We start from the raw sequence: 72,089 nt of genomic DNA, 5'->3' as shown, positions 1-72,089 counted from the left end.
GCCTACCCGGAGTTGGATGGGCGCTTGAGGGCATCACAGCAGACACAAGGGGGTGAGTACAACCTCATTCTGCTGACTTTGCGTGCAGTGGAGGTGTCTGGGTGGGGGAGGTGGGCTGTGGGTGTCCCTAGGCCAGGGCGAGTTAGGTTGGCAAGGCCCCTCCGTAATGTAGCCCATGTGGCACTCTACCCCACCTCAGCAGAGTGCCAAGTCAAGGTATAGTTGCCCCTGTGGCATCCATGTGCGCCGATGTCCACCATTGCCATATAGGCCATATCCCAGAAATTGCATGTGCAGAGGGCAGGAGCACGGCGTAATGCAGGGGGCATCTGCGTTTGTCTTGTCCGCCAACGGTAGCGGTATGCCATGCACTAAAACCCTCTTTCTTCTGTCTCCCCCCCTTTGTCTGCTCTCCCTGTCCTTTTGTACATCAGCATCAACAGGCGGAGGTACAGTGGCACCGGAGCACGAGGGAGCTGCATCCCACATGGCCATGGAGGGCCACACCACAGACTCTGAATGCACCAGTGGGACGGAGGGCGAGGGGAGCTTCACGTCGGCCACCGGATCACCAAGCAGCGACACGGACTCGTTCGACGATGGGAGCTCCCTTGTGGTGGCGGCACCATCTGTGCCCCCCACCTCTACAGGTACAGCCGCCACCTCCCCTACCAGCACCGCCCTCCCAGCAGCCCTCAGCGTTCGCCCCGTGCCCGCTCACCCAGGAGGGTGGACATCACCTTCGTCCCAGGCACCTCAGGCCCTGCCCCAGTCACCCCTGCTGCCCTCAGTGAGGAGGCCATTAACCTCCTCAGGTCACACACTGTTGGGCAGTCTACCATTGTAAATGCCATCCAGGGTGTAGAACGAGAGTTGCAACACGGTAATGCATTCCTGAAGGGCATTCATTCTGGTCAGGCTGTCCTTCAGCGAACCCTACAATCTTTGGCCTCAGCACTGATGGCAGCAATTGTCCCTGTGTCTAGCCTCCCCCCTCCAACTTCCTCCACCCAGACCCAATCTCCTGTACCTCAGCCCATCCCAAGCACACCTACAGACCAGCATGCACACAAGTCAACACACCGAAGTAGCTCAAGCATACATAGGCACCACACACACCACAAGCACTCACACAAGCCTCACCCACATACAGACACAACAACATCCACTGCCTCCACTGTGTCCCCCTCCTCCTCTTCTCCCTCCTCCCTCCCAGTGTCGTCTACACTCTCACCTGCATGCACTACATGTACAGCCACTAGGACTCGCACCAGTACACCCAGCACCACTTCCCGCTCACCTGCACTCACCACCTCCACTGCCATTTACACGTCCCCTGTGTCCTTTCCCAGTGTGTCTGTGACGCCCCCTCCCAAAGTACACAAACGCCGGCAATCACTCACCCAACATCCATCCACCTCACGACAGCCTCCATTACCTGCACCTGCACCCAAAACACCTAAAGTGACACCTCCGACAACCACCTCCTCTTCCTCCACTCCCAGACCCCCTCCAGCTACCCATCCCAGTGTTCGTCAGAAACTGTCCCTCTGTAAAGTTGACCTTTTTGCCCCCACCCCACCCCCTCCAATTCATCAGTCCCGTCGTAGCGCCTCAGCCAAAAAGCCTCCAATACCAGTGGTGCCTGTTCAAGGTTTTTGGAGTGCACCGGCCATCAGGGAAGGCAGTAGGACCCGGAGCCAAGGCACTGGCAGCCCACCCCCTGTAAAGGCAATAAAATTGGAGAGTGGACGACGGCACCGTGTTAAGACTCCAGGTGGGAAAACAACTGACATGGGTTACAAGGGGATTGGAGAGTCAGCTGTGACTCCGCTGAACTGTCCTGAACCGCCATGGCAAAGCACCGCTGAACAGGGCAAAGACCGCCATGTCAATGCACCGCTGAACAGGGCACAGACCGCCATGGCAAAGCACCGCTGAACTGTCCTGAACCGCCATGGAAAAGCACCGCTGAACAGGGCAAAGACCGCCATGTCAATGCACCGCTGAACAGGGCACAGACCGCCATGGCAAAGCACTGCTGAACTGTCCTGAACCGCCATGGCAAAGCACCGCTGAACAGGGCAAAGACCGCCATGTCAATGCACCGCTGAACAGGGCACAGACCGCCATGGCAAAGCACCGCTGAACTGTCCTGAACCGCCATGTCAAAGCACTGCTGAACAGGGCAAAGACCGCCATGTCAATGCACCGCTGAACAGGGCAAAGACCGCCATGGCTAAGCACCGCTGAACAGGGCAAAGACCGCCATGGCAAAGCATCGCAGAACAGGGCAATGCACCTGGTAGGAATGAATGGCCCGCCACATCAGGCATCCTTATCCCATGTGCAGCTGGGACAGTGACAGGACACGACCTTTCACGGGGAGACTCATCCAGTCTGGGCACCAGTCCCCCCCAGTACCAGTAGAGACCTGCATCAACTTGAGAGACTGTGGCTTTGCACTCCCCAGGATGGCACAGTGGGCAAACCACCCACTGTATAGACTTGAGAGACTGTGGCTTTGCACTCCCAAGGATGGCACAGTGGGAAAACCACCAACTGTAGAGACTTGAGAGACTGTGGCTTTGCACTCCCCAGGATGGCACAGTGGGCAAACCACCCACTGTAGAGACTTGAGAGACTGTGGCTTTGCACTCCCCAGGAGGGCATGAATGGGCATGGAGCCCCGTCGTGGATCTGGCTTTTCAGTCATCCAGCTGAGGCGCCCCCCCTTCCCCTCCCTACGAGGTGCCTGTAGAATTTCTATCTGATGCCCCGGCATGTATTTTTGGATTGATGGTGCACGGACATTGTTATGTACATATCTGCACTACTTCTCGTCTTGTATATAATTCTGACTGATTTTCAAATATATATCTGTATATTTTTGTATGACATGTATATTGGCACATTACATTGTTTGACCGATTTTCGCTTTGTGTATTCATTCTTCCGGGGGGATTGTGGGTTTTTACTGTGCTTTTTGTGAATGCATTGGTGTGTATGTTGTAATATGCGAGGGTGGGGGTGTTTGGTGTGTGTCCCCCTAACTTTTGCCTCCCCCATGTCGTAGGTGCAGTACTCACCGTTGTCTGCGGCGCCTACGTAGCTGTTGGTCGTAGAAGAGCAGAAACACAAGGGCAGGGAGTATTTGGAGTTCCGGCTCCATGGATTCCGCGTTCCTCGTGGGATATGTTAAGGTGAGCGTTTTCCCATAGCAAAAGATGTTTCCACCACGTTTTTATCCACGGTGAATCCGCCCCGGAAAAGGTGGCGGATTGGCGGGTTGTAATAGTGTGGGCGGTACATTGTCTTCCGCCTGTCTGTTGGCGGTGACCGCCGCGCTGCTTGTCTGTACCGCCGTGGCGGGCGAAGTGTTAAAGTGGCTGTCTTTGTTGCCGGTTTCCACCAGGGTCATAATTCCCTTTTTTTGTCCTCCGGACTGTTTGCGGTATTTCCGCTGCTTTAACACCGTCCGCCAGGGTTGTAATGACCACCAAAGTTTGAAATGTCAACATCGGAATTCCGGTCATTTTTCTGGTGGAACTTAAAACCTCAAAAGCAAAGAGACCTTCTGACTAGCAATCAAGAAATTCAAATCAAGTCTGCTTCAGCCTAATCCTTTCAAGGTGCTGAGACCCCCGACTATTCTCTCCCTGAAAAAGACGACTATTGTCTCGCAGAAGAAGTCATGTGCCTAGAGTACATTGGTTCCTTTGAGAAGAAGTTTTAAACTATAATCTTCAATCTAAATCTCAGTATCTAATTATTTTTCAACTTATCTTCTCTCCTCCTGTGGTCATTCTCCACGAAAGAACCACCATTGAGAAGCAACAATGTGGCCGGTAATTGTTTTCCTCTCAAAGTCTACTTTGTTCGAATTTTATAATTGCTCTTGCAGGTAATTGTTTCAGTTTTTTTCTTTAAGGTGTACTAAAACCTTCTAAGGTCGAGCCAGAAATATATGAAAAGTTCAAACAACAAAATAAACAAATGTAAAGAAGAGATATGCAATAGGGTAATCAGGTACTGAAGAAGCAAAAACATACATGCAAAAATATGAAGAAAAAGGTAAATCATGATAGGCTTAAGAAAAAAATGAGGTTCATACAATCGTTATGTAAAATATTTAGTTGGAAAGATGAAGCAGTCACGTAAAGAGAGAGCGAAGCTTGAGTAATGAGGTTGCACTGAATGAAAGATCTCATAGGAAACGTTATGACAGATCGCCTTCTGGCAGTGTCACACATCTACTTTAACTAGTTCAGTGATCGCTTCATTGGCCATACTGGGAGGCAGAAGAGAAGTAGTGCTGATGGAAACAGGCACAGCGATGCTGATAATCTGACTCTACAATCTTCTTGGATCACATTTACCAAGCACAGGTGATGTTTCGAGCAATCTTGCTGGAGGCTCAGAAAGGCTGAAGGCAGTGGGGAGACACTTGAGTTGGTCTACACAATGAACAGTAATTCTGGTCTCAATCAGCAACAATTGCGGCCTTCTGGCCAGGCTACCATCTCGGAAGCAAGAGGAAAGTGAAGTGGTCCGCCAGTAAGAACAGCATAGGTGGCATCAGAGCCAGAAAGTGTTTACAATGGTGTGAAGTCTGCCTGTGAGAACAGCAAGGTCTTGTGATTATTCTGTTTAGGACTAACATCTGGGAATTTAGTGAGTGGAGTGGTCCTCCTGTAAACACTGCATATGTCGCATCAGAGCCATGCAGTCTTTACAAGGTTGTCCTCTTACTATGAGAGCAGTAAGATATTTTAATAAATGAAATACGGTCTAAGAATGAAGTGAAAAATACAGCCACAATTAAGAATTTGCATAAGTCGACGGCTGGGGTGTGAAATCTACCGTTTCTCTGAAATGTAAAAGCTATGGTGAAGCTCTGGTGGTCCGTCACACAAGGAGATTCTTCAGAAAGAAAAACGCCCAGGCCGTATGGGACAGTGATCTCACAGTGCATTTATTTAGTTGGTAAGATTTGAGAGCTTGGTTGGGAAGAGTAAGGTCAAAGAGAGTTTTTAGCATACAGGCTGGTTACAAAGTATAGTGAATTGAGTCTATCTTTGTAAAAACAAACAAGAACAAACAACATGAATAATTTACTTTTTTTATTTAAAGCAATGTGTATACACTTTTTCCCATCTAATAACATGTAATATTTTGTTTGGAAGACATAAGTAGAACAACAACCAAAATAGCCCAATTAATTTGAACTTGAAAATTATTACAATATTCAAAACATACTGAACAATGTAAAGCATACAGATATCAGACAAGATGTCTGTCTGACTCTGCTATTATTGCATTTATGAGATTTCACATAATTAAAATACTAAGACTGAACTCTACTATGTTTTTATGGCATATTTTCTATTCATGGTTTAGTCATATTGCATCCTGTGCTGATATCAGCTCAGAAAGCTGTCAATTGTTTACTTTATCTATTAAAGATCCTGTATGATGTTTCAGTTTTCCCCATCATTATAAAAAATAATCATCACAATTGCACTTTAGATTGCGAGAATATAGATGGTGAAAGAGCAGCAGTACAGGGAACCTCTGCTCCTGCAGTTATTTGTCTTTGGAAGTGCTAATGGCTTGAAATGATCAATCACATTTGTGACCAATCTGGGAAAATGTGTTTATGCCATCATGCAGCACCTAAAAGAGAAACAACGTCATAATAACTCACCAGCAAGGACATAAACAGTCCTCATATTGGTCTCGAGGCACACCAAATCAGCACAAATCGATTTATGCAAAGTTTATACCTGCAATCTGCTTAAATGCACCCACTTTGATGATTCACAAAACCCTCCAGGAGTCCGTCTATAAACTTTTGAAAGATTCTGGTGTCCTAGTTCTCCAGGCGGACATTAGCATTCACATGGTTTATATCTTCCGTGGGGTGAAATTATGCAGGCCGGCAATGGCTGAAAGCAAAACTTTTCTTTGATTTTTTTTTCCTTAATACTTGTTATTTACACGAGTACTTGTACATGCATTTCCGTGGTGGGAAATAATCTTCAAAATATTACTGACTGAATAGTAACAAGTGTAAAGGTAGTGGGTGTTCGCCATCATTTTGCCGGGCTCATGCCCAGCAATAGGTACTGTCCTGTCACTGTTTGAAGATTTACTCCAACAGAAAATCTGCAAAATGCTCCGTTTGTACTACTAAATGTGATATGTTAGCAGATATGTCAGCTGATACTGATTTGGGAATCGGATTCTCCCACCCAGAGAGTTGTTTTTTTGTAAATATGTTTTGCGTAAATCAAAAACTTTGTGCATAGTATTTTTTATTATGTCCTACTGAGCATTTACTTGAGGGTTAAAATAATCACACTAAAATCCAATATACCGTGTAAATCATGTTTTCACAATACTACCAACCTTTATCCCACTTGTCATATATTTTCAGGCTATATCACACTTCAGGCCTTGTAATTAGTATTCAAAAGTTATTCTTTCATTTTCATTAGTTCCCTCTAGCCAACACGTGTTCCATCTGGCTCCCTTTGCTTCAGGGCTAGAAAGTACATACATTAATATAATGTAATACAAAGTCCATTCATTTTAAGTCAAGATTTCACTAACTTCACCCATATTTCTTCCAAACTCCCTTAATTCATAATGTGAGTGTCCCGAAATTCATTCAGTTATCCATCATGCATAACTCATTATGCTCAATCCCCATCCCCATCTGTGGCCACTTGCACTAAGTTAAGCAGGTACCATAATAAGTGTGACAAACCAGAAACTAGTCTCATCTAAAAATAAATCAACCACCAATGTGAACCAAAATTAGCGTGGCTAACCAAAAGTGAAAAGACTTAAGACCACAATAGTGAAAACATCTGTATTCCTACCTCAATATACGTGTTAGCAAGTTTGGGGCAGACTTAAGAAAAGTGGTGCTGCACCCACAGTGCAGCTCCACTTTTCTAGCTTCCCCCACCTACTGCCACCATGTGTGTGCCGTATTTAAAATATAGTGCACCAGGGAGCAGGGTAGGGGGCAATAGCATCAAAATGTTTGATGCTATTGATGTACTGGTCAGGGTTAGCACCAACATTTTGTGCAGTACACAGGGCCCCATTGTAACCAATGGTGTACCAAAATGCCAAAACAAATGGCACAAAGAAATCTTTAGATCTTTCGTGCCCCCCCAACGGTGGAATGCCCCCTTGAATACATTATGCCTGGCGCATCCATAATGTGGCACATGGGGTTACAAAGTGGCGCAATGCATTCATTGCGCCACTCTGTGAATATAGCACAGAGATTTTGGTCTTGTTGGGCCACATTAGCATTAAAAAAAAAACAGACGCTAATGTGGAGCAAGGAGGCACTGGCCCACTTAAATCTGGGCCTCAGTTTTTTATGTCACCCAAAACAATTCTGGTCCAAAAACACAACTGGTGCATATACTGTGTTTAAAAACAAAGGGACAAATTTAAAAACCCTGTGCAGTGCTACTTTTCTTGTGCCGTTAGTGCCCCTGTACAGCCACCATGTGCGCACCTTATTTAAAGTACGGCGCACGATGGCACAGTGGAGGGGGCAATAGCATCAAAGTTTTTGACGCTATTGATGTACTGTTCATGGTTAGCACCAAAATGTTAGCACTAACCCTGAATAGTACATAGGGTCCCATTGTGACCAATGGTGTGCCCCTTTTATAATGCCTGCTCTGAGCAGGTTAAAATGCTGAAAAAAATGGCACAAAAAAATCTTTGAGATTTCTTTGCACCATTTTGTTGCCCCCCCCACTAATGTGGGAACGCCCCCCTTGCATACATTAGGCCAAGCGCAGGCATAATGTGGTGAAAAGGGTTACAAAGTGGCACAATGCATGCATTGCACAACTTTGTAAATATGGCATGGTGATTTTGACTTCATTGGGCCACACTAGTGTAAAGAAAAAATTATCTGATGTGGCGCACGGAGGTTCTAGGCCCTCTTAAATCAAGGCCAAAGATTATATGTCACCCAAAAGGGTCCCTTCTAAGTCAACTTGTATTGTATTCTGCAAAGTAGCATAAGATTTTCAAGTGTTTGTGTAGAATACAGGTATGTCAGCACAAAGGAGTACCACTGTAGATTGTTAAAAACAATGATCACTCAAATCAGGCAAACATCAAACTGAGTATTAGAAAGCCAGGAAGAATTAACTTTCTGTAGAACCTACTTTCTTTTCTTGCTCACCAGTAATGTACAGTGATATTTAGCATCGTATGTGTTTTGAGGGTTGTTGGTGGCTACCCCTCTATGCAGCTGAATCATGAAAAGAGCATATATTATGAGGAATATTGGTTAAATTGTGCTTGGGGAAATTTGTGCTGGCATTGAACTAGGTCCTCCCTTTATTAAGTTGATCTCATTTATAATTAAGCAACGTTGTAGTCCACCCAGGCTTAATTGAGTTAAAAATGCTTACCATCAAAATAGTTTAAGGATTCCCAAACAAAGTTAATGAGGTTAGAGTTAAGAGCTTGTTGGATGGGTGCAAAGTCTGCATTTATAGGGATGATGGGTATGATTTAGTCTGATCAGTTGAGAAGGTATTTATCAAGAACAGTCCCTAACCCTCTTTCTTGGCCTGCAAGAGCAATGCATATCACCCACACATGCACTTGGACTACCGCCTCTAACCAAACAAACATAGAGGACTTAGGAAACAAGTGGGGAGAAATGGTAAGGAGAGTTAAAGATTTCTATGTTTGCAGGTTAAATCAAGAGGAATGTGTGCTATGTTGATCATCTAGGTCCTATATCTATGACACATAGGCGGTCATTCTGACCGCGGCGGTCGGCAGTCGCCGCCCGCCAAGCGGTTCCCGCCGAAAGACCGCGGCGGCCATTCCGGCTTTCCCGCTGGGCCGGCGGGCGACCGCCAGAACACCGCCGGCCGGCCCAGCGAGACAGCCCCTTCAACAATGAAGCCGGCTCGGAATGGAGCCGGCGGAGTTGAAGGGGTGCGACGGGTGCAGTGGCACCCATCGCGATTTTCACTGTCTGCACAGCAGACAGTGAAATTCTTTGTGGGGCCCTGTTAGAGGGCCCCTGCACTGCCCATGCCAGTAGCATGGGCAGTGCAGGGGCCCCCAGGGGCCCCACGACACCCGTTCCCGCCATCCTGGTTCTGACTGTGGACACCGCCAGAAACAGGCTGGCGGGAAGGGGGTCGGAATCCCCATGGCGGTGCTGCAAGCAGCGCCGCCATGGCGGGTTCCCTGGGCCAGCGGGAAACCGGCGGGAAACCGCTGGCTCCCCTTTTCCGACTGCGGCTTTACCGCCGCAGTCAGAATCGCCCAGGAAGCACCGCCAGCCTGTTGGCGGTGCTTCCGCCGCACTCCGCCATGGCGGTCATGGACCGCCAAGGTCAGAATGACCCCCATAGTGTCACACAGAGAAAAAAAAAACAAGTGAAAAGTGTATTAATCAAACTAACCTCAACCTCTTGTAATTATTCCGGTCTGCATTCTACTCCATCATTTATTCATTCTGTGCTACTTCATACAGGGAACAAGGACATACAAATCCTACTCACTGCCAAGTGTTCTTTTTTCCTGGAATATCATTTGACAAGTAGGGACGGGCAATAGATTCTGCTCCGGTGGCAGAGTTGTTCGCACTCTTAGTTATGCATATAAGACAGCGTTCCGGCCAAATTCTGACGACCAGTATGTGGCAGAGTTTTTTCTCACAACAGTAAGTTGATGAGCGGGAACGTGATTTTGCACCCCTTGGTGCTATTTTCGGGGTCTATGAGAGCACCAGCTTTATTTTCCCAATGTGGGTGATCGTGACAGTTTGAGCTGAGAAAGCTGCTGCTCAAGTATAAAATCTACTTGAGTGGCAGCAAAACCAAATCAAGTAGCAATGCCCTCTTGTGCGCCACATGGGTCCGTACACACAGATTTTCCAGCGCGAAACAAGCTCCCCGGACACAAAATTCAGCATGGCAATGCTATGTGCTGAATTCCGCCCACTCACTGGAACTCCATAGAATCATGCAAAGTTTTTAAGTAACTGCGTGGAATTCCTTGGAGTGAAACTCTGCGAGTTCCAACCATCCCTAGTGATAAGCACTTTGTATTAGGGCCTATGGGTTTTGTGGTTTATTACCTATCAAAGTGAAAACAATTGTCATTAACCAAGTCAGTTTCTTCCATATTTTTCTTCTCGTATTTGTGTGACAGCGAATTATTACCTCCTATGTTATTTAGTGTTATGGGGTCTGGCTACTGGGGGAAGTCAATCCAGATCCTTCTATTTTAAGAGTGATAGTTGACCAATTTTACCAATACATCTATTAGTTCTGTTCTTCAAGAGGAATCTCCTGTGCTAGAAGGACTTTTAATTCACCCAGAGAGCTGATAAAGGAAAACAGCACGCGCTTCTATTTTATTGCTATGCAGCTTTCAAAATTAATAAATTGAAGGTTGTGTGATAAAGTGGCAAAATCAAAGCTTCCCTGTTTTCAGTATTTCTAAATTTATCCTAAAATGCTATGAAGTCATTATAATGAACTGGGGTTTGAAGTAGGCCTGGGCAAAATTTCAATTACTCAGGAATACTCGAAGCAATTGCTGTAATTCTGCAGTACTCTGTGATGTGGAATTAGCAATAATATAGCGATTACTCTCACCTGACAAATAAAGGGTAATTTGGAGGAAAAATTCTTACTGCAAGACCACTTATAGGGCCCACATGTGGCTGGTCACACTGCTGTGTGCTACATGCTTAGTGCAAAATACATTGGTGCTTCCATTTTGGATGCAAAGGCACATTTTATGCTAAGAAACTAGCACTAAATGCAGAGAGCAAGTTAAGGGAAAATGCTACCACCGGTGCACATTTAGCAAACGCAAGTAGCTGCTTGCACTATATTCATGCTATATTGTATTTATTGCTATTTCCTAGTGCAGAATGTTCCTCAGTTATATTTTGAGCATTTTGAGCATTGGGAGGGGGGGGGGTTTGCAATAAAAAAACATTTTGGACATGAGGAGGCATTTTTGCACTAACAAAAAAATGCTTAATGCAGAATTACTCTTCACATGTACTTCTGTGTAATCTTGCACCATTTTTAGGTAATTCAGCATGATAATGCTACACAGATTTATGTGAGTTAGGCTCACCCCCAGTTCGGACAAGACTGTAACTCACCTTCTTTTGATTGATTATTTGGAAAAGTGTTGGGTGGCAAAGGAAATGCTTTTGCCATTAACTAATAAAAACAAGTTAGTGATATTGCTTTTAAAACAGTCAGAAGAGGCGAGGGGCAAATGTTAAGACATTAGAACTTGCATTTTTTTTAAAGCACTATGTATGATGGCTAAATGGTATTCTGAAGAACACTTGTCACAAGACACCCTGCTGCCACTGTGGCAGGATTTGAAAAATCCTGGATGGAATATGCAAGGAGAAGTACGTTAGATGCAGGGTCTACCAGGGCTTCCAGTGTCCAGGAATTTGGTGGGAAGAGATTCAACTGTCTATGGACTCTCTCCAGCCACTGAGTTGGTATTGGGAACAGTCCTCGTGATATAGATAACTCCTGGTGCAACGTTTTGCAGGCAACTTGGAGAGCACATTGAATTTTTGATAGGTTTTCTGGAGGAATCACTTAGGGATCCATGTTGATGAAGCATAAGTAGAAAGTAGGCTTGCCTTTCTGTCAAGCACAGGCACTAACCTCAAATCTGGGTATTGTATCTGTATGAAGAATGCATTCCCCCCGAACAAATCTCTGTGCTTTTTCCTTGCCCTGTATCAGAGAGTGTTTGGTGATGTGTACTGAACACTGGGCAGGAAGGGTATCTGCAGATCAAAGGAGTACAGCTCAGTTATGATGGATGTAATGTTGCCTTCGTCTTCATATTGGTAACCAATGCCATGAGGTTCAGGAAGGAGTTGTGGCCAAGGCATATAAACTGCCCTTTTGAAAATTCCTGATTCAAAATGGAAGAAGCGTTTTTCCTATGAAGTCGGTTCCTGATTATATCAGGATATATCTGTCTGATTATTAAACTCTCGCTTTATAAGGTGACACAAACCACCTCTATATTTATATCACTGACATTCCTATAAGTGAGAAAGAACAGTGAAAAAAAGCTTGTACTAAGACAATAATGAGCATTTTGGTCAAATTAGATGTGCAACCATCAATACATATTATTATATGCCCTCTTAATTCTGAGCATGGCCATTGTTCTAGTGCCTAATAGTTCTGCCTTCTCTGAGCTTCTGGCACTTGGTTGGTAGCCTTTAACACTGCTTAGAACTTTTCACAAAGAACAATATTCTGGGAGCCCAAGAAATGTCAAGTGGTCATTTCAGATGAGAAGCCTATACTATGTCATCTTGGTAGGTTTTGATTGTAGAAGTTTACTACCAACTTTCTTTCTGTGTCTGTCTTTATTGTTCATAGGTTCCTTGGATGTCGAAGTACCAGAAGAAGTCAGGAATCCGGTAAGTCTTACTTATTGCCAAACATCTCTGACTTTGTCAAGATGCGCAAATGCTTATTCATTTGTGTCTTTCTCCGTGTGGGAAGCAAGCAAGATATCCAGGGAGATGAACAACAAATGTCAACAACTTGGCTCGGAGAGACATGCTGCCTTTTGAGAGACACAGCTTCTTGTAATTCAGGAAGGAAGCCAAGCACTTCTTGGTGCCTTATTTTAACAAGACATGCCCAGGATCAATGTCACCTCATGTAAGTCCTTTAAAGCTCCTCCAAGTTTGGAATACTCAACGCAGTGCCATTGCATCCTACATGATCAATCATTTGCAGAGTATTCCTTCTCCTGCATGATTGTCCCCTTTGATGGGGATATGAAAAGGAACTCAGCGATTGCTGGGGACAGGGTGCTGTTACAATAAACATGGGAGTGTCAAGCACTGGGACACCAGCATCAATTCCAGGAATCTGTGTTTGACCTAATGATAATAGGTTCCAATTCCCATGAGTTCACTCAGCCTTTCATTTTACAATGGTTGATAAAATTAATGTCACTGAGTTGAGGATCAATAAACATCTCTTATTCAGTGTCAAGATGTTCCAAGAGATGGGCATGCGCTTTACAAATAAACGTGTTGAGACCTATTCACATACCTAAGGGTGGAGTTTATACCTCCTCCTCTCATATATCAATATGAGTAGAGCTCTCCCGCCTGGCCACTGAGTCTCCACACATGTAGGTATTTGTGTTAATTGTAAACATCAGAAGGGCCTAAGGGAGCAGCTGGAAAATACAGAATATTTATGAATAACCGGGAGGGTTTAGGAGAGAAAAAAGGAGGGCAAAGGGGGGGTCAAGGAGAGCCAGGATGGGGTTTACAGAGGGGCGTCAACTCTCCCACAGAGGAGTAAGCACATAGCTCTTCACTAACTGTACTACTTTAGTTGCTAAAATCAAAAAGGGACCCAAAGCAGAAGTACTGAAGCTCTGAGCTGGGGTCTAGAACTGCACAAGGCCAACCATTAGCCCCAATTCTTTTTTTATTATAATTAAATTACTTTTAAAAACATATACAACACTTTTTAATAATTATTATTGCACAATAAACACCTTTTTTTTATTTTAGGTGAGGATGTATTTTTTACTTACATTTTAGAAATCATCATTTAATTTTCAATCATCATATTTACAATAATAAAAGGGATAATTCCAAATTAAATTATTAGTGGTATAACATGTTTTTATGTGGTTTTCTATTTTAAAAAATATATAAAATTAATTTACATGAATATAATAAACCTATTTTTTATTTCCTTTTTGAGTTTTTGAGCTTTGTTAATTTGTCCTATACTTTACCATGAGAAGACTCCAAAGTTGGGCTAGACATTTCATTAACACACTTTGTGAATGAAATGGGTTTGGTCAACTTCATCTGGTACCCCATTTTATATAAAACAAAATGTGATGATTAGATTCACCCTTTTAATACTAACTTAAAGAAAGTGGAGATTTAACAATAAGTATGTTTCATATTCCTTAATACTCAGGTCCCTATTCATAAAGGGAAACTTACAATTTTGTGTACGTTTATGATTTTTGCATTTCACAAAGCATTATTAATAGAAGTAGATACCCATTTATATCTCAAAACTACGAACATTTGAAAGAGACCCAATGATCTTTCGAGTGGGAAGAGAGGAAAATAAGTTAGCTAGATATAAAGATCACCCAGATGAAGAAGAAAATGGCTAAATAAACATATTTCCTGAAGACACGTTCGGTATGGATGCGTTAAAATATAGAATTTCTGAAGCTTTAGTTTATCAACCAATTGCATTTATTAAAAAAATATCTTTGTTACCTAAATGTGTCTATGTATACAATAAGCTGTGGCCCACGTGGCTAATAACACAGCAGTAACATGTTGAAAAGTGTTTGAAATGGAGAAAAAGCATTGATATCTATGATCAAGACTACAAATTCCTGCAATGGACAGAGGGGTTGGCAACGCCAGTTTCAAGGGACAATGTGACTGCCTCAGTTCACTATATCCTGAGATCTGCTTAGAATAATATTCTGTTAAACTCGTAAAGGCTGTTAAAGTTATGCCAAGTTTGGACATCAGCAGCAACAAATACTCAGCATACAGCGATATTTCCATGACCTTAACTTCATGCTATATATCTCTATATTTATTGTCCTCCCTTCACCCGCACACAAGTGACTAAAGAGCTATATCAAACAGAAGCAGCAATGCCGGACACTGCTGCTTTCTTCATTTTCTGCACCTAAAAAAACTCTGAGCTCAAACAATGCACTGCCACGTGGAAGTGTGACCCTTTATTAAGTGGTATTCATTCATGAAACATTCCTGGCCAAATCCCATCATGTTCAATGCATCTCAGGATAATTCCAATGCACATTATCAAATGGCTTCTCTGTGTCAATGGAGGTTAAAATTGCATTTAACTCTTCTTTTTCTATTTCCCGTACTTTGTTTGATAATAATAAAGTATTGGTTTTCCCGAAATTACATTGTGCAAAACCCACTATACTTTTAATTACAGTCTCAAGACTAACCATGAAGCAATTTTCTAAACCTATATTTATCAATGCAATCATTGTACAACTGTAGCATAATAATGGTCATTTTCTTCTTTGTATATTTTGGAAATGAAACAGTCCTTTGCATGTTAAGAAATTTTTCTTTTCTAAGATCTTGATTTTGCATCTTGCATGTTATTCATTAAAAACTGAATAACAATCTTCTCTGTTAATAAATAAAAATAGAAATACATTAAATGGGCCTTATTTAAATCTGATTTGTGAATTTGTAATTACAATTTTCTAAATCTTTCCCTTAGAGAATTACAAACCGCATTTCGATTTGTGGGGTAAATGAAAAACAATCAGTCTTTGTCCATGCCGTCATTAGAAGATTAAAGGCTTTATTGTGTCATACTTCACTAATTATTGGGGGTATTTTAAATATTCAGGGCCATATTTATACTTTTTGACGCAAACCAGCGCCGGCGCTGGTTTGCTTCAAAAAATTAACCGCCGGCTAACGCCATTCCTACGCACCAGGTGGGCGCCTTATTTATGGATTGACTGTAGCCTGCACTGCTGGCTAGTTAGAGTAAAAAAAAATGACTCTAACCAGCCAGCGCAGGCATAGGGAAGACTGGGGGTTGTGTGTCAAAAAATTGTGCAAGTCAGGCTAGAGTAAAAAATCATGGCTCTAACCGGACTTGCACCATTTTTTGACACACAACCCCCATTGAAATGACTCCTGTCTTAGGAAAGACAGGAGTTGTGCCCCCCTGCCCAATGACAATGCCCAGGGGATGTCTGTCCCCTGGGCATGGTCATTGGGCACAGTAGCATGTAGGGGGGCCCAAGTTAGGCCCCCCTATGCCACTTAAAAAAAAAATACAATTACTTACCTCAACTTACCTGTACTTACCTGGGATGGGTCCCCCCATCCCTGGGTGTCCTCCAGGGGTGGGCGAGGGTGGCAGGGGGTGTCCATGAAAATGAGCCACAGGTCCCTTAACGCCTGCCCTTACCCAGGCATTAAAAAATGGCGCAAATCAGACTGTGCACCATTTTTAAAGGCCCACCCCCTCCTGTGCGTCAAAATGAGGCAGGAGTATAAATAAGGCGCATATGCCTTTAGCCTTAAAGTAGTTTTTGGGACGGCAACGCCTACCTTGCATGTCATTAACGCAAGGCGGTTTCCTGCATCCAGAAAATTATGCACACTGCTTGATTTTGACATTCGCGGGGTCAGGCGTCAAAGTATAAATATGGTGTTAGGTTTGCGCTAAATTTGCGGAAAAGTTTTTGACGCAAACAGAGTATAAGTATGCCCCTCAGTCTCCCTTTCAGGTGCTACAGAAGGAGGTGTCATTCAATGACTAATTTTGCCTTCTCTGTGCTTCAATGTGTTTCAATGCATATTTTTATTGAACAACATTGCACAGTTTGGCAATCGCCATATGCCTAAGTTCTTGTCTCTGTCAGGAACTGGGGTTGCTCTGGGTTGATTCATTTTTCATTGTGCACTACACAGGACTAAGTCAAAATGTGTCTTTGGTTTCCCAAAATCACCCAAAGGCATATAGGGTCAATTGTGTTCCCGTAAAAAATAAATATATATGTCCTAGCTGTTGTGAATGACCTGTTAGTTCTTAAGACTCATCAATACTAATTTACATGTGATTGGTTCCTTGTTGTAATGGCAAGTACAAGCTAAAAACACGATGGAAAGAAGATGCCTAGAAACATTTTAAGTGGATCATTTCTCTGGCATAGAAAAATATTCATTCACGTTTCCCTCTCCCTGACCCCTACTTCCACTCATCAATGACCTCATTCTTGCAGAAATAATAATACCCTCATTTGTATAATTTAATTAATATCAGTAATAATAAAAATAGCAATATTATTATTATTATTATTATTATTATTATTATTACTATTATTACTTTGCTGGCCATGTTATTATAATTATAATCATTACTATTTTCATAATTATCAGTAGTAGTGTCATAAAATAATAATAATAATTACAACAGTAACGATGTAGTATCATTGCTATTATTATTAGTATTGTAATAATTGGTATTGTTATTAATATTATTAATAGTAGGAGTTGTAACATTTGAAAAGACGTAGCACACATTTTTGTGTGAAGTGGACTCTATTGGAATTTGCTAGTAAGACATAACTCTGTGCTATGCAGAACACAGCTTTCAGCTTCATTGGTACACCTGCTACATTAAGAACAGCTCACCCAACGTGAGGGGAGCCCTGAAGACTTAGACGCCGAAAAAACGTGAGGGCGTGAATTCTCCCGATTTTAGGGAAAGAACCTGGAATATTGAGCAAATGCACTGATGTCTAAAGACTTGCAGCACGTTTTGTAAGGGTTTTCAGACAAGGCGTGCTTCATGTTCACTGCACAGTTCCAGTAAATTCTGTGCTGTTTTTTTCATGGGTTCAGTTCATTTCCGAAGTGACTCCTGCGCTAATTATCTGTGCAGTATGACCTTCCACCATCAGAACAGTGCAAAAAAATATTGTTTTTGCAGCTAGTCACTGCAAAAGTTGGCCCGAGAAAAGTTTAACATATTCTCGCACACTTGTAAAATCACTGTTGCAAAATTACATCTTGTGTTATGTGGACTAAGATCTTAAAATACCACCCAGTAAGATAACGCCTCGAAACTATGAAAAGTAAAATATCTATGTGCTGCCAAAATTCAGAGTCTGGTATTAAAAACTGGAATATTCATCAATATTAACCAAAAAGCCAGACATTAGGTGGGTTGGTAGTTTTACGAAGGAGCTATCGCATTGGTGCAGCTCAAGCCGGGCCTTCAAACCATAGCTCATTCTGGCTTCCTATATGCTTCATTGGCCTGGCTCCTTGCATTTGTTATATTTTTGTTACAGATTCATACGCGTGATCAAGCTGAGAAGCAGTCACTGGCTGCTTCCGGTTCTTGGAGCAAATTCAAACCATGGCTTGGCTCTAGCTTAGGGTTTTTCTGGCTTGCTCGCTTCTGTTTGTCAGGGGCTATGAATATCAATTTGGAAGTCAAGGAAAGACATGAAACTGTGATCTCCGCGGCAAAATTGTGTTGGCTCATCCCGACGTTTTCCTGAGGAAAAAAAAAAATAACGCGTTAAAGCCTACTTATTTCATCTCATCAAATTTCTAATTAAACGAATCGAGAGAACACCACTACTTAGCATGCAGTTCTGCAGTATGAATTTTCTGTTCTTGCAGCCGAATTCTTTTGATTTTTAAAAAACTTTTAAGTATGATTTTATCGATTGCTTGAACCATGAGCTAATGAGAACCCAACAAATATAGGACTTTTGAAGCCCTACACCTATTTATTTATGGTGTGACCCTGTGGTGCTGCAGGTAAATGGGAGCGAGCTCGCACCAGACAAGAATGCAGGGTCTATGAGAAATGTTTAAGACAAAGACTATTCGCATTAATTGCCTGTGACGTTATCCCCATTTGGATATCAAGAAAACCTGGCTTGAATTCGTATTTCGTGGACAACACACAGGTATACCAAGACCACTGCTGATTGACCACCTTCTTAATTGCACTTTGGCGTCCATTAAAAAGATTTTTAAAAGATCAAGATCCACATAAAAACTTGACAAATGCAGAGGTAAATTGAAGTACAAGGGGGCTTTGCTTGCAAAACTCCAGGTATGCGAAAAACCATACGGTCTGTTCAAATTTCTCGCTAATAAAATGCAGTCAAATTACAGAACGAAAGCAGTCTTATGTAAAGCACAGTTTCATCAGGATGAATCAGTAATGCATTATTAAGGATTAATTTAGATTTTTCGAATACATAATTAATGTGATCTAGAGCACACCGATTAGTAGATTTGCTCCCTTCCTATACCTTAAGGGACCAAAGTGACATGCTTACAATTAATGGGTTCAGTTTGTGTGATATTTCTCAAGCACCTAATCTTCATTCATCTGTGTGAAGCATGTTCTTTTTCATGGTCCTAATAAGTACATTGCAAAAGGCTGAAAAGCTTCCCCCAGTGTGATTCACATGTGTCACATCCCTACTCTGATCTGTGCTTGATCCACACTAAAGGGGTGAGGTGAATGTCCACCTATGTGGTGCTGAAGCTTAGGAAATTCCACATTTGGGGGGGCATGTTTATGAGCCCTGTGTGCCACAGCACTGTCACTTTTTTTTTTTAACTGTGGCTTTGCAGACTACATAATCATATCTGTGAGGCCACGCAAAGACACTTTGTACAGTTTTACATGGCATCATAGATATGTAATAAGGCAAGGCAGCACAAGTCTCTGTGTTGCCTAACTCTGCGCCAGGGAGGTGTTCCATGGACTTTGTGGTGGGTTTTCCCACATAACACCCATGGATTTTGATGCTGTGCCTGAATTACAAAATCACATAAACCTAGGGAAGTGCCAGAAAATTACGCCTCCGGAGGTGAGGCATAGAGAGGAGAAATATTTGTATTTCTCCTTGTTTTTAACTCTTTCCATGTGTGCTGCATTCTGCAGCACACAGAAAGAGGAAAACACCTCTATGGATTCTTTTTGTGCAGGAAGATGCATCTTCCTGCACAAATATCTTCTGCAAGCAACAAAGGCACCCGTGCACTATGGTGCATGGGTGCCTCCGTTGGTGCTAGCTGTTGAAACGGCGCCAGCACGAGGGGAAAAGGATAGGAATCCATTGATTGCATAAATAGAGTGTATTCCTGCCCTTTCATTTCGAAGTGGGGCAACTCAGCAAGATGCATTGCTGTCCTGCCCTATGCCAAATCCCCATAAATATGGCCCTCGGTGAACTGCATTTCTTGTTTTCTGTCATACTGATGGTGTATTCTTCCTGCCAGCATTTTGTGCAGTTTCACACACGAAGCATTTCTTGCATTAGAGTTTTGGAAATAAATAGTTTTTTCAAATTCAAAAACATTTTTATTAAAATGGCTGAGAGAGCTTTTCATCTGAATACGTGTGCTTTATTCTCTCCCTAAGCACTTTCCAAACGTTGTAAGATGCAGCACAAAATGTAAGCATAGAACCAGTCAATTCTTTTACAATTATTTACAGCTTTAGTTTCATCTATTGCTGTGTGATGTGGGAGAGGACGAGCCTTGGAAAGGTTAGATGATTATGAATTTTCTTTTAATAAACGCTTGCGACTAGCTGAATGAAAATTATTTTCTTGACTGTATATTAGGGGCCAAAATTGTTTAAAACGTCTTGAAAATGATCTTCGGAATATGTGTATCATTTGCATGTTTAAGTTACACCCTCCTAAATCCACACTGCACAATAATTAGAAAAGATACAGGAAAAAGTATTAAAAATATCAGTTTCATAGAGGATATGTGCGTGGTGCAACCACCCAAGACTGCACTCCAGCCCAATATATACATCATCTTTCCAAGAATTAATTAATATCAGATCCAATATAATCACTAGCACACACAGTAGAAGTCATGCATGAGCATCTAGTCCAAAAACAACAATGCCCACGGATACACGTTCCCTTAGAAACCATGAAAAAGTGACACCGGTCCTAATAAACATATGCCCACATATGTCACACCGTGAATGAAAAAATATGCACAGGAAATGTGAAAATTCTCTACGTGCATGCATAACTTGAAACTGCTTTGTCAAGTGTAAATTTAGGCATTACAGTCCGATTATTCTGTGATGTTAAACACACGATCATTCGGGAGAAGCGCTCGCTGGGATTATGGTTATGAGAAGTAGGGAATGGTTACTGATCTTTGAGTGTTGGGTTACTTCGTCACAACGGTGACGGATGTCTCATCAGTCGAAACCTAAATCCCACAAGAAACAAGAGGATTTTGATTTTGGCAGACGGGATATCCCTCACCGTCGGTACGGAGTAGATACAGCACCGAAATCTTAACCAGGACCTAAATGGGGATTACATTGTATGAATGAAATACCACCAACTGCATTTTCACAAGTCAGTGGGGGAAGAAAAGGTATGGTGTTGAAACATATTTTGGAGCTAGTGAAAAATGCATGTCTTGCTTTTTGTCATTTTCACAACTATACGACATATGCAATGCTACTTTTCATGCATTTTCTGCTGATATAAATGCCCTTTTTGTGAATTGCATATTCCTACAATTCAAACCTAAGTCATCTCTATTTATGTTAAATAGCTTTGCCTTGTTTTACGAACTGAGGGATGAAGGGGTAACATAAGTAATGACAAACATGTAACCTGTTTGTCATAAGTTACTCCACCACTGTAAATCGGGACATACAGGCGTGACACTCTTGTTGGTGTAAAAGGTCATTTATTAGAACAGGTTTTAAACATCATTACTCAAAATTTAACTATATCTCCTTTAAACAGATTTTAACTTGAACAATTTCTTTTCCTTTATTTCCTCCTTAAAATATCTCCCTTCAATCTCCCTACCGTATCTACTCCCCTATTCTTCCCATGCCTTCCCTGCCTGTAGCCTACCCCTCCCCGCTCTGATCCTTCAATTCCTTGTTTTTCCCCCTGGAAGGGTGGACAAGCCCGCACCTGGCTCTCCACCCTCCCCCATCTCCTGCCATCACTCGAATTCACCTGTCCTAAATGACTAATAACCGCCCCTACCTAAATCCTTACTTGCCTACCTACGCTCTCCTCCTCCTGTCGTCCTAAGCTGGGTGGGTGGGTGGTCCTAATTAGTAAACCCTCCTACTCTAACGTCGGCGCGGTGAAGAGGCCGACCCCACCCTCCACCCCCCTTATATCTCCTACCTAAAAACCCTCCCCCACCTACCTTCAACCAATGAGGCGCCTTGCGCGCCACTTCCCTTTCCCGAAAATGCCCGCGGAGAGACTAGACTGCGTCTCTCCCTCTCCGCGGGCCCCTCCATCGGGACATACAGGCGTGACACTCTTGTCGGTGTAAAAGGTCATTTATTAGAACAGGTTTTAAACATCATTACTCACAATTTAACTATATCTCCTTTAAACAGACTTTAACTTGAACAATTTCTTTTCCTTTATTTCCTCCTTAAAATATCTCCCTTCAATCTCCCTACCGTATCTACTCCCCTATTCTTCCCATGCCTTCCCTGCCTGTAGCCTACCCCTCCCCGCTCTGATCCTTCAATTCCTTGTTTTTCCCCCTGGAAGGGTGGACAAGCCCGCACCTGGCTCTCCACCGTCCCCAATCTCCTGCCAACCAGGGAAACCCGTGAGGCGTTTCGCTGCCCCACCCTCTCTTACTCCTTGGTACACAAATTTGTACCCCATGCACTTTCTAACATCAATCTCAATTCTGTGATATAATACACATTGCCCAGTTGTGATAGATGCACCCCGTCATCTCGAAACAAAACTTGTTCTTGTTCTTTTATGTCCCCGTGTCTCAGCACTTTGATCCCCTGGGCCCAGCAGAACACTCTCATAGCTCTGTTCAATTTTTTCCGAGCCTGCTCTATGGCTCCGTGATTGATAGCGCCTCTCCAAACCCTTCTCGGCACAAATTCAGTCCAAATCAAGCTTGTTCCACATAGTTTGTGTTTTAAAAGTTCCAAATCCCTCTGCATCATTTGAATCAAAGTGAGCCCCGATAATTTCACCAGATCATTCTCCCCCAAGTGTATCAATAACAAGTCTGGGCACCCCAAATGCGGCAAGTTACTCGTGATAAATGGAAGCAGGCTCCCCCACCTCATACCACTCTTGCCCCACCAACGCACTTCATGGTTTCTGCTGGGCAGTCCCAATGATCTGCCGTAAACTTGCTTCTCCGCAAATTTCGCCGCCCAATGTACAAACGAATGGCCGACCAACCATGTCGTCATCTTTCCCTTTTCTGGCCCGGCCACGCAACCTATAAAGAAAAAACATTGTAACAACTGCCTTGATACACAAGCAAACCCCCCTCCCTCCCCCCCTTATCTTCCTCTTCTGTCTGCACCATAGTCTTCACGGCCTAACATATCTTTCGCAGCACCTCGACTTCCATCTCCCTATGGCCTTGATCTTAGCCCAATCCCATCCCAAGTGTGCCGCCTCCGTCGCCGCGCCAATCCTAAAAGAATGCGTTCCATAATCACCTGCGCGCGGCCCTATCCTTGCAAGTGCCATTCTCATGACTTGTAAAAGTTGGTAACTCGTTAGCTTCTTTCCTGATGCATGTATGAAAACACCTGCTTCACCTGCCCTTGGCCATCTGTCTTTGAAAATGACCCATTCCCCAAACGGGCAAGCTAAATCCACACCCCCTTTTCTCAACCATATCCATTTGCCTTTACCCAGCTGATCAGTTTTTGACCGTCTTAACCATATCCCCAACCTGTCTCTATGCACATATACCTCTTTTCTCCTTACCCCAATTTCTTTTCCCACCCCCAACAACTCTGATACTCTAAAAGCGCCAAAAAACATCCACAACATACATAACCTAAACAAACCCACCTCGTATTCATCCCTACAACAAACTGGTAACACCTGTAACATCTCAACCATCATTTCAAACGTAATGGGTTCCCTGGCTGGCTTGTCCCCTTTCGCTCTAACTTTGCTCCATCCCCTCAGCATTTTGCCCAATAGGTCATTACGCGCTGTTTCATAACCAAAAAACAATTTGCCATAGAAAGACACACCAGCCAATTTCCCTCCAATAGTAGCTGGAGATAAACCTTCCCCGATTAGAAACAGCACGAAACGTCTAGTCCTAGCTTCCAGCATTGGCAGGCTTTGTGCCCAGAAATTGCCCCAAAACCGTTCAAAAGATTGAAACTCCAACCATGCCATTCTGTAATTATGCCGCGTGGATACTGCTAATGACATCTCCACCAGCCCCGTGATCATCATGCCCCCCAATCCCAGATGTCTGCCGGGACCACAGTCTTGTTCCGATCCGCTCCAGGTGCCAATTCGCGGAAACGCCGCCACTGTGAACGAGATAGTGAGTCTGCAATCTCGTTGTAAATCCCCGGTATATGTGCAGCTTTAAAAATAACGTTCAATGACAGGCATAACAACATGAACTGACGTAACAAGCGCAAAACTCTGAGGTCCCTTGCTCTCTGTCTATTGACCAATTCTACCACTGCCATGTTATCTATCTGAAAAATCACTGTCCTGTTCGCTAATTCTTGGCCCCACACTGCCAGTGCAACTAAGAGGGGAAAAAACTCCAAAAATGCAATGCTTCTCCCTTGCTGCCTCCAAACTGCCGGCCATTTCTCCGCACACCACCTCCCGTCCCAATACAAACCAAAACCTGACGCTCCTGCTGCATCTGAAAAAATGTGTATTTGCCATACCGTATCCGACTCACCAAAGGACATCGGCACTCCATTGAAATGCCTCAAAAATATCTCCCACACCCTAATGTCTTCTCGCAACGACAATGATACTCGTATCCTGTGGTACGGAAGCACAGCACCTGACATGGAGAGACCCAAACGTCTACAAAAGGTTCTACCACCCCTAACTACCCTGCACGCAAAATTTAGGTATCCTAACAGCCGCTGAGCCGTTCTCAGATCCATCTTGCGCAAGGTGCGCACCTCCTCTAGGCAATCTAGTATTTCCTTCACCTTTGCTGCTGGCAACCTAGCGACCAAATTTTGTGTATCCAGTTCAATGCCCAAAAAGGTTAGAACCGGCACTGGGCCTTCTGTTTTTTCTGGGGCCAAAGGCACACCTGCCTGTTGTGTCAGCTGTTGGAAAGCGTCCAGAGCCCGCCCACATGCCCCTGATGCTGCTGGCCCTACGAATAGGAAGTCGTCTAGGTAATGCGTCACCCCCTTATGGCCGCTCGCCCTTACGAACATCCATTGTAAAAAGGTGCTGAAAGTCTCGAAAAGGGCACATGATATCGAGCAGCCCATGGGCAGCACCCTGTCCACATATATGTTGCCATCCAGCTGCATGCCCAAGAGGTCAAAATCTGCTGGGTGAATAGGGAGCAATCTAAACGCTGATTGAATGTCGCATTTTGCCAATTCCGCCCTCCTGCCACATTTTAAAACTAACTTTATCGCATCGTCAACTGATGCGTAGATTACTTTAGAGTCCTCTTGGGCAATAAAGTCGTTGACCGACGTCCCTTCCGGCCAAGACAAATGATGAATCAACCTGAATTCTCCTTGTGCTTTCTTGGGTACCACTCCCAAGGGGGATATCATAAGAGTGTCACTTGGCCACCCCGAGAATGGGCCTGCTATTCTGCCTAAGGCTACCTCTTTTGCCAATTTGTCATGCACTATCTACGGGCGTTCTTTGGCTGACCGCAAATTGTCAGCCCATCTACGTTGCCGAGGGCCTTGATAACCTATTCTAAAACCTTCTCTAAAACCCCATTCGAGTAGACGTGCCTTATCCCTGTCTGGGTATCTATGCAACCATGGTAACAGAAAAAACAGTCTAACTGGTGTAGGCCCCTTTTGGCGCAGGAGTGCCATGCCCCCCTCTCCCTCTAGCGGCCCTCCACTGTTCAGCTGGGCTGGACAATGAAAAACATTGGGTGACTGGATGACGGCCCCCGCACTTGGAGCAGTCATGCTTGAATCTGCATTGTGCCCTGGAACAAAAACCTTTGTTGAAGTTCAAACAGGCCCCTGCCGTTGTCCCTGCCGACTTAGTAGTATTGCCCGCCCCTCCCTGGGCGGGGCGAGCTTGAAAGGGCTTATAAGTCACTGGCAGGCCACTCGCAGTATGAGTGGACGCCGCTGTCTGCGCCGATGCCATCCATTGCATCCACAATTCGGGGTCCACGTCACCCCACGGTTTCTCCGGATTAACACTCACCCGGGCCCTGAATTCCTCATCATAACTGAGCCATGCAAAACCTCCAAAATGCATCTGTGCCTTTCTAATTATATCCATGTACTTGAAAAGTGCAATGGCCCTGTCCGGGTATTTCTCGCAGTATATACTGGCGAATATCAAAAAGGCCGATGTCCAGTTATCCATTGTTATCGGCACCCGAGGTCTACGCGCTAACTCCCATTCCTCTTCCTTGGACCCTTCCTTTGCCTGTATGTCCCTACGCAACAGTTTAAACACGTCCACATATTCGTGTTTTCATATTTTGTTTTTTGTTTTTTCTGCTACATGCGAACCTAGGGGCATGGCTAAACCCATGTACGGCAGTCTCTTTCTGAGGCCTCCCCCTTCTTTTTCCTCTACCGTCTTTTCTCCCGTATCCTCCTTCCCTGTTGTAGCCGTACCACCCGTGGCTGTTCCTTCTTTGTCCTTGTTCTCGCCCGTCTTCTGCATGTCGCTATCACCTGCCTTCTCTAGAACTGACCCGTCACCTACCCCAATGGACCTTCTTGTGTTAGCCTCCTTCCATATCCCACTCCCTTCGCCCCACACTGACCACCAGTTCTTACCTCCAGTGGTGTCCGTCAGACTCCTCGGTATTCTTTTTAGGCCTCTGCCTCGCGGCGTAGCTTGCCTGCCGCCCGCGGGGCCTTCCAGCAGAGCTGCCACCTGTAAAACAGACAACGAAGAGGTTGCGCCGTCTTGCGCCCTCGCGCGCCCCCTTTGGTAACCGTATTCACCTCCCAATCACGTATTTCGCCATCCTCCCATTCATCCCCTTCCTCCTCATAGTCCAGCTCAATTTCGTCATCTCCTTCCCACTGGCCTTTGCGCTGGCCGAAATCTCTAGTATTGTCCGATGTACTCGTACTTGCTTCCCCACCCGCATGACGCATGTCATCGGGACGGTGTCCGAGGTCCCTCGGTGTGGAGAAGGCCGCTGCAGACCCCTCCAGAGCTTCGTGCCAACGCGTTTGGGCCGTGTTGCGCTCGGTCGGCGTATTCCGTCTCTTGCCAACCTCTGCCGCTGGCATTGCCGCCCTTCTGCCCCTGTGACCGTCTGGGTCACCGGGTTTCACCGCGCCTACTGCTCCTTCGGCCGCTCGAGCCTCTTGTCTCTGTTCTCCCCTTGCCTGTGGCACCCATACCCAGGTTCCACCTCCCTGCCCCGACCGCTGTGGCCTCGCCTGTCCCCTGGCCTCTCTAAGCTTTGGTGTTGTCTCCCTGCGGGCCTGTGCTTCGTCCCTGTTCTTACAGAGCTGTGCCCACCTGGCCTCCGTTTCTGCCACCGCCTTGCGCTGTTCCCTTATTCTAGCCTCTAAGTCCCATGACTCTGCCTGGTCCCAGGCCACCTGCATATGCGGGCTCAGGTCCCCCACGGTCCCTGTTCCCTGCGCTGCCTTGACTTTTCCTCCTTTGACCTGGCGGGGCGCTGCCTTAGCCCTGCCTGGCCCGCCCCTGTGCCTTCCGGCATATTTTCCTCTTTTCTTGACGGGCGCCCCGAAAAAACCAGAGCTGTGGGCCTCCCCCCTGTGGTATGACAAATCTAGGGGGGCAAAATCCCCGCTGGGCCCAGCTATGGGTTGCCCTGTCTCCTTGCTCTGGTTGTCGTCTCCTGCCTCCCCCGCATTGGGTCCCCCGCTACCTGTTGGGTCCGCGCCTACTTGTGCGCTGGCTGATGCTGCGTCCTGCGAAACCTGGTTTTCCCCTCCAAACATCAGCGGGCTCTGCGTCCCGTGGAGGGCTTGTTGCGCGGTCCCGGCCTGCCCTGGGGTTATCGCCTCATCATCTCCATCCCCTTCCGAGTCCTGTGACTCGCATGCCGCTATTGCGGCCGCCACCCGCCCAGATGCCGCCCTGCTGGGGCGTGTCATCCCCACCCAGGCCTGATCTAAAACCCCAGGTCTAAGCAAGTCCGCCCTCCCTGCCTCGCCTAGCACGCGTATCGCGGCCCTTACTGCCTCCGCGTCGTGGCCGGTGGCCATGTTGTGGCCTGGACGTCACTGTTTGCAACTACCCCGAGCTTATTGGCTGCTTAGTGTCTCTAATGATGAATCTTGGATATGTTCTATCTTAATGCTGTGTATGTAGATATGTTTGTATTATCTTCTTATTATTATCACTATTTTATTTATTATATTTATTATTATTATTTTTTTGTTTATTTATTTATTTATTATTATTATTTATTTATTTTTATTTTTTTGCCCCAAATTAACTGGGCCCGCTCTGGGTGCGGCTTGTGCCTCTATATATCTAAATGCCGCCAGAAATTGGGGGAGCAAGGAGGAAAAAGGAAACAATTCTTTTTTTAATTTTTTTTTATTAGGCCCTTCACGTGGCCTAGCGCTCTTTTTTGGCCCTTGTGGCCCCCCTCGTCGATGCCAGCAAAGGCCTGTGCCTGCTGGTGTATGCCCCGCTCCTGCCCTGTGTCAGAAAACAAACCGTCGAAAGAAAACCCCCTGGGTGCCGCTTCCTAGGAGCGCGCGGCTCCGCGCTACACAATTATTCAAAATAAGGGAGGGGCCGGCCTTCCCCGCTTCCCCCGCCGGTTTGGTTGCCTACAGGAGCCGCTCCCCCCAACAAACAGGCCGCCCGCACCTTCCACCGGTGCCTATTCAATTGTGGACGTGAGGAAAATGAACCGCGGCCCCGCGAGGCGGGGCGCCTGCCTGCGATTAACTTTCTATTTCAGTCCGGCCCGGTGGCCAGTAATGGCCTACCCTACTCCTTACCTCACCTAATTAGTAAACCCTCCAACTCTAACGTCTGCGCGGTGAAGAGGCCGACCCCACCCTCCACCCCCCTTATATCTCCTACCTAAAAACCCTCCCCCACCTACCTTCAACCAATGAGGCGCCTTGCGCGCCACTTCCCTTTCCCGAAAATGCCCGCGGAGAGACTAGACTGCGTCTCTCCCTCTCCGCGGGCCCCTCCATAGGCCCTAACAGAGGAAAAAAAAGAATGGTCCTGATTCACAAAGCTATTGTGTTGTTTAGGTTTGACGTGAACATCCACGCACAAAGGAGCTTTTACAATTCACAAAGTCATCTTCATTGACGAATTAACTCAAATGGAGGTTTCAATGAGACTAGGTTTCCTCCTTTGGATTTGGAATGGGCATTACAGGTTTGGAAAGCCCTGCATTGTATGTGTTCACCTGTGTACAAAAACTCCTAGATAAGTCCTCTCCACTGTGGAACTGGTCAGAGCTTTACTTTTGACAAGGCCAGGAGTAAATTCCTTTCTAGGAGGCAAGTGAAGGAGAAAGTTTCCAAACTTTGGGCCTCATTACGAGTATGGCGGATGGACCGCCGGACCGCCATGTTGGCGGTCCTGATAAGACCATCATGCTTGCAGTCTTTCAGACCACTCCATTACAAGTTACACATGCAGGACCGCCGACTGACAAGCAAAAAAGGCAGACCACCACTGGCGTGGTGGACTGGAAATAAATGGTCTGACCTCCAGAGCCGACAGCACCAAAACCAACCACCAAGCATATTACAAGCACATAGTCACTGTTGTGGACCCTTCAAGGTGGTCTGGACCACGGCCGTTCACGGTAAACAAAGTAATAGGCAACTGCTCATTGGATGATTTTGAAAACAAGACAGTGGACACAGTCGTTCATGCTCACAACTCAGCTATTGCCACAGTCTTGTTCATCTACTTAACCAACATTCAATACTCAGAGTATCTGAGTGGTAACAATGTCAACGTGTATTGTTTGCCCCAACGTCACAGCTACCAATGCCCATCACATGCCACATGTCCAAATGGTGCCTGTAAGACATTCAATCATCCCATGAATCATAGTATGTCTCAACAGGTAAATGCATGCCCAACCCCAAAATGCAGTCTGTATACAGATATGTAATACACAACATTTGTATAGAGCGTGTTGTACAGAGAGTTACCTGACTGCAACTCCCAGGAGGCACTGTTTAAGCAACTCCAAACACCAGACCAGTGGTCAATTATCCACATACCCTGTTTGGCAAATCACAAAAGAACTTCACTCACCGGGGAGGAGACCATTTGTCAAGTGTGGAAAGTAGAGAGAGTGACCTGACTGTAACTTCCAGGAAGGAGTGTTTCAGCCACCCCAAACAGCAGACCAGTGTTCACTTGTCAAAAGACTCCTGTTTGTTACACCTCAATTGAAGTGTACTCAAGAGGGAGGGTAATATTTGTCAAGTGTGGGAAGTAGAGGGAGTGGCATGATTTGAAGGGAGAGGAAGGCCCTGTGTCTGTAAATCTAACTACCAGCCCAGTGTACACTTGTCCAAATACCCTGGTTTAATAACTCTCAATTAAAGTGTACTTCTCTGTGAGGATAATATTTGTATAGTCAGTGACCAGACGGCAACTCCCAGGAGGCACTGTTTCACTAACTCTAAATACCAGCCCAGTGGACACTTGCCCAATACATCTGTTAGTGAACTCTAAAATTAAGTTTATTCACCTGGGGTTGGGGAGGGGCATTTGTATAGTGTGTGTACTAGAGAGAGTGACCGTATGCAAATCCCAGGAGGCCCTGTTTCCGCAACTCCAAACACCAGAACAGTTGTCACCTGTCCAAAGACCCCTGTTTGGCAACTCTCAATTGATGTGTACTCATCTGGGAGGATAATATTTGCAAATTGTGGGAAGCAGGTGGAATGACATGACTGCTAAGGCCAGTAATGCCCTTTGTCTGTAAAACCAATCACTAGGCCAGGTTATGCTATATATTTGTATAGTGTGTGTACTAGAGACAGTGACCTGATTGCAACTCCCAGGAGGCACTGTTTCAGCAACTCCAAATACCAGACCAATGGTCACTTGTCCAAAGACCTCTGTGTGAGAAAACAGGGCTGATTGCAGAGGCCCCATAACTTTTTGCCCCCATTTTCCTCTTTTTGCTGGTGTTTTCCTGACTTTGATGGAGCCCTGGGTACTGCTAACCAGTCCCAGGGCCTGTGCTCTGTGTAAAATGGATATGCAAATTAGGCTAATTATAATTGGCTAAGTTAACCTACCTATAAGTCCCTAGTATATGGTAGGGCATGTAGGTTTAGGGACCACAGCATAGGTGGTGCACACCTAGGTGCACTGCTGAGGTGCCCAGTGTCATTCTAAAAGCAAGCCTGCCTTGCTGGCTGCTTTTAAATTAAAGTTATATGCAAATTCGACTTTGGAATTAAAGGTACTTCCAAAGTCTTAAAATACCTTATTTTTACATATAAGTCACCCCTAAGGTGTGCCCTATGTGCCCCTAGGGCTGGGTGCCATGTAACTATAAGCAGGGACTTTATAAAAATAGATTTATAAGCCCTGGTGAGGTAAAAACAGCCAAATTAGTTTTTCCCTCATTGAAGTAAATGGCCTTCATAGGCTAGAATGGGCAGACTTTATTTTAAATTTTAAAGTCTCCTTAAATGTTACATACCAAGAATTTGGTATCAAATTGATTGTTGTAATAAATCCCACAACTTCCAGTTGTTGGATTTAATATAACTTGTCCAGGTAAAAAGTTTAGACTTTACCTAAAAAGTTGCCAATTTCAGCTCTGCATTGTTTTTGCTGCTGTGCTCTGATTGGCCAGCCTGCAGCAGCTTCTGCCAGGCTGCCTTGATGAGGTGTGAAGTGGCCTGGCTTCACACAAAGGAATGTGCTTGGGGGAGAGAATCTCCCCTCAGCAGATGGTGAGGCAGGAAGGGGGAGGGCTGCCAAACTGGTCTTCAAAGGCAGAGAAGGACATTTGGAGCACCCAGCAACACCCCCACATCCTGCAACCCCAGACAATTAGGTGCCCCCTTGATTAGATTAGGAGAGGGCAGGAGAGGGGTGTGTTTATGATTTTTAGCCACACCAGTGGGTGGGCTCAGCCAGATGTAACCTCCAAAAATCAGATTCATCCATGTTGGATTTTTAGAGACTGTTGCCTTCTGGGATGGATTTTTGCCACACTTCCCAGGAAGTGGTCATCACAGGGGGACGACCCTGTCCCTGATTGGAGAACCAGGGCCCCCCTGCTTTTCACCCAGGAGCAAGGATAAAACTGGCAGACCTGCTCCCACACCTCAGATCCCCACCAAATTTCAAGAAGAAGGAACTAAAGGAGAAGAAGGACTGCCCTGCTGGACCCCTGGCCTGCACCTGGAACCTGCACTCAGAAGGACTGCACCAGCTGCACACTTGGGCTTCACCACAAGAAGGACTTTGCCTGGCTTCAACTGGTTCAAGGAGGGACTCCCTGTTTGCTACAGGTGAAAAATTGCTATCCAGAGTCTCCTGCACCAACTCCTGAAAAAGTGACCAGCTGACCACTGTCCAGTGGCCAAAAAGGAGTTTGTGCCAGGTGCATTCTGGGAGTTGAAGTCCGCACCCCCCAAGGACCATCACAGAACTTCTGGATCCTTGGGGTGAGCTGTGGACCCTAAAAGAACCTTAAAAGAACATCTGGGTGAAGTCCCAGAAGTTTGGAGAAGATTTGACAAATTTTGTAAAAAAGCTCCAGAGAGGGACCGACCCGCCGCGGAAATTCTAGCCGGCTTGCCTCAACCGCGACCCGGCCTGACTTCGTGGTTCGTCCCGGTAAAGAAAAACATCCGAAAAAGAGACTAAGTCCGAAGGTAAAAAGTTGACCGGGACCTCCCAGCCATCGTATCCGAGAAGGGCTCCACGGACGTCGGATCAAGATCCAGGTTCACCCCGGTCGAAGGATTTTCATCTCGAAAAAACGACTAAGTCCGAAGGTAAAAATCACCACCGAGGAAACCCACATCGCGTATCCGGACAAGGGCTCCAGGAGGTCGGATTCAACTGGCAGGTTCGTCCCGGTGAAGAAAAACTTCAAAATAAAGACTAAGTCAGAAGGTAACTTTTTAACCGAGGCCTCCCGCGACTTGTAGCCGAGCAGGGCTCCATCGCGGTCGGCCTGAAACTTTGACTTTGCCCCGGTCCTGGTGCAACCAGATGACCCGATGGGCGCTTTTTGTTTCTAAGCGCTAGAAAAATAATAATTCTTTAAAAATTCATATCTCCGGTTCCCCTGAACCGATTTTAATCGTTTATGTGTCATTTTAAAGATAAAAATATAAACTATTTTTATAAATTGGTTTTGGATTTTTAAACTGTTTCCTGTGTTTTATTTGATTACTGTTTTGTGATATTTGAATGCTTTACACTTTGTCTCCTAAGTTAAGCCTTGACGCTCGTTGCCAAGCTACCAAGGGTTGAGCTGGGATTAATTTAATGAGACCTAACTGTACCTAGGTGGAGGTTAGTGGCTTGTTGCTAGGTGTAGGTACCTACCTGCCCTTACCAATAACCCATTTTCCAACATTTTTGGAAGCAGCGACGGGATCCTGTACTTGTGTTCAATATCACGTTACAGTTTTAGGTAAAACAAATTAAAAATCCTTTAAATTGTCCTAGTGCAAAAATTGTTTTTAATTTTTAATTTGGATTAATTTCAATTATTGAATTTTTGTAATTTTTCTAAATTCTTGTTTCCAATTTTTGCAAAGAGTTTTTGTTGACACAAAACTAGGGAACCATGGAGCTTGATCTGGCTAGCCTACCCACACTGACAGTAGTCCAGCTTAGGGGGTTGTGTATTGAAAGAGGGTTGACTGCAACCACTGATCTCAGGAAGCAAATCCTGATCACATCCCTGACAGCATGGGCTGAGGCCCAAGAGGTAGAGTCAGAAGAAGCTCCAGAGGAGGGAGAAAGAAGGGAGGATGCAAGCTCTAACCACTCAGGGGAGGGAAGGCATCTGAGCCCAAGTGAGGATGAGGAAGAACGGTCCTCAGTAAATACAGTCACTAGGGGCAGACCCAAAGCTAGTGGTGGGAAGGGGGTCCTTTCAGGAGGAGAGAACCCATCCATCAGAGAAAGAGAGCTGGAGGCCCACCTAGCATACATAGCTTTGGAAGCAGACAAGCTGGCCCTAGAAAAGAAAAAGTGGGCATACAAAGAGAAAAAAGATGGAGGCAGCGATAAAGAAGCTGAGGTGTCCATGGGTGGGGGAGTTTGCCCCAGATTACCCAAAGGGATGGTTCCTGCCTATGTAGAGGGGGATGACATAGATAAGTGGCTGGGGGCCTTTGAGAGGGCACTCCAAATGAGAAGGGTTAGACCTCAATACTGGGGTTCCCTTTTGTGGGAGTTGGTCCCCAACTCAGGGAGGGATAGGCTTCTGACCTTAAGGGGGGAGGAGGCAGATTCATACCCTAGTATGAAGAGGTGCTTAGCCAAGAAGTTTGGTCCGACCCCAGAGCAATATAGAATGAAGTTCAGGGACACCCAGAAGGTCAGTACCCAGTCTTGGCTTGACTTTGTGGACATTTCACTAAAGGCACTAGAGGGCTGGATTATTGGTAACAAAGTAGATACTTATGAGGGGTTATACAATCTGATCATGAGAGAGCACATCTTGACCAATTGTACCCAAGAAAGGTTACGCCAGCATCTAGTGGACTCTAAGCAGACCAACCCTAGAGAGCTAGGGGAGGCAGCTGATGAGTGGTTGAGAACCAGGGTGGTTGTCAAGTCCCAGGGGGGAGACTCCAAGAAGGGGGGGACAGGTCCCCAAAAACCTAAGGAGGGAGGTGGTAAGCCCACCACAGAGACTCCCTCTGTACCCCAGAACCCTAAGAAGGAGGAGAGTAAATCCCACTCTGACCAGCAGAGACAATTAGACCCAGGGTTAAAAAAGCTCTTGGACAGTAGGGCTTGCTTTGACTGTCAGCAGACAGGTCACTTCAGAGGAGATGCAGCCTGTCCAAAGAAGGTGGTTAGCACTGGGCTGTCCAGTGTAGCCATAGAGGAGGATTCCTCAGATGATGAAGTCCTCCTAGCATTGAGCTGGGAGACAGGACCAGATGGTAAGCTGGTGATCCCTGAGGGTGGGAGTAAACACTTCCACCACATTCAAGTGAATGGGATCCCTACCACTGGCCTGAGAGACACCTGTGCCAGTCACACTATAGTGAGTGACCGGTTAGTGACCCCAGACATGTATGTCCCAGGAAAGACAAAGAAAGTCAGGATAGCCACAGGGGAGGTCACCTCCAAACCTGTAGCCATAGTGCCCCTAGAGAGGGATGGTATCCTTGACTGGATTAGGGTGGTAGTCAGTGCTGACCTTCCCCTAGATTGTATCCTGGGCAATGACCTCCCAGAGGTGAGTCTGGTCACAGATGGGGTGGTCGCCCAGGGCGCCCCCCCAACCCAAAGTCCTGGGGAGTCAGTCCCTACAGTTAGGAGACAGGGGTCCCCAAGAAAAGGAAAGAAGAAAAGGAAGGGTAGGCCACTCTTAAAGAGAGTTCCAGGGAGCCAAGGGCCTTCTGCCCCAGTAAGGGGGGAGCCCAGAGTTGGCACTGGTGAGGCCTCACCTGACCCCAAGGAAGTCCTGAGTAGTCAGGCAGCTGTCCAGATGCAAGGTGTTGCCCCTGCACTGACAGAAGGGAGAGTGGAAGGAGGGTGTCTGCCACAGGAGGTGGTAGCCCCCCACTCTAGACAGCAAGAGGGGTGCCAGGACCCCAAAGATGCCCCTAAAGCAGCTCAGCCACCTGTCAGTGGAGAGCTTAGGGTGTGGTTCTGGGTACTGACAGCTGTCAGTAGCCTCTGCTGGGTGCTAGCCTTCCTGGCAGCAATGTACTTGGCCTGGGAGGCAGACCCCAGGGCCAATAGCAAAGTAGGCTCCCTGACCCTATTGGTCATGGTGGGGTTGCTCAAGTGTTGGGTGACCTCTTTGGGTAAGCTAGGTGTTGCCCTAGCAAAGTTTGGAGTAGGGGAGGTGGGCACCTCACTACCCAAGTTGGCAGAGAGAAAGGAGGAAGACCCCCCTAGAGGAAAGTTTCAGTTTGAGTTGGGTCCTTTTACTGTTGGGATGGCTTCACTACCCATAGGGAGTGACCCTGACAGGAGGATATAAGGCAGAGTAGGCCCTGCAAAGGGACAGCCAGTTTTCTTCACTGTCTTCCTCGCCTAACAAGCCAGGAAGACTCTCCCAGGGTTGGGCTGAGTCTCCTGGGCGTGTGGGCTGGGGGGGGGGGGTTGTGTGAGAAAACAGGGCTGATTGCAGAGGCCCCATACCTTTTTGTCCCCATTTTCCTCTTTTTGCTGGTGTTTTCCTGACTTTGATGGTGCCCTGGGTACTGCTAACCAGTCCCAGGGCCTGTGCTCTGTGTAAAATGGATATGCAAATTAGGCTAATTATAATTGGCTAACTTAACCTACCTATAAGTCCCTAGTATATGGTAGGGCATGTAGGTTTAGGGACCACAGCATAGGTGGTGCACACCTAGGTGCACTGCTGAGGTGCCCAGTGTCATTTTAAAAGCAAGCCTGCCTTGCTGGCTGCTTTTAAATTAAAGTTATATGCAAATTCGACTTTGGAATTAAAGGTACTTCCAAAGTCTTAAACTACCTTATTTTTACATATAAGTCACCCCTAAGGTGTGCCCTATGTGCCCCTAGGGCTGGGTGCCATGTAACTATAAGCAGGGACTTTATAAAAATAGATTTATAAGCCCTGGTGAGGTAAAAACAGCCAAATTAGTTTTTCCCTCATTGAAGTAAATGGCCTTCATAGGCTAGAATGGGCAGACTTTATTTAAAATTTTAAAGTCTCCTTAAATGTTACATACCAAGAATTTGGTATCAAATTGATTGTTGAAATAAATCCCACAACTTCCAGTTGTTGGATTTAATATAACTTGTCCAGGTAAAAAGTTTAGACTTTACCTAAAAAGTTGCCAATTTCAGCTCTGCATTGTTTTTGCTGCTGTGCTCTGATTGGCCAGCCTGCAGCAGCTTCTGCCAGGCTGCCTTGATGAGGTGTGAAGTGGCCTGGCTTCACACAAAGGAATGTGCTTGGGGGAGAGAATCTCCCCTCAGCAGATGGTGAGGCAGGAAGGGGGAGGGCTGCCAAACTGGTCTTCAAAGGCAGAGAAGGACATTTGGAGCACCCAGCAACACCCCCACATCCTGCAACCCCAGACAATTAGGTGCCCCCTTGATTAGATTAGGAGAGGGCAGGAGAGGGGTGTGTTTATGATTTTTAGCCACACCAGTGGGTGGGCTCAGCCAGATGTAACCTCCAAAAATCAGATTCATCCATGTTGGATTTTTAGAGACTGTTGCCTTCTGGGATGGATTTTTGCCACACTTCCCAGGAAGTGGTCATCACAGGGGGACGACCCTGTCCCTGATTGGAGAACCAGGGCCCCCCTGCTTTTCACCCAGGAGCAAGGATAAAACTGGCAGACCTGCTCCCACACCTCAGATCCCCACCAAATTTCAAGAAGAAGGAACTAAAGGAGAAGAAGGACTGCCCTGCTGGACCCCTGGCCTGCACCTGGAACCTGCACTCAGAAGGACTGCACCAGCTGCACACTTGGGCTTCACCACAAGAAGGACTTTGCCTGGCTTCAACTGGTTCAAGGAGGGACTCCCTGTTTGCTACAGGTGAAAAATTGCTATCCAGAGTCCCCTGCACCAACTCCTGAAAAAGTGACCAGCTGACCACTGTCCAGTGGCCAAAAAGGAGTTGGCGCCAGGTGCATTCTGGGAGTTGAAGTCCGCACCCCCCAAGGACCATCACAGAACTTCTGGACCCTTGGGGTGAGCTGTGGACCCCAAAAGAACCTTAAAAGAACATCTGGGTGAAGCCCCAGAAGTTTGGAGAAGATTTGACAAATTTTGTAAAAAAGCTCCAGAGAGGGACCAACCCGCCGCGGAAATTCTAGCCGGCTTGCCTCAACCACGACCCGGCCAGACTTCGTGGTTCGTCCCGGTAAAGAAAAACATCCGAAAAAGAGACTAAGTCCGAAGGTAAAAAGTTGACCGGGACCTCCCAGCCATCATATCCGAGAAGGGCTCCACGGACGTCGGATCAAGATCCAGGTTCACCCCGGTCGAAGGATTTTCATCTCGAAAAAATGACTAAGTCCGAAGGTAAAAATCACCACCGAGGAAACCCACATCGCGTATCCGGACAAGGGCTCCAGGAGGTCGGATTCAACTGGCAGGTTCGTCTCGGTGAAGAAAAACTTCAAAATAAAGACTAAGTCAGAAGGTAACTTTTTAACCGAGGCCTCCCGCGACTTGTAGCCGAGCAGGGCTCCATCGCGGTCGGCCTGAAACTTTGACTTTGCCCCGGTCCTGGTGCAACCAGATGACCCGATTGGCGCTTTTTGTTTCTAAGCGCTAGAAAAATAATAATTCTTTAAAAATTCATATCTCCGGTTCCCCTGAACCGATTTTAATCGTTTTTGTGTCATTTTAAAGATAAAAATATAAACTATTTTTATAAATTGTTTTTGGTTTTTAAAACTGTTTCCTGTGTTTTATTTGATTACTGTTTTGTGATATTTGAATGCTTTACACTTTGTCTCCTAAGTTAAGCCTTGACGCTCGTTGCCAAGCTACCAAGGGTTGAGCTGGGATTAATTTACTGAGACCTAACTGTACCTAGGTGGTGGTTAGTGGCTTGTTGCTAGGTGTAGGTACCTACCTGCCCTTACCAATAACCCATTTTCCAACACTCTGGATGGTAACTCTCAATTGAAGTGTACTTAACTGGGAAGATAATATTTGTATAGTGTGTGTGTACTAGTGAGAGTGACCTGACTGGAACTCTCAGGAGGCACTGTTCCACTAAATCTAAACACCCGACTTGTCCAAAGACCCCTGTTTGGCAAATCTCAAATTAACTTCACTCACCTCTGAGGATACCATTTGTCAAGTGTGGGAAGTAGAGGGAGTGACCTGACTGCTAAGGCCAGGAAGGCCCTGCATCTGTAAATCCAACCACCAGCCCAATGTTCTCTTGTCCACATAACCATTGTTTGGTAAACCACAAATGAAGTATACTAACCTGAGGAGATCTCATTTTTAGGATACCATTTGTCAAGTGTGGGAAGTAGAGGGAGTGACCTAACTGCTAAGGCCAGGAGGCTCTGTTACTGTTACTCCACTCACCAGCCCCATTATTCTTTTGTCGAAATACCATTGTTTGGTAAGCCTCAAATGAAGTGTAATCACCTGGGAGGACATTATTTGTCAAGTGTGTTAGGTAGAGAGAATAACTTCACTGCAACTCTCAGGAGACACTGCTTTTCTGTCTCCAAACACCAGACCAGTGTTCACTTGTCCAAAGACCCATGTCTCAATTGAAGTGTAGCCACCTGAGAGGTTAACATTTGCTAAGTGTTGGGAAGTAGAGGGAGTTACATCATTGCAAAGCTCCATAGGCCCTGTAACTCTAACTCAAAACACCAACACAGTGGCCACTTGTCCAAATACCCTTGTTTGTCAACTCTCAAATGAAGTATACTCACCTGGGACTGATTAAGCACAGATCATGGCCAACTCACTGCTGTATCTGTCAACTTAGCTCCATCTTGACTTGCTAAACATAGATGAAATATTGTAGGACAGGGACGATACCTTAACCACTGTGTGTAACAAATATTCATAAAGCCTCAAGATGCATCACCAGATTGGTATTGGCAGCAGACACATTCACACTGCACTAGGCACATGATGACTCCAGTCACATTTACAACAAACTCCTGAGTCTGCCTACATCAAAGTTAACTAGGCCTCCTAATAGGCAAAACCATATCTTGCATAGCCATTGGTTTACCTGCACTGGTGGCAATTTGGCATTTTCAGGCCATCCTCCCTAGTGCTAATGATCTGCACATTTCAGCAGCAGCTTGAGTCAAAATGAATTGGCATGCTTAACACATAGCATGTCAATACACCCAATACCATGGTTAATTGCCACAAAAGGATTAACTGCAATTTAATTTTGTACAAGGTCTCTGCTTAATGTACCACTAAACCATTGGAAGTAGATGTCACAATACAACCAGTAACATTAAACGTTTTACATCAACAGGTGGAGTTGCCGTTGAGTACACAGAGGCCACAGAAAAGACTGCCACTACCCCCTTGAATGAAGCCTTCAGAGAAGAAGACACTCTGGGATGTCTGTATGTAGAGGACAGTTCTGGCCCATCTGCGAAAACTGGTCAGATGGCCACAGTGAGTCTCACTGTGGCCACTACATCAACTCCCAGCCCGGTTTCTCAACACCACAGGGGGCATTTACCCCCAACCTGTGTTCCCAACACAGTGTCTACCATCTTATGCCCCCAGTCCTGGATCCTGAGTTGCAGTGCAATAGTTTTGACAATTAGGGTCCAGGAACAAGTTGGAGAGCGCACCCTGTGGCAAGGGCACAGGCTGTGGGGGTAGGGTACATGGTAGGGATACTGCGGGCCAGATGGGTGAGGTCACTGATCTTGGCCAGGACACCATCAGCCACATCTTGTGGGGGTCTGTCAGTAGTCCCAAGGTGTGATGGCTTATCTCCTGAAAATCAAGCAGATACAGAGGGACATGCACAGAGACAACTGGGAACAGATATAGGCACTCATACCTAACATGGCCTCCCTAACAGGGGACATACACACCACTCTGAGCAGGACTTTTCAACAGCAGTCTACCCCTTCCTTTGGGTCTCAACACCAGGCACATCCACATCGGTGCCAGCCACTGGAAGGGAGGCCCTACCAGAGAAAATAAAACAGCCCCAAATACCTCTGCCTCTGTAGCAGCAAATTCCCCCACACAAGCAAGGACGTCCAGCAAAGAATCCAGGAGGTGCAGATAGCAAGACACCCACTACTTCCAGCAAGTGACCTCTTCCATAATCTTGTTTGTGTGCCACACATTCACTGATCCTCAACCACCTACCATTTCCAATGGGAGGATTACTCTCGACAGATACTCCAATTATTTTATTCATAATGACCTACCCCTTCACTTTGTATCTTTTGTTTCTTCCTGCCCAAATTTTATTTTCATGATTAGCATTGTAATGAATCCACCTATCACAAACCATTGTCTGCTTTCTTAATTTTCACATTTTGCTTTGTAGCGATGTAAGACCATGTGGACCATAAAATAAAGACGCAAGCAGTGATATGTTACAGGTACACAGTGTCCAGCTCAGGATTACATACATTACATACGAACACATCAGCACAAGTGTCTGGTCAAACCAATTATTTTTTTTACATTGTACAGCACATAGGCTGTCAATATGTCTGGACTCTTAGGGACAAGAATGTGCGACTCATACTGAGTCAATGTACATATTTCAAGGTACACACCCCCAGACCATGGAAGGAAGGAATTTGTCAGACATTGTCCTCTAGAATAGGCAAACATTAAAGTGGTTAATGTTAGCAGCGTGTGTCATAGCTGGACTCTTGCTCAAGGCAAGACAGCTGGTTTAAGGATGACAGTACTTATCTTTGTAGGCGACTATGCGAATCCTACAGCAAAACACAGCTGTCATCCCAACCCTTCCAGCTCACAAGCAGTACCTCACCGAAAACCCCAAACTGTTAAAGGTGATTTGTGGCAGCCTTTACGCATAGAATCAAAAGCGTTACATCCCAGGGAGCATCGTGGTTAAATGGAGATTACCCCTTTCTCACATCAATAACATGTCTCAATCACACACAGGCAATGAAGAAGATGCAGTGAAGTTTCATAAAGGTTTATTTTAGTAAAACTGCAATCTGTGATACGTTGCATGGGCTACAATGATTAAAATAATGAACAATGCAAGGAATAGAATAGTAAACAGGAGAATCATTAATTCAAAGACCCCCACCATCTTGCAATATCACGAAACAACATGGAGTGTGCGATGTGTCCTAATACCCTACTATGTAGGCCTAACCTCTAAGCTAGAAGAGAGGTAGGTATGTTAAACCTCAATCTTCCAATTTCATGTCCATGAAAAGAGCCCCCAACCCTCGTTACCTTGGAATGAGGTCTCTAGCTCAGACTCCGCAGAAACACGAAGACTGGGTCAGTGTCAAGGCGACGTGCTGCATCGATGGGAGCGATGGCATCTGGTTGTAATCCCTCTGACTATCTGATAAAGTGAGGAGTATATATACATATCTTCAGGGACCCCTGATGAAGGTTTGCTCCCAAACAATAGATAACAAGGCATGCTTGGGACTGTGATTAGTATAAACAATTCCCTCGAAAGCGTGAAGAGGGAAAGTACCTAACGCGAACACCTTCAGTTTGTTTGTATAGGTCTCCTGATCTTGATACCTTAGCGCAGTGGCACTGATAAGGAAATCAAAATAAGGGCCTAAGTCAAAACAAGGCAGCCATCTTAAAAGAATTAATTAAATAAATGTGCTAAAACAGAGCAAGCTAAGTAGGGTAAAACTCACTGGGTGACAGGGGCGCGAATTTGCAAGCCACCGGCTAAGATTACTCCTGTATCCCATTAAAACAAACTAGGATTCACAACACCCTCCCCATTACCGAAACAAGTATGACGCTGTATCTGTACGCCACCAAAGGTGAAATAAATCCCAATATATAAAAATGCTCTGAACTAAAATCTAAAAAGCATAAAAACTAGCTAAAAAATGTGTTAAAAATAATAGCTAAAAACATATCAAGAGATATAATGTTGACCATGATCAAGCAAGGCAGGCCAAAGTGAGAACAATATATAATTGAATTTAGGTCGAAGCCAATCATCAAATTATTTATAATAGTCATGATCTAAAAGAGCATCTCCGGAGTCAATAAAAGGAAAGGACCCCAAGAAAAAGGCCACATTGTCAGATGTTAAATCGATCACAGGATAGGCAGATGGATCCATGGAGCAGTAGTGCACAGAAGTCTCTTGTGAAGGTTCACCTGTAGTAGTATCATCATCCATGGTTTAGCAAGCCAACTTGGTGAGCATGGAAGGCTTATAGGAGGCCTCGTGATTCAGCCTTAGTCTTAAGGGGCAAGACAGTGAGTGAACCCTCATCGGGGACATTAGCAGGTCTTGGTCCACAGGAGGCACTGGCATAAACTGCAAGGCACAGTGTGGACAAGTGTACAAAGAGGCACTATGTGCAGTGAAAGACTGGTTGCATGAACCACAGTAGTGGTCGGAATGTCAATGACCAATCACACTCCAGTTCCATCAGTAAGGAAGCCTTGAAGATCTGAACCATGCGTTCATGGCACAGTTGAGCTGGTGGCAGCGGCTCCATTGCGTTGTGTAGCTGAAAAGACACAACCACAGCGAATCAGAAGAAATACCAGCAGTATCCTGCCAATCAATGTTAAAATAATCGGAAAGCCGTCAAACACACTTGAAAGTCTGGAAGATTGGCACAATTCCAGACCCAACAGCCTTAAAGTGATGCACAATCCCAACCGTGCTCGAGGCATTAAAGATCCTGGAAACCAATTCTCCAAAATGCTTGGGGAAGTTGGTATTTAATAGGGATTGTATCTCGGCTGATAATTTTGCAATCTGCAGATCATACGTCTCTCGGGCTGATGTTAACGTGACCTTTAGTCTGCTCAGCTTGTCATAATTTACATTAACAGTATCAATGTGAGGCCACATGTCTGATACCTTTATCTCTTGTGTGTGTGGGGGGGAATAAAACATACCCACAACACGTAACAACCTTAGAGACTGAAATTGCATAAGCAATTCCTGGTCACATACCGTAACAGCTTTGGTCACTCAGCACCACATAACTTCCATTCGAAAGTAAATGAAATGCTGGTCGAATCAATGGGGCGGGAGTACCCTTCAGAAAACAAGCCAAGTTGGCGACCCCCGCATTGCAAAGGCCGTGAAGGTACACCTGTTTGCAAATCATGGAATGAGTAACAGTAGTCTCACATTCACTTCCGCTAAGAAAGACATCTGTTTCGCCATTCAGACATTTGTAATCAAAGGGCAAGTCCCACTCTTCCTTTATATAGCTATCGCCTAGTTGCTCGTACCTGCCCACGGCAAGATGTTTCATTCATCTCGAAAAGTGAAAAGTGGAAATGGGCAGATTAATGATGCCACGCAAAAGCCATATTGTTGAAGGACTCTCTGCAACTGTGAAAGGCAGATTATCTAACTTCTCTACTTGGAGCATGGTGAAACTCACTTCCCTTTTATTCATTGTCTGCTGTTCTTTGGATAAATTAAAGGCAGTGAACAATTCACTATCTTTAATATATTTCCATGGAATTCGGCCATTTTTCAATGTCTGTAATGTCCAACCTAACTGCATGATGGAATGCAGCTTACTTTTCCCATGATATAAATGGGACATGTCTGTCTGAATTATATCTATTGCAGATGACACTATGTTTGTCAGTGAATAAATTCTGTTGGACAATGAAGTCATGCCGTTATCGACAACAGCTAAAGCCTTTTCTAAGTTTTCCTTATCTATTTGCCTTAAAGCTTCTATCTGAGAAAGCTTCCAGATCTCATTGAACGTAGAATATATGAATCTTTTAGAGCGTTGTTGTCTAGGACCCAACAAAAAGTCCTGTAAGTCTAGATTTTCAGAGATAGCGTTAAGATGTTCCTTGACTGCGGGTAACGTGTTAGACTGTACCCATTGTTGGCACAGTTTACCCACACTATGGCCCTTATTACAACCCTGGCGGTCAGTGATATAGTGGCAGTAATACCGTCAACAGGCTGCCGTTAATAACTATGAAATTATGATCATGGCGGAAACTGCTCAGACAGACAGCCACTTTAACACACTGACCACCAGGGTGAAATCAACAGGCACCAGAGTGGTAACCGCCTACAGCCAGGCGGAAGACAATGTTCCACCCACTGTATAATGACACACCAATCCACCACCTTTTCAGGGGCGGTACCAACAACATCAAAAGCCTGGCGGAAACACTGCACAGAAGGGAAACGACTCACCTCTGGAGACTCAAGGAAGAACCACGCTGCCGTGGAGCACGAGTTGCACGTGTTCCCATGCTCTTCTATGTTCTGCTCCACTATGAACACTAACGCCGGCAAAGATGACCACGGTAAGTACTGCTGCCTAGCACACAGGGGAGGGGGGAGGAAAAAGAGAGTGACAAACACACGCAACACCCCCACCACCCAACACCATACACACAAGCAGATGCAGTAACATTGCATATTTACCCCAAACCCCCCAGGAACAATGCAAGGACAACAACAATAGAGTAAAACGGGTGTAATAAGATATATATAGTAGTAATACATGCATCCAAATCAAAAAGTATATACATATTCACAAATCAAGGGACACTGCCCAGTCCTCAATGTTTGTGGGCCACAGGGCCACATCACTAAGTCCAAAGCCCCACCTCACTCCTGCAACTATACCGAGAGAACACTGCAGGAGCATCAGGTCAAAAATAGCAAGGCACCTCAGGGGGAAAGGGAATGTGGGTGCACCTCAGTCAGAATATGGTACAACATCACTGGTCCTGGAGGGGGCAACATGCCCATCACTCTGTCCTGGGGAGTGCAAGGCCACAGTCTCTCAAGTGGGTGACTTGCCCACTGACTTGCCCTGGGGAGTGCAAGGCCACAGTCTCTCAAGTGGGTGAATTGCCCACATGCTCTGGAGGGTGCAACATGCCCATTACTCTGTCCTGGGAATTGCAAGGCCGCAGTCTCTCAAGTGGATGACTTGCCCACATGCTCTGGAGGGGGCAACATGCACTGTGCTTGGTCCTGGGGAGTGCAAGGGCACAGTCCCTCAAGTGGGTGACTTGCCCACATGTTCTGGAGGGGGCATCCTGCCCTGTGAGCTTCATCCTGGGGAGGATGGGGTGAGTGGATGGCTTCTCCACTGCTTCTGGAGGGGGCATTGTGTCCAGTGAGCTTCATGCTGGGGAGGATGGGGTGCGTGGATGCCTTCTCCACTGGTTCTGGAGGGGGCATTGTGCCCTGTGAGCTTCATCCTGGGGAGGATGGGGTGAGTGGATGCCTTCTCCATTTGTTCTGGAGGAGGCATCTTGCCCTGTGATGCAGATCTTGAGGAGTGCAAAGTCAAAGTCTGTCACCTGGGTGTCATACCCACAGGATTTGCAGGTGCCAGACCGCACAACAGCCCATAGACACATGACTACACACTGTCTGCTGGCGGTGACGTCTGCTCAGTGGTGGCAGTGGTGGTGCTGTTGGTTGAGCTGGCAGTGGTGGGGGGAGACTCCAGCCCATCCCATGCAGCCTCGGATGACTGCTCACTAGGGCTGCTGCTGCTGGTGGCGGTGCTGGTGGTGGTGCTGGTGGTGGTGCTGGCAATGGTCGGGGAGGCCCCAGCACATCCCCTGCAGCCTCGGATGGCTGCACCACCGTGGTTGGTGGTGGGGGCTCCAACTGAGTCCCAGCATCAGGCCCCTTGTCTCTACTGCCTGCTATTGCAGGCCCCTTGCCCTTCCTTCCTGCAGCTGGGGCTGCCTGCTTGCCCTTCCTTCCTGCAGCTGGGGCTGACTCCTTGCCCTTTCTTGATGCACTTGGGGCAGGCACCCTTTCCATCTGGCTCGATGGTGGCTGGGATCCTTTCCCATCTGGAGTAGCTGGGGACACTACTGTCCCCATGGACTGGGTGGCTGAGGTGCTTGCCTGGGTTTTGACCACCCTGGCCTGACGTGAGGGACGGGGGGAGTGCTAGGGAAGAGGTCAATGTTGGCGATGAAAAGCTTCATAGGGACATTGGGGTGGGAAGAGGGAGATGGTTTGGGAGTGGAGGAAGAGGGAGTGGTGGTAGGAGGTGTCAGTCTGCTGTGTTTGGGTGCAGGTGCATGGCCTGGATGCTGTTGTGAGGTGGATGGCTGTTGGGTGTCTGAGTGCTTGCATTTGTGTACTTTGGGAGGAGGGGGCGCAGACACAGCAGGAGAAGACACAGGGGACATGTGCATGGATGTGGGGGTGGTGACTGCCAGTGAGGGATGTGTACTGATAGGTCTGTTGGTGATGGTGTTAATGGATGTGGTGCAAGCAGGTGTGAGTGTAGGCACAACTGGGAGGGAAGTGGAGGACGAGGAAGAAGGGAACACAGTGGAGGGGGGAAACATCACTTACATCGTGGTGAATGCAACAAAATGCATTTACAACGCATATGCGTTTACCACACATGGCTTTATCACGCATGCCTTTACCACAAATACACCTTTACCACGCTTGCCTTCACAACAAATTTCATTGTAAAGTCATGAATGGTAAAGGTATATGCGCAGTAAAGGTTTTAAAGGTAAGTACAGGTAAGTATTAAGTGGGCTGAATGATATATATATATTATATATATATATATATATATATATATATAGATATATGCAAAAAAGATTAGAGAACTCTGGGTAGTTCCCAAGTTTAGGTGGAGAGCAGCTCTAATAAGGAGCACCCTGCAACACCAGCGACACTCTAGATTGCTCACCTCAAATGTCTGTTCATCTAGCAAAGTTTTTAAGCATTGGATCTGCACATTGCTATCGACGCCAAGAACTACCCAGAGTTCTCTAATCTATTTTGCATAATTTATACGTCACTCTAACCCTGAAAGGGATTAGTTTTGACTTATACTGGGTGCTCCCTTGTATCTGGAGAATGCTAAACCTCTCTGATGAGTTCTAATGAGAGCGAAACATGTGTCAGGGGTTGCTTTTATTCATTCCAGGTTTGCTTGGATTGTATTTCACCAGTCCAAAGCTGTAATACTGTGCCTGGAGTGGTAAATGGCTTTTGTCATTTTACACCTTGGCAAGGTTGACACTGTGTCAAACCTGTGCTTTAAGACGTTGTTGTACAAATGGCAAAAAATGTTGTCACTATCTAGCTCGGCGTGGATAGCACTGTGCTGATCCAATGCTTAAAAACTTTGTTAAATAAACAGACATTTGAGGTGAGCAAATCTAGAGTGTCGCTGGTGTTGCAGACTGCTCGTTACTAGAGCTGCTCTCCACCTAAACTTGGGAACTACCAGAGTTCGCTAATCTTTTTTGCATAATTTATGCGTCACTCTCACCCTGAAAGGGATTTGTTTTGATTGATATCTATATCTATATCTATATCTATCTATCTATCTATCTATCTATCTATCTATATATATATATATATATATATATATATATATGCATTTTTAGGGTGGGCATGGGGTTTGGGGTGGTAAGGGCATTTTTAGGTTTTAGGGTGGGTATGGGTTTTGAGGTGGTAAGTTTATTTTTAGGTTTTAGGGTGGGTACGGATTTTTGTGTGGTAAGGGCACTTTTGGGTTTTGGGGTGTAAGGGCATTTTTAGGATTTAGGGTGGGTTTGGGTTTTGGGGTGGAAAGGGCATTTCTAGGTTTTAGGGTGGGTATGGGTTTTGGGGTGGTAAGGGCTTTTTTAGGTTTTAGGGTGGGCATGGGTTTTGGGTGGTAAGGGTATTTCTAGGTTTAAGGGTGGGTATGGGGTTTGGGGTGGTAAGGGATGTTTAGGTTTTAGGGTAGGTACGGTTTTTGGGGTGGTACGGGTATGTTTAGGTTTTAGGGTGATTATGGGTTTTGGGGTGGTAAGGGTTGTTTAGTTTTTAGGATGGGTATGGGTTTTGGGGTGATAAGGGCATTTTTAGGTTTTAGGGTGTGTATGGGTTTAGAGGTGGTAAGGATATTTTTAGGTTTTAAGGTGGGAATGGGTTCTGAGGTGGTAAGGGCATTTTTAGGTTTTAGGGTGGGTATTGGTTTTGGGGTGATAAGGGCATTTTTTGTTTTTTTACGGTGGGTTTGGGTTTTGGGGTGGTAAGGACATTTTTAGGTATTAGGGTGGGCATGGGTTTTGGAGTGGTAAGGGCTGTTTAGGTTTTAGGGTGGGTATGGGGTTTGGGGTGGGAAGGGGTGTTTAGGTTTTAAGGTGAGTATGGATTTTGGGGTGGTAACTGCATTTTTAGGGTTTGGGGTCATAAGGGGTGTTTAGTTTTTAGGGTTTTTATGGTGTTTGGGGTGGTAAGGGGTGTTTAGGTTTTAGGGTGGGTATGGATTTTTAGGTCGTAAGGGCACTTTTGGGTTTTGGGGTGGATAAGGGTTTTGGGGTGGTAAGGGCATTTTTAGATTTTAGGGTGGGAATGGGTTTTTGGGTGGTAAGGGCTTTTTTAGGTTTTAGGGTGGGTATGGGGTTTGGGGTTGTAAGGGGTGTTTAGGTTTTAGGGTGGGCATGAGTTTTGGGGTGTTAAGGGAATTTTTATGTTTTAGGGTGGTTATGGGTTTTGGGGTAGTAAGGGGTGTTTAGTTTTTAACGTGGGTATGGGTTTTGGGGTGGTAAGGTTATTTTTAGGTTTTAGGGTGGGTATGGGTTTTGGGGTGGTAAGGGTATTTCTAGGTTTAAGGTTGGGTATGGGGTTTAGGGTGGTAAGGGATGGGTTTTGGGGTGATCAGGGCATTTTTAGGTTTTAGGGTGTGCATGGGTTTAGAGGTGGAAAGGTTATTTTTAGGCTTTAGGGTGGGAATGGGTTCTGAGGTGGTAGGGGCATTTTTAGGTTTTGGGGTGGGTATGGGTTTTGGGGTGATACGGGCATTTTTAGGTTTTAGGGTGGGTTTGGGTTTTGGGGTGGTAAGGGCATTTTTAGGTTTTAGGGTGGGCATGGGTTTTGGAGTGGTAATGGCTGTTTAGGTTTTAGGATGGGTATGGGTTTTAGGGTGGGAAGGGGTGTTTAGGTTTTAAGGTGGGTATTGGTTTTGGGGTGGAAAGGGAATTTTTAGGTTTTGGGTTGGTAAGGGGTGTTTAGTTTTTAGGGTGTTTGGGGAGGTGAGGGGTGTTTAGGTTTTAGGGTGAGTATGGATTTTGGGGTGATAAGGGCACTTTTGGGTTTTGGGGTGGTAAGGGCATTTTTGGGTTTTAGTGTGGGTTTGGGTTTTGGGATGGTAAGGGCATTTTTAGGTTTTAGTGTGGGTATTGTTTTTTGGGTGGTAAGTGTTTTTTAAGTTTAAGGATGGGCATGGGTTTTGGGGTGGTAAGGTTATTTTTAGGTTTTAGGGTGGGTATGGGGTTTGGTGTTGTAAGGGGTGTTTAGTTTTTAATTTGGGTTTTGGGGTGGTAAGGGCATTTTTAGGTTTTAGGGTGGGTATGGGTTTTGGGGTGGTATGTTTTTTTTTAGGTTTTAGGATGAGTATAGAGTTTGGTGTGGTAAGGGGTGTTTAGGCTTTAGGGTGGGTATGGGTTTTGGGGTGGTAAGGGCTGTTTAGGTTTTAGGGTAGGTATGGGTTTTGGGGTGGTAAGGGGTGTTTAGGTTTTAAGGTGGGTATGGCATTTGGGGTGGTAAGGGGTGTTTAGGTTTTAGGGTGGGTATGGATTTTGGGGTGGGAAGGGCACTTTTGAGTTTTGGGGTGGTAAGGGCATTTTTAGGTTTTGGGGTGTTAAGGGGTGTTTAGTTTTTAGGGTGGGTATGGCATTTGGGGTGGTAAGGGGTGTTTAGGTTTTAGGGTGGGTATGGATTTTGGGGTGGTAAGGGCACTTTTGAGTTTTGGGGTGGGTAAGGGTTTTTGGGTGGTAAGGGCATTTTTAGGTTTTAGGTTAGGTTTTGTTTTTGTGGTGGTAAGGGCATATTTAGGTTTTAGGGTGGGTATGGGTTTTTGGGTGGTAAGGGCTTTTTTAGGTTTGAGGGTGGGTATGGGGTTTGGGGTTGTAAGGGGTGTTTAGGTTTTAGGGGGTTTTTGGGGTGGTAAGGGGTGTTTCGTTTTTAATGTGGGTATGGGTTTTGGGGTGGTAAGGGTATTTTTAGGTTTTAGGGTGGGCATGGGTTTTGGGGTGGTAAGGTTATTTTTAGGTTTTAGGGTGGGTATGGGTTTTGAGGCGGTAAGGGCATTTTTAGGTTTAAGGTTGGATATGGGTTTTGGGGTGGTAAGGGCATTTTTAGGTTTTAGGGTGGGTATGGGTTTTGGGGTGGTATGTTTTTTTTTAGGTTTTAGGATGAGTATAGAGTTTGGTGTGGTAAGGGGTGTTTAGGTTTTAGGGTGGGTATGGGTTTTGGGGTGGTAAGGGCTGTTTAGGTTTTAGGGTAGGTATGGGTTTTGGGGTGGTAAGGGGTGTTTAGGTTTTAAGGTGGGTATGGGGTTTGGGGTGGTAAGTGGTGTTTAGATTTTAGGGTGGGTATGGATTTTGGGGTGGTAAGGGCACTTTTGAGTTTTGGGGTGGTAAGGGCATTTTTAGGTTTTGGGGTGTTGAGGGGTGTTTAGTTTTTAGGGTGGGTATGGCATTTGGGGTGGTAAGGGGTGTTTAGGTTTTAGGGTGGGTATGGATTTTGGGGTGGTAAGGGCACTTTAGAGTTTTGGGGTGGGTAAGGGTTTTTGGGTGGTAAGGGCATTTTTAGGTTTTAGGTTAGGTTTTGTTTTTGTGGTGGTAAGGGCATTTTTAGGTTTAGGGTGGGTATGGGTTTTTGGGTGGTAAGGGCTTTTTTAGGTTTGAGGGTGGGCAATGGTTTTGGGGTGGTAAGGGTATTTTTAGGTTTTAAGGTTGGTATGGGGTTTGGGGTTGTAAGGGGTGTTTAGGTTTTAGGGGGGTTTTGGGGTGGTAAGGGGTGTTTCGTTTTTAATGTGGGTATGGGTTTTGGGGTGGTAAGGGTATTCTAAGGTTTTAGGGTGGGCATGGGTTTTGGGGTGGTAAGGTTATTTTTAGGTTTTAGGGTGGGTATGGGTTTTGAGGCGGTAAGGGCATTTTTAGGTTTTAGGTTGGATATGGGGTTTGGGGTGGTAAGGGCACTTTTAGGTTTTGGGTGGATTTGGGTTTTGGGGTGGTAAGGCCATTTTTAGGTTTTAGGGTGGGTATGGGTTTTGGGGTGGCACAGGTTTTTGTAGGTTTAGGGTGAGTATGGGGTTTGGTGTGGTAAGGGGTGTTTAGGTTTTAGGGTGGGTATGGGTTTTGGGGTGGTAAGGGTATTTGTAGGTTTTGGGGTGGTAAGGGGTGTTTAGATTTTAGGGTGAGTATGGGTCTTGGGGTGATAAGGTAATTTTTAGGTGTGGGTAGGTAGGGTTTTTGTGTGGAAATGTGTGTGTGTATGTGTGTAAGTATATATATATTTTTATATATATATATATATATATATATATATATATATATATATATATATATATAATGTATGTTATACTTACCGCTAGTTTTTATCATGCATATCCCTTTACCAACTATGCCTTTACTACGAAATTTTCGTGGTAAAGAAATTCGGGGTAAAAACATATGCATTATAAAAACATTTTGTGGTAAGTGCATGCGTGGTAATGATCATGCATTTTACTTACTGCGTTGTAGAGGCATGCGTTGTAAGTGCATGCGATGTTCCATCATACAACCCAGTGGAGGCAGTGGATGTTGGTATGTCTGATTCTGGATGTTGTTTGTGTGAGTACCTGTGGGATGAAGTGTGGTGCTTGTGTTTGCCATGTCCACTTGTGTGTGTTGTCCTGGGTGCCTGCTCATCTGCCTGTGTGCTTGGGATAGGTTAGGGTTGAGGGCAATGGGATTGGGAATAGGAATTTGGAGGGAAAGAGGGTGGAAACAGGGACAATGGCTGACATCAGAAAGGAGGCCAGAGCCTGGCTTGATCTTTGTTGGGCTGCCAAGCCAGTGTGAATGCCCTCCAGAAATGCATTGGACTGTTGCATTTAGGCTGCCAGACCCTGTATGGCATTCGCAATGGTTGACTGCCCAACAGAGATGGATCGCAGGAGGTCAATAGCCTCCTCACTCAGGGCAGCAGGGCTAACTGTGGCAGGGCCTGAGGTGCCTGGGGCAAAGGAGATGCCCACCCTCCTGGGTGAGTGGGCACAAGAAACTCACTGAGGGGCTGCTGGGAGGGCAGTGCTGGTGCGGGTGGTGGTGGCTCTACCTGTAGCTGTGGTGGGCACAGAGGTGTCTGCCACCACCTGGGTGCTTCCATCGGAGGAGGTATCTGTGTTCGAACTGTCCCCTTCAGTCTCTGCCATGGTGCTCCCCTCGCCCTCAGTCCCACTGGTGCCCTTCCCCTCGGTGAATTCAGCCTCCTGGGTCCTGTGGGGTGCAGCGCCCTCCATCGCTGGTGCCTCTGCTGTTCCGCCAGATGATGCTAATGCACATAAGGACAGGGCAACAAAACAAAAAGTTGGGGGGGGAAGAGACAAAGGATACACTTGGTCAGTGGCGACACCAACACCACCATTGGCGTACACAACACACTCACACACAGGGAACATCCCTACACATTCGGCAATGCACTACCAGTCACAATGCTAGTCACCAGCCCATGGATAGGGACATTTAACGCTAATTGCAGCATACCTGAGACCCACAGACACCTGCCCAGTAGTGGATGCCTACTAGCTTGGTTGGAGGACTTTAACATCAGAATCCTGCACAACATGGGACCTACACCACAATGCCAGGCCTGGCCTATGGGTAGCCAGAGGGCCCCCACCCGGATACCACCCCACCAGGTGTAAGTTGTAAATAAGGCACTGTACTCACCCCCTTGTGGCTGCTGTGATGCCCCCAAGTGCCCATCTAGCTCCAGATAGGCCACCGCCAGTATGCGGGCCATCAGGGGGTTCAGGGTTCGACAGGCACCCCTTCCTCGTTGGGAGGCCATCCCCATCTGGGCCTCCGCCGTATTCCGTGCTCAGTGTCTCAGGTCCTCCCACCGTTTCTGACAGTGGGTGCTCCGCCTGCCATAGACCCCCAGGGTCCACACGTCCTTGGCGATGGTATGCCATATACCCTTCTTTTGATGGGTGCTGACCTGCAGGGAAATAGACACACAGAAAGGTATTAGTCCAACTGTCCTGCCTGTTACATTCATCGCCCACCATGCCCCTTTCCATCCCCATTGGCACAGACATGGCCCACCATACATGCTGTACGCTGCCCAGGGCCCATCCACCAACCCCCCCACCTGAGGCCTTCACATACAGGACTCCATGCATTCACGCCCCATGCATCGTACTCACTGTGTACTCACCTGTTGGTCTGGAGGCCCATACAGCAGTCGGTACTGGGGTAGGACCCCATCCACCAGTCGCTCCAACTCCGCAGAGGGGAAGGGAGGGGCCCTTTCCCCAGTAACACGAGCCATGGTCGTTTCCAGACACAGGTCACAGCAGCACTTGCAGTGTAGGTCCTCTCCTGTTGAAGGTCAGGTAGCAAGTGAGTGCACAGAAAGAAAATGGCAGTCATGTCCGCAGTGGTGCGTACCGTCAATGCCAGCGTACATCACCATTGGCCACTGGACCCCATAGGGCCCAATGATAACCAATGAGGATTTGCACAACGGTTCTCGACTGCCTCCCACAATGGCGCACAACGCCAACAGAATTACCTCATTTCCACCTGTCCCTTCATACAGGACAGGCGGACGCCATTTCAGGGGAGGTGCAGGCCATGGATCCTAACTGCGACACAGTACACAAATGCACTATTTGGACATCTCCAACAAAATAATGTTACAATCACAACATGCATTGAACTGTAGTGATTGGAATGTAGAGATAATGACCAGCTACTCACTCTTTTGCCCCATAGATTGCAACCACTGCAGATAAATAGGAGATGGAGACATCCCCCCATGGACTTGGCAACAATGGAGGACAGGCACATTATCCTCACCTATAGACTTAACAGGGCCACAGTCACAGAGCTGTGTGCTCAATTGGAGCCTGACCTAACATCTGCTATCCGTCAACACACCAGGATCCCCCCTCTTGTGCAAGTCCTATCAGTGCTCCATTTCCTGGCAACTGGCTCAAGTGAGAGTGGCTTGGCAGCAGGAATTTCACAGCCAATATTTTCAATAGTGCTGACCAGAGTGTTGTCTGCCCTGGTTAAAAACATGTGCATCTACATTGTTTTCCCCCAGGTGGAGAATTTGGCCACAGTGAAAGCTGACCTCTATGCAATGGGACATATGCCCAACATCACTGGGGCAATAGATGGAACACATATTGCATTTGTCCCCCCCCTGGTGAAATGAACAGGTGTTCAGAAATCGAAAGAGTTTTCACTCCATGAATGTCCTGACGGTGTGCATGGCGGACCAGTACATCTCCCATGTCAATACAAAGTATCCTGGGTCTGTGCATGATGCCTTTATCCTGAGGAATATATATACTATTTGGGGAAGCCCTTTACCCCACTGTATCTGGGCCTAAAATCAATCCAACATATAAATGTACAGAGGGGATGAATACATATTAATATCCTTAGTGAAAAAATAAATTACTCACTGGGAAAAGTTTTTTTCTTTACCATTCTTAACATTTATTAATTTTTTGTCTCACTTTGTCTTATTCTCATGAATCAAACTGATAATAACAAACTATACACACCACTTACTCACAAACTATATATACAAACATTTACACATACGCAAAATGTAACACGTGATATAGAAAAATTAAATAAAACACATGCCATTTGGCAACCAATCTTCTGATACAATGTTCTAAACTGTCTCTTTTGCACACTATGGGGGTCATTCTGACTCCCGCCGGGCGCGGTCACCGCGCGCCCGGCGGGAGCCGCCAAAATACCGTACCGCGGTCGGAAGACCGCAGCGGGTATTTTGAGTTTTCCCCTGGGCTGGCGGGCGGCCTTCAAAAGGCCGCCCGCCAGCCCAGGGGAAAACGACCTTCCCACCATGAAGCCGGCTCATAATCGAGCCGGCGGAGTGGGAAGGTGCGACGGGTGCTACTGCACCCGTCGCGTATTTCACTGTCTGCTATGCAGACAGTGAAATACAAGCGGGCCCTCTTAAGGGGGCCCCTGCAGTGCCCATGCCATTGGCATGGGCACTGCAGGGGCCCCCAGGGGCCCCGCGACACCCCCTACCGCCATCCTGTTCCTGGCGGGCGAACCGCCAGGAACAGGATGGCGGTAGGGGGTGTCAGAATCCCCAAGGTGGCGCAGCATGCTGCGCCGCCTTGGAGGATTCTGACGGGCAGCGGAAAACCGGCAGGAGACTGCCGGTTTTCCTGCACTGACCGCGGCCAAAGCGCCGCGGTCAGAATGCCCTGCGGGGCACTGCCGGTCTGTCGGCGGTGCTCCCGCCGACCCTGGCCCCGGCAGTCTGAGACCGCCGGGGTCAGAATGACCCCCTATGTCACACACAGAAACAATAATACTTCATTTACTTCCCCACAGGTAACCCAGCCAATGTCACCGGCGAAGAGGTGCCAGAAACACCCAGTACCCCCACAGAAGAGGCCCACAGTGATGACAGCAGGATCTGGATGACCAACCTGGCCCATCTGGGACCTCCAGACAGTTGGTTACGCAGGCACGCTCTCACACCACCACAGAACCTCCCCCCCCAGAAAACACCACCACAGCACCCAACCAGCAGGCCCATACCTCTGTCCCCAGGACAGGTCAATCAGCAGGGTGTCCACCACTACAAGGACCCCAGGCCACCCCACAAACACAGGACAATCAGGGACCTGGGGTCAGTGGCAGTGGGCACATGGTTCAGGGGACAGAGGCACAGGACAACAGGGAAGCTTGGAGGAGTGCTATGCAACAGGGAGAGGACAGGTCCAGGGAACCGACCCTCCAAGAGGCACACACTGCTATCCTGGGAGCATACCAACATTCCCAGGATACGCTGGGCCAGATTCTGGACAAGTTGCAGGAGAACATGCAGCTGCAGGAGGTACAGTTCCTGGGGATCAGAGAGGACTTGAAGGCCATCAACACTACCCTGGTCTCTATTGCAGGGGTGCTGGCAGACATGGCCAACAGTATGAGGGAGGCAGTGGCACTCCCCCGGGCCCCTGGCACTAGCCAAACCACTGAACAGCCCTCCACTTTCGCTGCCGCTAGTGGACAGGAGACCCTGCCACAGGACCAACAGGCCACATATTGTGCATGGGTGTGTTGCCCTCTTTGGTTGGATTTGCCCCAACAGATTTTCCTTGTGTGAGTTCTGATTTGGTGGGCTAGGTGATTCTCTCTAGTGTGCATGCTGTGGTGATAGGTGTCCATGCAGGTCTGTGAGGGGTGTCCATGCATTGGTGTTGCATGCACGGCTTGTCATTGGGATGAGTGGGTTGTGATGGTGGGGTGTGTGGGAGGTGGTGGAGTGATGGAGTGATGGGAGTGAGGGTGAGGGTGGTGTATGTGATGGCATGCAGGTACGGGGTGGTATTAGTAGGGAATTGACTTACCAGAGTCTAGTCCTCCTGCTACTCCTGCCACGCCCTCAGGATGCATGATTGCCAAGACTTGCTCCTCCCATGTTGTTAGTTGTGGGGGAGGATATGGGGATCTATCGCCAGTCCTCTGCACAGCAAGTTGGTATCTTGCTGCTATGGAATGTACCTTCCCCCATAGGTCATTCCGTCTCTTCCTGATGTCATCCCTTGTTCTGGGGTGCTGTCCCACACGTTGACCCTGTCCACAATCCAAATAGCTGTGGCTCTACCCAGATGGTTTTCTCCACCATGACCCTTAGCTCCTCCTCAGAGAACCTGGGGTGTTGTTGAGGTGCCATGAGTGTGGTGTGAGTGGTGTAGGTGAGGGTGTAGGGTGATGTGTTGGGGTGTGTGTTGTTAGGTGTGTGGGTGGTATATAGGTGATGGTGGTATGTGGCTCTGGTTGTGTGGGTGCTCTTGCTCTTGTTGGCAATGGTTTGCAGTCGTAAAGGGTTGTGGGTAATGTGGGTGTGTGTTTTATAGTGGTGTGGGTGTGTGGGTGTGGTGTGTGTATAGGTGTCAGGTGTGTGTTATTTAAATTGACCAATGTGGTGTTGTTTTGTAAGTGTGTGTATTTTCAGCTCAGCGGTATGTTCCGCCAATGGTTTATGGCCATGCAATGTCTGCCATGGTGATTCGTGGGTCAGAATATTGTGGGCATAGCTCTGTTGGCGTAACGGTGTGGGTTTGGATACCGCCAGTTTATCACTGACCTTTGGGCTGGTGGACTTGTGTGTGTGGCTGTATAGTGACGGGCTGGTAAGTGTGTCATAATAAGGTTGGCGGATATCTGCCTCTGCGGCGGTATGTTGGCGGCAGTCGACATGGCGGTAAGTAGAATTTACCACCAATGTCATAATGAGGGCCAATATGTTGTAACTATACCTGTGTGTTGACCCGAGATAAAGAGAGGGTCTGGCCGGCTGATCTTAAAACCCCCTGAGGAATTAAAAAAACATGCTTGACATCCATTGGTGTCTACTGGGCAAATTAACCACCCGCCGGGACTGGAAAGTGAAGAATTATAAGTTCCAGCCTGAATCTTTGCATCTAGCTCTTCCTTGGTGACATTCAGGAAGAATTGTTAATCAAAAAACTTTGTCAGCGTTGGGATACTAGGGCCCGTATTTATGTTTTATTAGCGTCACATTAGCATCATTTTTTGACGCAAAAGCGGCGCAAACTTGCAAAATTCAATTGAATTTTGTGAGTTTGCGCCGCTTTTTGTGTCAAAAGGTGGAGCAAATGCAATGCTAAAAAAGTATAAAGACGGGCCTAGGCATGTTAATTTCTTTTACTTTCGCTAACCCCAGACAGGATGTCTGTTGAATGGTGTCATTTAAAAAGATCATTTGGGCAGGAATCAGGCATGCTCTAAATAAAGCTTCCCTAACTTGTATTTGCCAATCTTGTGTTCCCCATACACTTTTTAAATCAACAGTGTTCTTCTGGTATTCGTAACCTTCAACTGTAAGATGGGAAACAAAGGACTCAGAATAAATCAGTATGGTATCAGTTAGCAGAATCTTCCTAATTTTTGAAGGAGGCAACTTAAAAAATATGATGCTGAATTTTTTGTATCATGCCCAGTAAAATAAATTTTGTCTAAATAATGTTTTGGACTCTCCACTGTGGTGTAAAACAGTGTTCTCACTGAATGAAGTTAAGTACAGGTTTGTGCCTAGTAGCACGGTTCAGGTAGTGCTGTCCCCAGTTATTATAACAGAACATTTCCTCATAATTCATTGTATGTCTATATACATCATCACTTTCAAACACTGACTAGTCCTTCATTTCAGTTAACATAGAATCAACTGTCTGGACATCCCAATCATTAGATACAATACCAGGTGTAATGACATCTGACATAGAAATTTTGAACACATATGGAATTTGAATGACCTCAGTAGGCCAATATATATATCAAATGGAACATTGTCCCACACAATACCATCAGGAATTGGTCCCGCTGAAATGTTCACAAGGAATAAGTCTCTTCGGACCGTATGTGAGGGATGATGTGGAGTCAAGACTTCGTCCACGAGTTCAACTGTTGAGTGTTCAGGAAAGTAGTAACCATTTATAAATAAAAAGAAAACAGTCACAAACCCAATCCATAGGAGCAATGCAAAAAATGTCAAACAGAGCCAAAAATAGTTCCATGGTCGAATACAATAGTTATTCTTGAGCCACAAGTACAGCTGAAATGTCTGTGACACATGTTCGATTGTTGGAGTGTGTGAATTTGAAGAAAAGTCATCAATGAAATAACCAGAACCCGTCTCTGCAAAAACTGGAGCAGGTGCATTACTGGTAGATTGATACATGTCACATGGAGGCTCATGGTAGACAGAGTCATCAGTCTGTGTAGTGTTGGTGTAAAAAACAGCCATATTTTGGACAGGTGTGGTAACTGGAATTAGCAAGAGCTCATTTTCTGCTCTTTCCATGGTCGAGGAGGTGTTTGAAACATCGTTGGACATCGTTATGTAGTCCGAAGTAGTGTTGTCAATTCTACTTTGAAGAGGTATGTCCAGTTGGGTAGTGAGATGGAATCGGGAACTACCCAAGGGACTTCTGGGTCTACTGTGCAAGATTGGCCACATGGTGAACTTTGACGTCATCAATAGAAATGAATTTGTTAGTTCTGGAACCAGGCAGTGCTGGTAAGATGACTGTTCTGGTACCTTGTACTCCCAAGACTGGGACTGGTGCTCTGTAAGATGGACCAAATTCCTTTTTCACAGTGATCTTCTCACATACCAGACCCCCCACTTTAGGAATCCAGCCAGTGGAAGTTGTTGGTAAATCCCTTATTCCTAAGGAGCAGCACTGGCGGATGATTTATCATCACAAACCTGCTAAATCGCCTGAAAGACAGGGAGACGTTCATTTATGTCAAAAGGTGTGTCTGCTGCCACCAAACCAGGGCCATCAAGATCTGGGACATACGCAGGTATCCCAAAGAGAACCTCATAAGGAGTGCGTCCACCCAAGGACCATCTTGACAATTTGTTCAGTGCTCTCTGGACCTCATGTAGATGAGAAAGCCAACTGCAGCCAGAACCTAATACTCTGGTTGTTAAGGCCTGGTTTAGATCACGGTTCTGCCTCTCCAAGACCGAATTTCCCTCGGGATGGTATGGTGAAGAGTAATGGTGTTCAACGCCCATCATCTCCATGGTATCTCTGAATGCCTTAGAGGCAAATGCAGGGTCCTGGTCCGCATAGAATGCCGCAACCACATATGTACCAATAAAGATCAGCAAGTCTTTTATAACACTTAGAGCATCAGCTGAATGCTGAGGCCATACCCACAGGGATCTAGAACAAGAATTTACAGTGACGAAGATGTATTTGTATGCACCATCAGGTTGGAGTGGACCGCACTGGTCCAGGTACACACATTGTAATGGCTTACTGGACACTAAGAGGGATGTCTGTAGTGGGCGTTTGATATTGGACCCCTTAATTTGCTGGCAAATATCACAGCAAAGGACGTATTGTTTTGTCTGTTTGTATAGACCTGGCTGCCAGAAACATTTCTGTAAGAGTGTTACCATGGACGAAATACCAGCATGTGCCAAAGCTACACCCTCATGCACTGCTTTTGTTAGATCTAGTCTTTGGTCTTCGTTGGGGATCCAACCCAAGGAATTGTTGCATAAGCAACATTCTGTTTACTGATGTGGTAAGAAAAGTTTGTAGGGTATGCCTTTCTGAGATACTTGCTTTCAGCTGAAGCCTTCACGGCAGTCAGTATTTAATTATCCAAGATCAGGCACCCTCCCCACAATGCTTTGGGGCATATTTATACTCCGTCTGCGCCGAATGTGCGTCAAACATTTTGATCACATCTGGCGCAAACCTTGCCCCTCATTTAAACTTTGACGCCCGTGGACGTCAAAATCCCGCTGTGTGCATCATTTTCTAGATGTGGGAAACCGCCTTGCATTAATGATATGCAAGGTATGCGTTCCCGTCCCAAAAATGACACAAACACCTGTGCGTCGTATTTATGCTACCGCGCAAAAATCCTGCACGGCGGGGAGGCGGAGTCGGAAAATGACGCACAGCCCGATTTACGTAAAAAATTAACGCCTGGGTCAGGGCAGGCGTTAAAATGGGGCAAACACACCTGTATTTAATCAAAACACACAGAAGCAACAGCAGAGCAGCAAAAGGAAGACATGGAGGTGCTTCTCATCCAGCGTGCACGCAGACACAGAGCACAGCAACAACAACAGCAGCTTCCACAACACCGGCAGGGACCCCAAAGGCAACGCAGAAGGCAGGAGAGGATATTCCGCACCAGGACAACCCTTCATGGCCTCAGGGAACATGACATCCTCCAGAGGTACAGGTTGAACTGGCAAGCCATATTGGACCCCTTAATTTGCTGGCAAATATCACAGCAAAGGACGTATTGTTTTGTCTGTTTGTATAGACCTGGCTGGCAGAAACATTTCTGTAAGAGTGTTACCATGGACAAAATACCAGCATGTGCCAAAGCTACACCCTCATGCGCTGCTTTTGTTAGATCTAGTCTTTGGTCTTCGTTGGGGATCCAACCCCAGGAATTGTTGCATAAGCAACATTCTGTGCTCTGATGTGGTAAGAAAATTTTGCAGGGTATGCCTTTCTGAGATACTTGCTTTCAGCCGAAGCCTTCACGCCAGTCAGTAGTTAATTATCCAAGATCAGCCACCCTTCCCACAATGCTTTGGGGCATATTTATACTCCGTCTGCGCCGAATGTGCTTAAAAAATTTGACGCACATCCGGCGCAAACCTTGCCCTATATTTAAACTTTGACGCCCGCGGATGTCAAAATCCCACCGTATGCGTCATTTTCTAGATGCAGGAAACCGCCTTGCATTAATGATATGCAAGGTAGGCGTTTCCGTCGAAAAAATGACACAAACACCTGTGCGTCGTATTTATGCTACTGCGAAAAATCCCACACGGCGGGGAGGAGGAGTCGGAAAATGACGCACAGCCCGATTTGCGGAAAGAAATTACGCCTGGGTCAGGGCAGGCGTTAAAATGGGGCAAGCACACCTGTATTTAATCAAAACACACAGAAACCAGAAACCAAGCTGCTAGCTGTACTACACATGTTGGCAAGTAGCTCCTTTCAAGCCACTGGCGCCCTGGTTGCTGGGATCTCACAGCCATCATTCTCCGCCTTCCTGCCCAAGGTACTGGATGCCATCATCAGACTCACACCCACCACATCTGCTTCCCAAATACACAGCAGAAGCAGCAGGAGACAAAACAGGGGTTTTACCTCATTAATGGATTCCCACACGTCCTTGGTGCCATTGACTGCACACATGTACGCCTTGTGCCACCTGCTGCAACTGAACATCTATACTGCAACAGGAATTACACACACTCTATCAATGTGCAGGCCATTGTGGATCACCAGGGATTGATCATCAACATCGTGGCAAAGTATCCTGGGAGTGTACATGATTCATTCATCTTCCGTCACTGTACCATCAATCAACACTTCCAGGATGGACGATATGGCAATGGACTACGTGTTGGTAAGTACTGAAACCTACTCATATATACACTGCACAGCAACCCTCTAGGACAAACAACACATACACCACGACAGCGACATGTGAACACAAACACACTGAGGTTGTGACACCGCTAGGCATGTTTGATAGGTCTGCAGTGAACCTGTCACACATGTGAAATTAGTGTACAGTTGAATGTTAAGACGTCAATGATCACAACATATGGAGAGGTTTGGCTAATTGTCACCTTGCAAAATTTAAGCGTCTCACTGATGTTTAAATTAATCCATTGCATATGTCTAAAGGTATGGGATGTCCAAGGTACATTGATGCTAACGTGTTACCATCACTGTCAAATTGAATCTGTTTATGGAACTATCATCTCACCCCCAGTGAAGACACAGGGACACCTGTATCACAAGTCACAATGCTAGGGAGTACACACTGTACTGCAACTCTCGAAACATACTGCTGACAACCGGTCAGCAGGCAAACACTCATTCAGCCAAGGAAACAACCCAATGCTTATGGTACATCCTAGAAGCCTAGGAATCAACACAATAACACAAAAGAGTCACAGACAACACAAGACAACTACTGCCATGCAAGGTGATATTAATGGAGCAAGCTAATTCAACATGATCTCAATCATTTTCTCTTTCAGCTGATCAGCGGTATGGGATCCAGCCATGGATTATGACACCATTTGGCAACCGAAGCACTGCAGCAGAGCATGCCTACAATGAGGCACATAGGAGGACACGCACCATAGTCGAGAGGACCTTTGGAATCCTCAAGTCGAGATTCAGGTGCCTCGACATCACTGGTGGCAGCCTCCTATACTCACCAGAAATGGTCTGCAAGATCATTTTAACATGTGCCATCCTGTACAACATTTGTGTACGAAGGAACATTTCACTATTAGAACCAGAGCCACAAATGCCTGAAGAGGAGGAAGAGGAGGATGCTGGCCTGCAACATGAGGGGGACCAACCAAACACAGCTGCAGGATTGCGTAGGCGCCAACATATTGTCAACAATTTCTTTTGAATAATCTCACCATCACCACTGTATCAACATATGTAAATAAACACCTATAATAATCACCATATCAGGGTTTGGGTAATCATTTTTGCTCACCTTTATCTCTAACTATTAGAATAAGAGTGTAGCCTCATGGAGCATTGCTGATATACAGATCAGGACACAGAAATTTCCAAAGCAATTGTGATGGGTATAATTCAACAGTCATATTCACACACACTGTAAATGACATATATCCTGTACATTTCACCTTTGAAGGGCAATAGCAGATGACCACACCTATTTCACACATACATGTTGGCAACATGGTTCATCGCAGCATATGGCACACAAGTAAGACACCATCAGTCAATAAGGGGAAAAAAAGCCTCATACATGAGGCAGTGGATGTGCTATTGCATTGGTAATAGGAATGCATGACCAGACCCTTGACAGCAATAATTCGTACAGCACCTATCTTTGCATGGACTATCTGTGACTAGAATTCCATATAAGCAGAACATAAAGAGCACAAGTGCCACACCTATGACAAGCATTGCGCACATGACATTCCATGTACATGTCAGCCCATGTCCTAAATCCTGACACACCCATGTTCCTGGTCTCACCCCACCCATTTTAAGAGGTCCCTGGAATGGTAATATGTGTACCCAGATATTCCCTCCTCTACACACACACAGACTAACAATATTAATCCAGTGTGTGGTATGCCATAGTCAGGTTAAATAATGCACTGTCTTGTAGTCTCTAAACACTGTTATCACCTGTAGTTTGCTTCCCATGTGAAAGGTACTGTTGGCCATTTGAACTCAAATCTCACCTACAGGACTTATGTGAAACTGATGCAGCACACACCTGTGAGCACCTCCATGCAGACCAGCCATTTGAACATGCACTGCCCTTGTAGATGCTTCGAACAGCATAGAAGCTGCCATATTTTCGATTACACTGTTATGATTTGATAGAAAAATAAGCTGTGTAACACAGGCCTTGGGTTTATGTGTCACCTTCCAAAACACAGGACAAACACAGTTTTCCATGTCCACTGTCTTGTTCTTCCTCCGAACAGTCTTACTCAGACCACTGAGTATGTATCTTGTGAAATTGCTGGATCCTCATTCACCCTGCATCGTGTCAGCCTTACTGGCACCTGTCTGTGCGTTACCCTAAAGGTTCCTTGTGGCTACATCTGTATCATACTTGCTTTCCCAACCCTCACATTCCTCCAGAGGTATTTTGTCAGGTGGTTCTTCAATGCTTACTCAAATAAGTTAGTTAGCATAATCTGCTCATTTCTCATACCATAATTGGGAACTTGTCTCCAAATACCCAAATCATGGCCTATCCCATGTCTGGGTCTCATGTATGCATGAGCGACAAAGTGTGACAGTGTACCATGGCCGTATGCAGGGATTGGGTATGGTGCCTCCAGCAGAAACAGCAACCTCTGATAATGTGCATGAAAAGTCCACACATGTTAGGACCCTGACAGTTCACATGCTGATTCACATTGCTCACAACATATTAATGGGCTGTGCGTGGTGAATAGTTGCAAGATTAATCAACACAGAGGCTATGATGTTCCCAGATGCAGTGGGAACTTTACAGGCCAACCTGTGTACAAATGTTGTAATGACACCTGCCGGTACAAGGCTCCTGAGATATGATCTCACTCAGCACACCAAGGTTGCCCTGTTGACAGTCTCATAACACGTCTGCAGTGACAGGGTGGGACCATCCCAAAGTGGGTTGTTATATCCTCATTGGCTTTACTTCCATTGATCTCCGAAGGATACTCAGTAGATACAGGAATAGCCGCCACTGACTCATGACTAGACCTGGACGTAACTGTGACAACATAGACCCCTAAAAATATACAGGATCAACATTGGCCCACATACATGAACCAGACACCTCTGTGCAATTGATCACTGGAAATATGTGGCCATGTGCTGCTTGGTCTGCTGGTCCGCCACTGCCAAAGGAGAGTTGTGGCTCTGTCATATGACCACAACTGTGGTGTGATATTGCAATTGTGGTTCACCTTTGGCTTTCCGTGTCAATAACACAGTACCCACTTAGGGGGTGATTCTGACTATGGCGGACGGCGGAGGCCGTCCGCCATAGTACCGCCGCCAAATCCGCGGCGGCCATTCAGACATTTCCTCTGGGCCGGCGGGCGCTCTCCAAAAGAGCGCCCGCCGGCCCAGAGGAAATGCCCCTGCAACGAGGACGTCGGCTCAGAATTGAGCTGGCGTAGTTGCAGGGGTGCGACGGGTGCAGTTGCACCCGTCGCGTATTTCAGTGTCTGCAAGGCAGACACTGAAATACTTTGCGGGGCCCTCTTACGGGGGCCCCGCGGCACCCCCTACCGCCATCCTGTTCATGGCGGGTTTCCCGCCATGAACAGGATGGCGGTAGGGGCTGTCAGAATCCTCATGGCGGCGGAGCGCGCTCCGCCGCCATGAAGGATTCCCCCGAGCAGCGGTAAGTCGGCGGGAGCCCGCCGACTTAGCGCTTCTGACCGCGGCTGAACCGACGCGGTCAGAATGCTCGTGGGAGCACCGCCAGCCTGTTGGCGGTGCTCCCGTGGTCGGTGGCCCTTGCGGCCACCGGCCGCCAGGGTCAGAATGACCCCCTTAGTCTGTACATGTGCCTGACTCATGGTGGGTTCACCAACAAGTGCCTAGGAAGCAGTATCCAAAATTCCAGGACATGTGATGGGCAAGTTTTGGACCATTGACATAAACAATGCTTTTGCTATCTATCCGGTGCATGCTTTGTCATTTTTGGTGTTTCTGTTACCCAAAAACTAGAAAGTTCACACAGCAGATGTTGCTACATATATGACTAAGACATGTCCTCTCTCATTTCCACACTGACTTGTATCTGAGGGTTGGGCACATTAACTCCACATTCATACAAGCATATTTGCAATGATGCATCTTGTGATGTTCACACAGTGGGTTAGCAACAATATTAGTAGCCAATGCACACATTGAGGCATAGGTACTGAGGTATTATACTTATGTGCATCACCTTGCTATCCTCTCCTGATGCCAAACATGCCCAATTTGTGCAATACAGATATGTAGGCCACACGTTTGGCCATCTAGTGTGTCAGTCAAGAATGAAAATCCTGTACATGAAGTAGCGGATCATGGTCCGCAGTAGTATGATGTGTCACATGTGCCCACATGTGACCAAAGTGGGTGCAATCAGCCTGTCTCAGTATTGTCACAACTGTAATATAACATTAAAATGGTAAAATGACTGGCATGTTACAAAGCGCAGGACCTTGGTAATAGGTGGCCATGTGGCAGGGACTAGTTCTTCTGTGTACTTTTACATGTGAAGGTGATGTGTTCCTGGTCTTCATCTTCTGATGTGTATGTTGCCTCCTCTGCCCTTGGTGGTGGTGGTGGTTGTGAAGGGGCAACACACACCTCAGTGTGTGTAGACGTGAAGTCAGACATCCCGGTAGCTGCTACCTGTGGGGGTCTTAAGGGCAGTACTGCTGCAAGGAGGATCCACTGGTTCTTAAGAATAGCAGCCACATCACAATGGTAGGCAGCCATTCAGCCCTAAGGGGTTCAATGTTTCATTCGTACACGCATTGACAGGACTGCTGTTGTAGGTGTTGGGTCAACTGTATTACAACAGGGCTGATTTCCTTCAGCCTTTTTTCTACTTCCTGTAAGATAGTTGTTCGCCCTTGCATAGCTGCTGCCTGTTCTTCAGTTGACATCATGTACGAACACACCCCCTCTAGGCTGGCTGCCATAGTTTGCATCCCCACCCGCACCTCCTTGCCCAGCTCCTGCTGTACTCTGACTACAGTTCTCTCAAAGCTGGTGCCAGTGTCGTCAGAGTCCTAAGCTGTATTGGAGCTGGCAGGTCTTACAATTGGGGTGGTGGGTGGATCCTCTGCGATGGCTGCTGTATCTGTGCTCCTCCTTGTGACAGAAGGTGGGGTCTGGAGGGTTCCAAGGACCTCTTGGAGGGTCTGGTGGTTGATGTTTGTCAGCTCGTCATCCATGTCATCAGGGTAGTCCTGGACAGGCATATCCGCAGGAGATCCATCGTCCTCTGCAATGAAATACAGTACAATTAGTGTGTCTGTGTTGTGGCTTTTGTGATGTGACATGCCTGCCTTGTGATGCTTTTCACATTGTGATCTTGGTTCCTGTTCATTGATCCAGTCTTTCAGAGGGGCATTCTCCCAGGCCTATGCCCCTCCTGCATGTCACATGTATTGTGGTCAGTTTGTGGACTTGTTAGCATCATCTCCTCTAGGTGTTGGTTCTGGCCAAATAGTGAATTGCCACCTTCTTGTCCTACTTAACCCTCCCCCTACTTCCATTCTCATGGTGAGGGCTTTCACTGGCTGTGGGTGCTCTGATGGCACTAGCAGCACACTTAACAATCTGGACCTGCCCCAGTCTCTGATCTTTCACATCCACCTATATGTTTTTGAAATGTAGCGTATACTATGCATAGCATTGTTATGGCACGATATGGATGTCAGCATTGGTAATGTGTACAGCTGATGTTGGGGAATGTGTGGTACATTGGATTGCACTGATAGACGTAGCAGTGTCCTATTTCCTCCTCTGACTGTGCAGGTGTATTTCAGTGACCAGTTACACGTGTACTCCCCCTCAATGTTGTTGTCTGAGCAGTATGACATTTGGGATGTTGCATTGTGACCCAGGCACAGGATGGACCCTGACATATGCAGCATGGGTGTGATATTAGTGCTGTGTACCTCCTTATGTTGATGACATTGGCTGATGTTTGCTGCAACTATGGGCATTCACATTTGACAGGACTGGAACATTTGTCTTGTTCCAGGGCATTATTAACGTTGTCATCCTAAACTCTATAATTTGGGTGTGTATGATTCATGGGGACGTTACTGCCATTGGCTACTTGACCAGCACACACAGCAGAGGTGGTAGTGGCAACTGTTGACAGTGTTACATTCCAGTTGTCGGTATGGCTAGAGGTTGTTAATTGGGCCCTAGTTAATGTAGGGAGTATAGTGGCTAACGTGTGACGGGATGTCAGTTTGACGTTGTGCCCTTCCCTCCTGCCTTTGCTTTACCTTTGCAACATCGTTGGCATAGCAGCATACCCCCATGGAAAGGTTGTTGGTGTTGTGTAATGGTGTGCCCCAGGTTTCCTCTGAACGGGCCATGCCCCCGTGCCGTGCCCCTTTACCCATGCCACTCTATGTATATGTTAATCTTGTCAACAATTTGTTCCCATATTGCCTCTCTCCTAGTGATTGGCAACTTTGAGGTGACAAACAGTTGGTGCTGGTGTTCCGTCACCTCTTTAACTAGAATTTCCTGCTCCTCTGCACTGAAGCAACACATTCTTTTCTTATTCTCCCTGTTGTCGGTCTTGTGTGGGTCCTCCTGGCTAATTCCTGGTCTGTTGTCATCTTCCTGGGGTCTGTACAGGCATCTGGGGTCCATTTTGGCTCTCCTCTGCTGAAATGGCTGTGTTTGCTGCGAGTTTTGACGCTATTGCGTCCAAAAACGCTGCATATCCGGTTTGCGGTGTCGTAAATCGGCTCACAGTCATTTCTGCCACATTAACGTCATTTTCCTTTACGAGGTGGCGTTGTGGTGTGCCTCAAATAAAATGACTCACACCTGTGGTCTGCGTCGCCGTGCGTCAAAGTATAAATTTGACACCCGCACGGTGCACAGAAATGGCGTTAGCCGGCGATAATATTTTGGACACAAAACTGCGTCGGCGCAGTTTTGCATCAAAAAGTATAAATATGGGCCTTTGTGTTTTATGGTATTCCCTTTAGAATCTCAAAACCCGTTCAGCTTCCAATGATTAAGATAATCATTGTAGGACTGGACGCAGTAGTATGAATCACAGATAATCAGAGTCAGCAATCCTAGCTCCGTGTGTTCTAGTGCTAGACGAAGGGCTTTAAGTTCAGCCATCTGAGCTGTGCAGTCTTCTAGGGTCTGCATGTAGGTATTACGAGGGTGGAAACCTCCATCCTTCATCACTCCACTTATGGCTGCGCAAGCGGCTGAATATTGATGTTTAGTACCTACAGCTGGTTGAGCTGAACCATCAGTAAAAATGACAGTACAGTATCTGTCAAGTGGTAAGATATCTAGAGGAGCGGGGTACTCCTGTTCATATTTGAGATTTTCCTGTGTCTGAAGTTTTGGATCAAAGATGTAATCAACATCATTGGCAGTCAGGGGGGTAGCCTACTGAATCCATTGTGGATGTAGTGCTTTAATGTTAGGAACGCTAGCCTTAGTAACAGCCTCTAAGGCTGGCATTGGGGTAACAACAATAATGTGTTTCCCTTGGGCTAGTGGCCTCTCCTTAATGACAGCCATTTGAACTGCAGGTAGATTTTTTTTTTGTAGGTGCAAAACGTTGTTCTGCATTAGAGTAGAAATAAGATTTAAATGCTATGGGCACTGTGTGATGCTCGTTAAAGCTAACATAAGTAAACCCAATGGCACCAGCAATTATTCTGATGACCAAATTAGTTTTGTTATCACATGTGTGTAAGTGTTTTGCTTCTAGCATGCCCTGTTGCAATTTCCTAAGGATGCATGAGTGTTCAACTGACCATTGTTTCCTTGAAACATCTGGGCATATCAAGTCATAAAAAGGCTTGATACGTTGTGCATAGTCAGGAATATACGTTCTGCCAAAATTGAAAAAGCAAACAGAGACTGTATCTTCTTGAGCGTGTTAGGTGGGTGCAATTGTGCACATTTCTCTAGGAAGTGCAGGCCAGGCTCTTCCCCTTATTTGATAGTTCATATCCCAGGAACAGTACACTGAGAAAGGCTAGCTTACTTTTCTTAAAGTTAAATTTGTAACCAAGGTCTGAAAATCCTAATATGATTTGATCGACTCTGACAAGATGAATTGTTAGGTCGTTGTCTGTGAGATAGAAGTAACCCACATAGGATAGCGCCTCAGGATCAAGATCATGTAATATTGATGTTACACGGCCTGAGAACAGTCCTGGACTGTTCTTGTAGCCTTGGGGCAAACAGCAAAAGTGTTTTTGTGAACCAATTGAACTCAGCTCCCGACTTTCTTGTGCTAAGCTTTTGCAGAAAAACCCATTGGAAATATCCAACGTTGTTTTGTATTTTGCTGCACTATATTATTAATTAGTGCTGTGCTATGTGAGTTTTGGATAGCATATGTATGTGTATGACTGTTTAAGTGTCTGTAATATAATACTATTCTGTAGGAATGGTCAGGTTTTGCAACTGGGAATAACTGATTACTCATTGCAGAGGCACAGGGCTCAATTACTCCTTGATACTTGAGTGAGGATCTCTCTCACCAGAGCTTTAGCTTCATGTTTGACAGGATATTGTGGCTGATGTTAGGGTGTAGACCTTAGAGGTATTACATGACAAGGAGACTCCTTGTCCCAACCTACATGATTGCAGTATAATGCAGGATCCTGCATTAAAGCCCAATCAACAGTGTAGGCTTGTTTTACCGCCTCTGGAACAAGATCAGAGAATGAAGGCAAAATGACATCTTCCCCAAGTGGGAGCCTACGGACGTGCTCAGGTGGCTAGTTTCTTTCGGCCAGTAGGATATCACAATTGAGTTCATCCCAGAATATCACTTGAATAGCACATTCTACGTCTCACTCAATTTGAATTATTAAACCATATACCCTATCGGGTGGGAGGACACACCCGTCCGCTGTTTCAACTGCAATAAAATTGCTAGTTGCTGTCGTGTCCAGATGATCTTTCAAATTCTAGTGACATATTGTGACCTCTGCTGCGCTGTCTAACATTGTCACTGCCCACGTCTTGTTCTTCAGCAATGTTCTCAAGTGTAGTGGCATTTTGTGCTGACACCTTTTTCTTTTTAAACTGTGGCTTCTGTTGTGGGGACTTACCTTCTTTTTTGTCTGAAGGCTGCGGCGAGTCTTCCTTTGGTTTCACGTATTCAGGACGTCAATCAGAACGCCACTCTCTCTCGCTATGTCTATCCAGTGCATCCTGAAAGGAACAAGAGGGAGGTGAATCAGTATATCTGTCAAGAGTTTTTATACTTTCTCAATTTCTGAGAGTGTATCTCCTTTTAGAGTTCTCCGGGTGTGGAGAATCTTCTCTTTTATTTAATCTTTCATTAAAATGTTTCTGCTTATCCCAGCGCTTCTTTGTATTTTACTGTTTTTGTTTAGTACCTTCCTTAGGGGTAGTACATTGTATTTCAAGCATTTTCAGTTTGGGTCCCAAACTATCCATCCTATACTAGTATAGGTGTCAGAAATAACTCTCTGTAGCTCTCTTTCTTGGTCCAAACTACTGCTTCCCTTTAATGTTACTTAGTATTATTTAGGGGACTGCGTCGAAGTTATGCCTTATTTTCATCCCCTAATCTAGGGCTGGGGCAGCCCCGTGTTCATTCTGTATTTGTTTTAACACTTCCGGTAAATTGGCAAGTGTCGGGGTACCATGTGTGGTAGTGTATATCGCAGCGAAGACTGTACCCCATGTGGCGCAGCCATCCACTGAGGGAGCAATCCTGAAAGGCAAGCATATTGGCCCCCATCGCGACCTTGGCGGTCGGTGATTAAGCGGCGGTAAGAC

Source organism: Pleurodeles waltl, chromosome 4_1 (assembly GCF_031143425.1).
Source record: "Pleurodeles waltl isolate 20211129_DDA chromosome 4_1, aPleWal1.hap1.20221129, whole genome shotgun sequence".
NCBI lineage: Eukaryota > Metazoa > Chordata > Amphibia > Caudata > Salamandridae > Pleurodeles > Pleurodeles waltl.
This window is presented reverse-complemented; position numbering follows the sequence as displayed.